At 32.6% G+C, this 72,089-nt stretch overlaps 6 protein-coding genes and 1 non-coding gene across 7 annotated transcripts; 4 read left to right on the forward strand and 3 right to left on the reverse strand.

Moving 5' to 3' along the window:
• The first annotated feature begins 2,017 nt into the window (after positions 1–2,017).
• Positions 2,018–10,018, forward strand: LOC120090514 (probable protein S-acyltransferase 17). Its single transcript, XM_039048229.1, has 11 exons — positions 2,018–2,212; positions 2,484–2,696; positions 3,472–3,565; positions 6,592–6,686; positions 6,786–6,953; positions 7,045–7,117; positions 7,232–7,284; positions 7,592–7,683; positions 7,774–7,826; positions 7,969–8,094; positions 9,413–10,018. The coding sequence occupies exons 2-11, from the start codon at positions 2,548–2,550 to the stop codon at positions 9,686–9,688; spliced, it is 1,179 nt and encodes a 392-aa protein (XP_038904157.1). The 5' UTR covers positions 2,018–2,212; positions 2,484–2,547; the 3' UTR covers positions 9,689–10,018.
• Positions 10,019–11,598: 1,580 nt separating this feature from the next.
• LOC120090516 lies at positions 11,599–12,452 on the forward strand. Its single transcript, XM_039048231.1, has one exon. The coding sequence runs from the start codon at positions 11,697–11,699 to the stop codon at positions 12,267–12,269; it is 573 nt and encodes a 190-aa protein (XP_038904159.1). The 5' UTR covers positions 11,599–11,696; the 3' UTR covers positions 12,270–12,452.
• Positions 12,453–13,174: 722 nt separating this feature from the next.
• Positions 13,175–13,255, reverse strand: TRNAL-AAG. The gene has a single exon. It is a non-coding gene; the product is annotated as a tRNA-Leu (tRNA).
• A 7,868-nt stretch (positions 13,256–21,123) lies between these two features.
• On the forward strand, positions 21,124–22,773 carry LOC120090515 (RNA-binding protein pno1). Its single transcript, XM_039048230.1, has 3 exons — positions 21,124–21,177; positions 21,312–21,421; positions 21,769–22,773. Exon 3 carries the CDS (start codon positions 21,794–21,796, stop codon positions 22,466–22,468), a length of 675 nt encoding a protein of 224 aa, XP_038904158.1. The 5' UTR covers positions 21,124–21,177; positions 21,312–21,421; positions 21,769–21,793; the 3' UTR covers positions 22,469–22,773.
• Positions 22,774–24,503: 1,730 nt separating this feature from the next.
• LOC120090518 (subtilisin-like protease SBT5.3) lies at positions 24,504–29,374 on the forward strand. The gene is made up of 10 exons (XM_039048232.1): positions 24,504–24,839; positions 24,987–25,084; positions 25,157–25,321; positions 26,452–26,560; positions 26,640–27,159; positions 27,244–27,341; positions 27,461–27,706; positions 27,803–27,917; positions 28,079–28,292; positions 28,830–29,374. Exons 1-10 carry the CDS (start codon positions 24,547–24,549, stop codon positions 29,372–29,374), a joined length of 2,403 nt encoding a protein of 800 aa, XP_038904160.1. The 5' UTR covers positions 24,504–24,546.
• A 3,480-nt stretch (positions 29,375–32,854) lies between these two features.
• LOC120090149 (subtilisin-like protease SBT5.4) lies at positions 32,855–36,324 on the reverse strand. Its single transcript, XM_039047666.1, has 11 exons — positions 36,226–36,324; positions 36,026–36,135; positions 35,827–35,924; positions 35,569–35,733; positions 35,310–35,412; positions 34,711–35,230; positions 34,523–34,620; positions 34,174–34,419; positions 33,964–34,078; positions 33,623–33,836; positions 32,855–33,518 (listed from the first exon to the last, which is right to left on the reverse strand). The coding sequence occupies exons 1-11, from the start codon at positions 36,307–36,309 to the stop codon at positions 32,977–32,979; spliced, it is 2,295 nt and encodes a 764-aa protein (XP_038903594.1). The 5' UTR covers positions 36,310–36,324; the 3' UTR covers positions 32,855–32,976.
• A 2,634-nt stretch (positions 36,325–38,958) lies between these two features.
• Positions 38,959–39,481, reverse strand: LOC120091550 (uncharacterized protein Os04g0629400). Its single transcript, XM_039049638.1, has one exon. The coding sequence runs from the start codon at positions 39,341–39,343 to the stop codon at positions 39,131–39,133; it is 213 nt and encodes a 70-aa protein (XP_038905566.1). The 5' UTR covers positions 39,344–39,481; the 3' UTR covers positions 38,959–39,130.
• Between the last annotated feature and the right edge of the window lie 32,608 nt (positions 39,482–72,089).

Consider the following 72,089-nt stretch of genomic DNA (forward strand, 5'->3'; position numbering starts at 1 on the left):
AGTTGGGTTTTATGTCCTAAAACTCGTATTTTGTAAATAATAAAACGTACTCTGAAAATTCAATAAGTTGTTATTGAATATATGTATTGTTTATTTTGTTTTAGAAATCCAATAAACTAAAAAACTCATGACTATTACATGAGTACTTTAACTTTATGTGGAGACATAAAAGTGGATCAGGTTCGAGTAAATAGTCAAAATGATCTATAGTATATGAATGAGGTTGAGTGTCTTATTCTGGTAACACTATTGGATGTGACCCACTCTATAGTTGTTACAAGAAGTTGTAAAGTGCTACAGACGATGTGATCCTAATTTGTACATGTTATGATATGAGGAGTAGGGGCATCTTGTGCAATGAGTTTGTACAAGATCAGACCACGAAATCAGTCACTCTTACTTTATAACATTGTTTACTATTTAAGACTGACTATTTCAAAGCGATAACCTAGGTAACTTGACCTTAATCCTGAGCTAATTATGAACTCCTGTTTATTCGAGATTATCCTTAGATGCATAAGTGAGGGTTGGCTCAATAGCGTTAGCTCAATAAACCTCTATTTCAAGGGTAAAACCAGGTAGATAATTAGGGACATAGTGTGCAAGATGGAATTCACTCCTACCCGCTTTTAGGGATAGTAGAGAGGTTGTTCCCTTAAGTGCTGATTCAAAGTCTTGAACAAGGGCCCTACCCTCTTATTGGAGAAACAAGAGGTAATCTCGGGGTAAAACAAATATTTGACCTAGCCGTTATTACGAACAACCTGTGAAGGGTTAACTTATTAATCATGGTTATATCGAGTGGACATAATATATCTACAGGGGAGTGCAACTATAGGGTTTAGTGGAGTGACCCATTAGTTAACTAATGTGGTTAATTCGGTGTAAAGAGTTTAGTCAATTAATCTCGGATCGTTGGAGCCCATGATCTTCCTCGAGGTCCCCCTACTAGCTTGTAAATTGATTAGTTTTAGAGTAATGTGATAAGTTAATTTGAAACATTCGAATTAGAATTAAGGGAATTAGTAATATGAGACATAATTACACATTTAATTTTGTAATTAAACGGAATTGGAGAATTTAATTAATATTTAAATATGATTTAAATATTAAATTCATGAAAGTGAAATTCGTGTAAAGATTAATTTAATATTGGATATTTAATTAATTAATTATTAGAACGTTAATTTATGAAACTAATTTTGTAAAATTAATAAAAGTTTTCAATTTTGAAAATCCAATTGATTTTTAAACACAAAACTTTTGGAAAGTTGGATTTCTCTGCTATCATGAAGAAATTCACTCAAAACCCACTTGACTCAAGTTTCAATACTTCAAGCATGAGTTGCATTTCATTAACCATCTTCATTACATGACTAGAGAAGATGGAAGTGGAATTGAGGCATGCATCAATTGAGTTTTTGCTAAAAAAAAATTGAGTTGAAGAAGTTGTTCTTCAAGTAGGTTGTTGCAGTGAGTTCTTCTCCAAGTTCTCTTCATTCAAGCTTATTTTGAGTCTCACAACTCAATCTAAAACTCCAAGAGAATAGTAAGGAAGATCTTGAGGTGGTTCACAACGATATTTGGTGAAGTTTTACAGCTGATTTCGAGATTAAAGAAGTTCTACAAAGGTATTCATTGAAACCTTTTTATTATTGTATGAGCATGCTTTATTTATAGCCAAAATTAATGAATTAGAATGCTAATTGGTATTTGTTGCTTCCGTTGCATGCTGATATACTCCTACATGGAGAGTTCTGATGTCTGGGGAGTTCTGATCGAATATGAACGATCGAGTATGATTGAGTATGTTCAAGCACTGAGATAATATACAATATATGGAAGGAAAATGACGGTGAGATAAGAAACACATTCTGAAAATGAGCCTATAAACTATTAAAATATAGGATAATGGACCTTCAAACACATATAGGATGTGAGAATATATCATCTCATGTTGGGTCCTCAAATAGCCTCTCTCTATATATATTTTGTTCACTCTCTTTATTGGAAAACCACTCTTTTTTATTAAAAAAAAGAAAAAGAAAAATCTTTTTCCTTTCCCGAATTCTCCATTCTCCACATTCAAATCCTTCTCCGCTTTGGGGCTTCAATTATCAAACCAAAAATCGAAGCAGAAATGAAGGTTGAAGATTGATTGATCACTGTAACAAGATCTTCGCCGGCCCGACGCCATCCCTTTGACCCTTCCGTAAGCTCCGTCTCTTGTCGCTAGCTTGTTGATGCCTGTAATTCTACAAGTTGTCGATTTCTTAAGCTGCCCAAGCAATTTTCTGAAATTTTGTTCTATTGGTTCTGTGATTTGAATCTGTTTCTCCCACAATGTAACAATCACGTTGCTCTTACGTTATTTTATTCTTCTTTCCCTTCGTAAATTTATAGTCAATGGGTTTTGCCTTAATTTTCCGTTGGGTTGGTTTTCTGTTTGATCGTTCGTAATTGCGGTTCTTGTCTAATTACAGGGATGTCGAGTAACTGAACCGATCAGGGGAATCAAAACTAGCTTCTCTTTCAATTTCGGGTTTGATGGCTGTACAGTGGTTACTGTTATGCCATGGCTTGGTTACACTTCTAGTGGTGGTTTCTTTCCTTTGTGGTCAGTGGCCTATCTTTGAGGGCACTCCCATTCAACGTATTCACCATTTTCTCACTTCTGGCGCCTACGATTATTTCTTGTAATTCTCTGTCCTTTTATCTTTTCACTGTTTCCTTAATGTCAAATGTATAAATTTAGTTTCTAAATGCTGTATTCATTTACTCCCGAAACGTATTTAAGTTTTAATTATGTCATTGTGTTGTTAACATTGTTAACTAAAATAATGGTGTGAAATGTATATTGCACAAGATCAGACTAATTTGCATTACCAGAAGAGTGGATGATTAGACAAAATAGAGTAACATGGTCAAGAGGAAGGGTTTAATGTATTGATTTAAAAAAGTAGTTCAAGATCTTTTGCCATTTGCCTATCATGTCGAATAAAGTAGTTTTTCAAGTACTTTATTAGTTGACGATGCTAACAACAAAAACTATGCAACGATCGTGGATTGGCTTAGTGATCAGTAAGAGCCTTGAGCTTAATAAAGGAGATAGAGAGAATGAGTTCAATCTATGATGGCCACCAACCTAGGATTTAATATCCTATAAGTTTCCTTGACACCCAAATGTTGTAGAGGCAGGCGGTTTATTTATCTAAGTGTTTGTAAGCTGGCTAGAGCACTTGCGAATATTAAAGAAAAAAGAAAAGAAAAAAAGAACTACACTAAATTACAATCCAAAATTTAGAGATGTAATTGCAACATTTTGAGGCATAAATACAACATCGAAGTTCATGAACTAAATTTATAATTTAACCATCTGTATATCTATTTTGCCGACTATGTAGTGTTATGCTAAATTTCTTCTTCTTCATTTTTTTTAAAAAAAAATTATAATTTTTGGTTCAAATGCAGACGATTTGTAGGGTATGTATTTGGGTCAAAAGGAACTAATGCAGTTCTGGCGGTCGAAAGTTTTTGCTGCGACAGACCTAATCCAATCCTTCAGGTTTATAAATTATGTACTTTTTGATAAGTTGAAAGAACCAGATTTTAATACACAAGCTGCTGTCATAACGTTGTTGCAAAGTTTGGATCATTGAAACTTACATATGGTTTAGATTCATGTTTATATTTAAGAAAATCATAATGGGTGGCGAAGCTGGTTTCCATATTTTCCAATTTATTACAAAGAAAAATAATTTGTAAATAGTTTTTCCTTTGTATACAACTTTTGTATCATTGATAAAGTATAGTACTGTATCATTGAAATGTCTGTTACTTATGAAAGAAAAAGTATTGTACTGATATACCAATGTAAAATTCACCACTGACATACCTAACGTAAAGTTTATTACATATGTAGATAAATTTTATCATTTATATACCATTTATGTGATTCAGATACATTATTGTCAAATCTATTATGAAATATATCATTGATATACCATTTTTGTATCATCAATAAAGTATATTACTGATCTACCATTTTTATATTACTGATAATCCCTGATATAAAGTACATCATTGATATACATGAATTGTTGATTTATAAGTTCTAAAATTTGTGCCACTTGTATGTAAAATTTTTATCATGTTATAAATCTGCTATTATTTAGGCTAGATGTGCTATTATCGCAAACACTTATACTTGTGCTTAGTTAGGAGCTTATGGCTTGGGTCATAACTAATATCTTTTGAGTTCACATCAGAAAATATTTTCTCTTGTTGCTGAGTACTACTACTAGTTGTGGCATTAGTATGTCTAGTGTGTTTAACTTGTTTATGTAATAAATTGGCCAGTTAGGTTACGAATGAACCATGAATTATGACGAGACGGTTTGTTGGTGATTTAAAAACTGTCATATTTTTTGCTGGGACCATTGATGATCATTTTCTGTATGTATCAGGAAAGAGATGTAGAACATTATTAGTGTGCTATCTTATTGTCCAAGTTTCTAAAGCTCTAGCATAAATATATTTCCACTAACTTCTGAATATATTTAGGAAGGATTATCCATTATGTCATCCTTAGAAGTCTATAACAAGTGATAGTGACTCCAAATTCTTGTCATATTTTGAAATGCCTATATAAGAAAAGTTAACATGTTTGAACTTGAAATTTTGTACTACTTGTATCCAACTCATCCTTCAATATGCGATGGTCAAATTGAGGTTACAGATAGAAGTTTGGGTCATTTGATTTGTTGTCTGAACCCACAACCCTAATGTACATGATAGGATCTATGTAGTACAGGAAGAGTTTGCATTTAGGAACAAGAAGAATTGATCCTCAAATATGTTAGGAACCAAGGTAGTATGGGCTACCTTTGTTCCTCATTGGTTAGAATGGGATGGCCAATGTGGTACTAAAGTAGTTTGGCTCTCTCACCTCAATAGCTGGATTTTGGATTGTGGTTCTCCAAGCTGCTTAAGTACCTAAAATGATATTAGAGTTGGTTGTCGATGTTTCAGAGAGGAGCACCGGTGGAGGTTTCTGACCGGGTGTTTCCTAGTGAAGTACCGTCGGTCTAGCCACGGGATGTTGGTTTTCCTGAGATGGGGTATTGTTAGGAACCAAGTAGTTGGGCTACCTTTGTCCCACATTGGTTAGAATGGGATGATCGATGTGGTACTTAAGTAGCTTGGCTCTCTCACCTCAATAGTTGGCTTTTGGGGTGGTTCTCCAAGGTGCTTAAGTACCTAACATTAAAGTGACTTTACATTTGAAGTTGTTTACACAGGAGGTCCTTGATTAAAAGTGACTTTAGTTAAACTTCCCAAAGGTGTTGACATCAGCATAGAAGCTGATGAGTTGGCTGAAATCATTGTAAGACAACAATTTGAAGCTGTTTACAATTCAAGGCTGGTAGTGGTAAATATGTCTATAGTAACTTAGAAATATAGGTGAATGAAGGGTAAAAATGAAGGAGACCTCTTGTGCACTTTAGGACGATTCAGTCTCTGATTGGGATTGGCAGCACAAAAGAAGTTTGGTACTGCAGAGTACTCAAGTAAATTGGACCTGGTGCTTAATGTACTATTATTTCTTTCACACATTTCCAGTTCCTTTAATGTGTCTGACCTACCTGACTACTGCTCACTAGATAACTTAGTTGCATCAGCATACAACTGGAGGAGTTTCTTTAGAGAAGGAAGAGGGTTAGAAATAGATTAAGGTTCGGTTATTTATTTAACCACAAACCTGTTTCTATGACTACTGCAGAAGAGATAGCAATTAGTTGTATGTTATCTCTTATATCTTGGCTTTTTAATAGCTATACACCTTACTGTATTATCTCTATCCAATTCCTACACATGGGCTAATTTTTCATCATTGCCATTGTAGCCATTGTAATGAAAAAGTTCCTTGTTTCAATGCCATTAGATTCACACCAAAGACAATAGCTACTCTAATGGTGTTTCAATAGGTTCTAATAATGGTATGAACTTTTAGGTCCCGTTTGGTAACCATTTAGTTTATGGTTTTTTTTTTTTTGAAAATTAAGCCTATAGACACTACTTCCACATCCAAATTTCTTCCTTTGTTATTTACTTTTTACTAATGGTTTAAACAACCAAGCCAAATTTTGAAATCAACAAAAAGTAGCTTTTAAAAATTTGTTTTTGTTTTTAGAACTTGGCTAAGAATTTGACCATTGTATTTAAGAAAGATGAAAACCATTGTAAGAAATAGAGAGGAAATAGGCTTAAATTTTTTTTAATGGAAGCGGAGAAATAGGCTTAATTTTCAAAAACAAAAATGAAATGGTTATCAAATGGGGTCTTAATGTTTAACAAAGGGGATAGTATTATTATATTATTATTTGAAGCAAGCAACAAACTGTTCGGTAAAAAAGAAGAAAAATGTTCAGAGATACAATCCTCCAAAGGGAGAGAATAAAAAGAAATGAGAACTGGAAAAACCAAAAATAACAAGAAATACAATCTTCTTCAACCTAAGCAGGCATACTATTGTGCTCACTACTCCGTTTCTTTATTTTCCTTTCATTTGATCATTTTTTTCTCTTGCAGGTTATATATCTTGCTATAATCGGGGTTACCTATTACATTATTACAATGTCTACATTCAAATACGTCCCTGGTTATTATTTAAGTGGAATTCATAGGTAACTGTCCTAAAATCTGTACGCTTTTTGTTCTATAGTTGCAGTACTTTGCAAGCAGACTTCCATCTTGAATGCCTTAGGCGTTTTATGTTCTTGCAGGTATACAAGCTTTTTGGCTGTTACTGTTGGTGTTCTCCTCTTTCTATTAACCAGCTTTTCTGATCCAGGGACAGTGAATGCTGATAATGTAACTCGTTATCTGTCTGCTTATCCATATGACAACATTATTTACTCTGAAAAAGAATGTTCAACTTGCAAAATTCCAAAGTAAACATTTTTAAATACACGCTTAATAATTTAATAATGTGCTCTGGCTTGTAATTATAATAATTCTTTTCCCAATTTTTCATTGTCTCAGACCTGCTAGATCCAAACATTGCAGCATATGTGATCGTTGTGTTGCCCGCTTTGATCATCATTGTGGATGGATGGTTTGAATCACCCCAGACCCCTGTTTTTCACTATTTCTTTGATGGTGTCTTTTGTATTGTCTAAATCATTGAATTTTGGATTTTTAATACTTCAATGTTTTTTCATCTATGCAGAATAACTGTATAGGGGAGAGGAATACCCGGTATTTTATGGCCTTCCTTTTGTGGTAGGTGCTAGTTGATTCCGGATCATCTACAAAGTTGTTGGATGTAGTCAAATTTTGAATCTGGTGCTTAATGTTTTCATGAAGGTCAATTTTCTAAGAATATTTTAAACTTCATTTTTTTTCAAGTAAATGAAGTTGAAAAAAAGTTGTCTTGCCATGTTACATTATCTTTCACTTTTTGGAATTTGAACGTACTGGTCATTTCATTTCTGAAACGTTAGATACTTGCAATATTATGTTTCTGCTATGTTAGTCTTCACGAGTCTTTCGATCACTATGCATTTTTTCAATGTTTCATGTCTTACAGGCATTTCCTTCTTTGTGTATACGGGACGGTTGCAATTGGACTAGTTCTTGCTGGACAATTGAAAGAACTAAAAGTTATTCATATCTTGACGGGTATATGTTAATTTACTTTAGTTTCTTTACTTTGTCTTTGGTTCATGCAAACCTGAAACATGGAAATTCGTTGCCATATATCTGATGCAGTTTATTATGGCATTGAAAATTCTTTCTCCGGTCTAGCTCCTTATGTCATACAAGTATGTACTTTACTCTTTTTTTTTTCTTTTTTTTTTTTATGGGTTAAAACCAAACAAGTACTTTACATTGATTCTTTGTTTATCTGATTTATTTGCTTAAATTGTGCATTCTAGATAATTATTGTTGTTTGGCTTGCAACAGTGGATTTTGAGCTCGTACAATACTCAACTACTACTTATGGTGTTTCTCGCGATAGTATGCCTGCTATTAGGAGGCTTCTTTGGTTACCATGCCAAACTCTGTCTTACAAATACTACGACAAATGAGGTGTGTTACTATTTTCTTTCCTTTTGATCTTTTCTTTATTAGGATGGAAAAAACTTTTTTATGATTGACGTCCAAAGACTTGGTGGCTTGATTTACCCATGGTTCCAAAATGAAACTCATACTTAATTTTAACTAATTTCTACTGAAGATTGAAGAACTGGGATGCACGTGGCTTGTTTGTAAGTTTTTGTGACCATTCTGTACTTTGATAGAAATTCTCAAATGACGAGGGCTATATTGGGAGGCAGTATCCATCCATAAGCCTTTGGAAAATTAAGTTTAAGTTTTAACAGCATGCTCAATAGGCAATCATGGGAGATGAGCCAAATTCAGCCTTGACCTTTCTCTAGAATAGGCTCCTAAAAGGCAGAGGTGCAGAGCGTTTAGAGTTGCCATTCAAGGGGAATCTAAGATTACTTGATTGGCTAGTACTCAAAAGTACAATTGAAAAGGTTGCCATCTAGGATCAAAGAACCATCAGGCATCACAATTAACTCCCAAAATCTTGGTCTTTTATTAAGTTATTTATTTTGTATTTTTATTTATTTGATTTGATTAATTAATTATTTTTTATATTATATTAAGGTTGGAAATAAAACCAGAGGCTGGTTTTTTGATAAGATGATCAAGGAGTTGCTTCATCCTCCTTTTCGTGATAAATGAAGGTTATTGTAGCATGTTGGAGTGTGCACTATTGAGTGTCTGAGAGGTCCCTAAGTGAACTGTGGTCCTGTATTGTATTAAGATTCATTATTTTTCTTTGGGCTTTGGAGGAAAGGAACGTTAGATTTTTTTTGTTGACTGGAGGTTCTTTTTCTAGGTTGCCTCCCTTTTTGTGGGTTCTTCTTTTGTAGGTCCATGTATCCTTTCAGTTTTTTCTTAATGAAAGTTCGGTTATCCATAAAAAAACAATAACAAACAAAACCAGATGCCACGAAAACCACAACTCTGACCTCTAAGAAGCAAACGGCTGAAGGGGAGCCCATAATGAAAGTAAAAATTAAAGGACAAACGACAGTTGGCGCTAGAGATGCATGCTTCTCATGCTTAAAGATCTCCACTAAACCCCAAATTCTTTTAATTCTTGGTCAGCATCCGAGTAGGCTCCAATCAACCTTATCAATCCATGAATAGTTTGTTGACTTTTTTCAAAATTATATTTTTACTGAATATTTGTTCTAACAGAACATTATTTTAGACATAGTTCTCAAACAAGTATGTTTCTGTAGCTTGTACTTTTGCTTCAAAATTGACTTCCTAGTGTTTATTGACACCTTAAAACTCACCATATTGTGTGATTTGTTTTGGGTACTGCTAGACTTTTAAGTGGCAAGAGTACATTAGCTGGCAAAGGAAGGTAAATGAAGCCAAGGCAAGTGCAGCAGCCTTAAAAACAAGCATGGATTGTCTGAGTTCTGAAAGAAAGCCTCCAGAGAGCAAATGGAGAACCATTTTTCGTAGATCTCCACTCGAACAAGTGCAGGTTGTCAAGAATAATACTTACGATCGAGGATTGTTATACAACATTCATGAGGTCATTTTACCTTTCTCATCAAGACCATCATTTTCACGAAGAAAACCAAAATCTGGCTGAGACTGCTGTAAATTAAATGTTATGTGAACTGTGTTGTTGTTTCATTCAATGTAAAACATCGATGGGTTGGTCGGTCATGCTGGTTCTTCAGCTTTGAAGGTCGATCGCTTGGTTGATCAGTCTTGGCGGAGGGTGGCCCTCTCGAGATTGTACAATTTCATATGCTCTTGATTTTTGCATTTCTTCATGGCTTTGTGGTGGTGTGCCTTATTGACCTCCTAATTTTTGGTTTTTACGAGTATGTTGTGAAATTTTAGATGTTTTCTTTTCTAATGTAAACTAATTTAAAAGAAGTTTTGATTTCTAAGCAATTTGTGAGCTTTCGAATGACATGTAACAACTATCTTAATTAGCCTGTTGAAATTATTGAGAATCAAGATAATATGATTTCTTCTCAAATGTCACTGACAATTCTCTTTTCGTTAAAAGAGAAACACCAAACAGAAGAGTTCTTTTTATTGTTTATAATATAAATTTTAGGAATTTATTGAAAGATAGCCGTGAAGACCAATTTTAATTGTACAATATTTCATTACAAATGAAATGCAGTAATGCCTAACTATTTGTTGCTGGGATTTATAATTTAGGCTAAATTATAGAAATACATTAGGACTTTATCACTTGCTTTGAAAATTATTGTTTTTCTTCTAAAAAAAATCATTATTCTTTTTAGAGTTGTAATCTTATCTTTGATCCTTTGTATCTGTTTCGAATTTACTTTTAAAGTAGAAATATTTTAGCATTCAAAATGAAAATCAAGACTTTAAATGGCTGGAATGTGTGAAAGATTAATGTTAATATTGAAACTTTTTAAAAAATAGAAATGCTCTTCAAAACAAAGGAATTCTTTTTTATATATAATTTAAGTATAAGCCAATCTATCTATCTTGTTCATTTTCCTCGTGTCATCAAAACTCCATTTTCCTTGTAACTTGATGTTGATTTACTTGGGAAAAAAAAAAAACTATATAATTTGGCCATATCCAATTTTAGAAAAGTATCCCTTCAAATTTCAAAAGGTTTATTTTGATCTTCAAACTTTTATATTTTGCAATCAGCTTTTGCCTTTTTTGACTTTTAGTTGTTCGCGAATTTTGAGAAACAATGTCATCCCCTTTGGCCTTGGCCTCATCTCTCTCTACTCTCTCAATAGTCGACCACTTCACATTTGGTGATTTCGTTTTTTTGGTATTGCTTTTGTTGTCCCTCCTTAGGGTTCTTAATTCTCATTTTCAATTTTATTTGTGAGAAAATTTAAAAAAAGAAAAAAGAAGAAACGGATGGAGTTCTTAATTTGAGTTTTGTTTGTAGGATTGAATTACTTAGTGGCGCCTTAAGTTAGTTGATTAGGTTGGTTTGGTTTATGAATAGAGTAGATCAGGCCGGAGATTGACTAACTCGAATTTTTAGATTAGTCTAAAAAAATTCCAACCCTATCCAACCCAATGTATATACAGGTTGAGTATCAACTACTATTAATCTATTTTACATATTATAGTTTAACAAAAAAATGAATATAATTGAAATACCGAATTGGTCAATTTTTTTTTATCTTTTTTTAAATGTAATTATGTATTTTCAAAAGATGAAATTCAAAATCTAGATGCTCTGAATAAACATGGAAAAATATATTTTTAAAAAAGATCTTCCAATTGGATCACATAATAAAAAATATATATATCAACGAATATTAAATCCATAGTCATATGCTTAACAACTCACTTCTTTAAAATTTTCAAAATAAAAAACATTTAGGAAAAAGAAAAGGAAAAAAAAAAAAAAAAGTAGCCGTTACACGCCGAGTCATTAACGGTAAAGAGCAACGTTCGACATTTTCAGATACTCTCCCAACGGCCAAAAATCTAGCCGTTGGGCATCCCACCCCCCTATATCTTCTTCTTCATCTTCCCAATTCCGCCATTACCAATTCTTCCAAAGAAACTAGAAACAAACCCAATCGAAATTCTCCACTCTGCATAAGAATCAATTCTACAAGAGAAAAACATAAATGGGTTTCTCCATAACCGCAAATCCATCAACCTCAATGAGCCGATCCCATTACCACACTCACAAGCTCTTCCTCTACACAAATTACATCCTCCTCGGCGCCGCCTCGAGCTGCATTTTCCTCACTCTCTCTCTGCGTCTCCTCCCCTCTCTCTGTGGCCTCTCTCTCATCTTCCTCCACATCCTCACCATCGCGGCTGCCGTCTCCGGTTGCGCCATGGCCGCCGCTGCTTCGGCTCGATGGTTCGGTGTCCACATGGTGTTCACCGTCCTGACGGCGATATTCCAAGGATCGGTGGCGATGTTGGTGTTCACAAGAACAGGGGATTTTCTGTGGGAGCTGAAATCTTATGTTAGAGAAGAAGATGGGGCTGTGATTTTGAAATTGGCTGGTGGATTGAGTGTGGTTATGTTTGTTTTGGAATGGGTTGTTCTTACTTTGGCTTTCTTTTTGAAGTATTATGCGTTTGTGGAAGGTGAAGGGAGTAATAGTAGCAATGGTGTGGGAATGAGGAGTGCTAAAGTTCAGCAGGATGAGGATTTGAAAGATTGGCCATGGCCTTTTCAAGTTTAATTAGGTTTCTTTTTTAGTGTATTTGTGATTCTTTAGTTGGAATTATATAATATTTGTGTATGTGGGTTGTTTTTGTTGTGGGTTTTGAGAGATATGTGGAAATTTCTTAAGTGAAATGTTGGTGAATTAAGCTTATAATATGATGATGCTCTGTATTATGTGATGACTCTTTGTTCTTGGGAACTCTGTTTTTTTCTCTCTCTCTCTCTCTCTCTTTCTGTATTTCTTCTTTTCTTCCTGTGAGTAAAGGTATATGGTTTCTAAAAACCGAAAATTAAAAACTATTAAATATTTATAAATAATTACTAAAAATTTATTATAAAAAAATCCTGGAAAAATCAAGAAACTTTGCAATATACTTCAAAATAATAATTATGTAGAATTATTTTTAAAAAAAAAACTTTAAAAGGATTTTTAAAAACCTCAAAAGTTATCATTTGGAAAAATTCCAACAAAAAATTTAAAATAAGAATTATTTTTTAAAATAAATAATTACTAAAAATTGATTATAAAAAAATCCTGGAAATCAAGAAACTGTGCAATAATTACTTCAAAATAATAATTATATAGAATTATTTAAAAAAAAAACTAAAAAACTTCAAAAGTTATTTTGGAAAAATTCCAACAAAAAATTTAAAATTAGACCTGATTGGACTTATTTATAAAAAAAAAAAATATTCAAGAGGAGATGGTTTTTCTTTTAATAGAAGAACCATTTGCATTTTGGTAAAAAGAAGAAAATGATTAATTTTTAAAATTTAAAAATATTAAGTTATTTTTTTTTATTCAAATAACATCATTAAAAAAATATATCCAACAAGAACCGACAAAAGTCGTACGGAAATAAAATATATGTAAAATTTTAAAGAAGAATTTTTATAGGAAAATGAAAATAAAAAATATAGTGTTGAGAGTGGGATTTGAACCCACGCCCTTTCGGACCAGAACCTTAATCTGGCGCCTTAGACCAACTCGGCCATCTCAACTTTTGTTGACAAATAATAATTTTATATTTATACTATGTTGAAACCAAAAATAACTTTCGCATTTCCTCTTTCTTGCATTTATACAGATTTTTTTTTTCAATTTAGTTAGAGAAGATGGCAATTTTTAGAAAAAGTTAATTTTAAAACCTAGTACAAGCGTAATTTTGAAGTTCGTTTAAGAGTAATTGTTTTAAATAGTAAAATAATAGGAATTATTTTGAAATATAAAAAAAAGTCATTGTGATAGATACTAATAGATCTACGTTAGTGATAAATGTTTGTAGGTATCTATCAGTGACATTTTGCCATATTGTAAATAAGTTGGTTCATTTTCTTATATTTTGAAAGCAACTATTGGTTTTATCTAATTAATAGGAGCCTAATTGATAGACCATTCAGATTATGTTATATATTTTCAGATTCACAGAATTTAGTAAATATGTATTTGATAGGCAGTTTAGATTCTGTTTTTGAAAATTATGATATTATGATATTACAAAATAATAATTATATATAAATGTTAACATAAAACAAGTTCATATATTAATTAGAAATAGTTTACATTCAACCTAATATATTAATGAGTAATTATAATTACTTTTATGGTTTATAAATATATTTTCAAGTATATTTTGAAAAAAATATTTAAATTAAAAATTAATTTTTGAATCTATTATCAAACACATATATGAAAATATGAAATACAACTCTAGATTCTCTATCTGTTGTTTCGAAAATTTATTTTCAGATCGCCTACAATCAGATCTGCCAAAACAGAAAAAGTACAAACATTAACTTCTTCTCTATGGTAGTGCATTTTCCAACCGTCAACATGGAAATCACATTTTTTTTAAAAAAAATATATATATATCTTATTTTAGTCATTATATTTTGAATCCTAAATTTTAAAGAATATCTTTATTAGTTTCTAAACTTTTAAAAAGTAATTACTTAGGTCCATACTTTTTTGTTAGTTCCAAAATGATCACACAACTTATATTTTTGGATAACTAAGTTGCTAAATAAGTTAGCCACTCTAAGGCCCGTTTGGATCAATTTAAGAAAAAAATGATTTTTAAAAAAACTCATTTTTATTTAAACACTTTTGGCAAAAATTATTGAAAATATATTGAGTGGTCGACAAATAATCTATTTTTTTTTTCAAAATGACTTATTTTTTAAATTAAACACTTGAAATGTATTCCAAACACACAATAATATTATTTTGATTAAGAAATTTCTATGATTTATTTGATATACCAAATATTAATTTTAATAATATTCAATTTGTTTAATTCCAAATCACTGTTATCTAAAATCAACCATCTCATTAATCTCGTTTTTTTTATATTAATAATAATATTACTATTTTTTTTAACAATATAAACAATAATGTTACTTTGAGATTAAGAATTTTCTATGATTGATTTGATATACTCAATATTAATTTTAATAATATTCAATTCGTTTAATTCCAAACCACTGCTTTTTTAAAAAGTTGTTGGAAACTTATACAAATATATATATATTAACTTTTGACTATTGTAAATAATATTCAAAGTTCTTTAGGATGTGGAAGTGTTTGAATTGTAGACTGAAAGTGCATTTTCTTGTTTGAATTTGATTAATAAATTTGATTATATATACAATTTTCTTTATTCATGACCAGAAGAAGATCCTTATTATGCCTAGATCGATCATGTTGAATCACATAGTGTCTACGATCGTCATGCCCTCTTCAACTTGATAGTTGGCCCTCCTCTGCATAGTGTATATCCTCACCATGGTGTCTGTATGTCACGTACTGGTCATGGACATCTGGACGAACATGTGAAGTTTGTCCTTCTTCCATACTTAGAGTACTAAGGATTGTTGGAAATAATTCAAATGTTGAGGCAGATTGCATCATGGAAGTATATGTAAAATGATTAAGTGAGGTTGTTGGATACTCATTCTGAACATTAGATCGAATAGGAACATCCTGATGTCTTGCTGGATCACCTTGTTCGTCCATTGGAACATCACCATCGAAATATCTCACTCGATATATAGAGGTGAGTCTACGCAAGGCCCTTATAGCAGATAATGTCAAATTTGGAAAATTGGCCTGAAAAAGAATTAAATAACAAGTTAATGACTTTAAAATTTATTTTGGTATGCAATGAAGAAATAAAATCAAACAATTCTAGTAAATAATAAACTCATACCAACAAGTGATAAGATGCTCATTTTGTTATATATCGCCTGCTTGTAGTGGAATACCCTTCACTATATTCAACCCCAATATCTACACCATTAGTAATATGAGGTCCATTAACAACCAAATTTTGATGATTTTTCCAAATAAAAATTTGAGGAGCCATGCAATCCAGTCTCGCTCATGCCTACCTCTTAGATTGTGTGAATGAAGTCGAACATCTGTATTGCAAGGTTGAGGAATTTAGGTGATACAACTCCACAAAAAAAAAAAAAAACAAAAAACAAAAAACAAAAAAAACAAAACAAAAAACATATGAGTGGACATTTGGATGTCCATATCTCATTACCATCGAGACAATATGGCGGCATTAGTTGGATGAGATTATTGTATGGCTCCCAAATAATCTGCATGCATATGTGTCAAAATATGAATGAACCGAAAGATTGAAACATTATTAATATATAATATATGAATGAATGTAATATTACTTGGCTAGGCACATGTATATCCAATATGTATTTATACTACAATAGAACATGTGTTAGTGCTCTAATTATAAAAAAAGTTGTCATTCCATCTGCAACAATCACAAATTGAATATTAATTATTAGTATTTCATAATGAAGACAATAATAATGAGGTAGAAATGCTTACCCTATTGCAAGTGGCCTGTCACCCAAGTTATTCTCATATCGGTGGAGTCGTCGAGGCACTAAAAGAGAAAATCGATCTCATGCCCAAATTTGCAGCAATAGAAGTGAGTCTGCAATGTCTTTGCCTTCTATAACTGCACCTTTGCATAGTTGCCTATATAACCATGCAAGACATCCAACCCCTAACTGTACGTCCCAACAACATCAAAATCTACTAAAAGAGGAAGATACATTAGGTGCACTCTACTATTGGATTTGTCGGGAAATATCAATCCTCCAATCAATATGAGAATATATGCTAGAGCATATCTTGAAATTCCTCTTCATCTGCATTATCTGGTAGATGGGCAAAGTTGTTGAATTGATCAGCTAACCATGGTAAGCTAAGACGACCCCCTTAAGAACAACGTCATTCGTTGATACGCCTAAAAAAGCGACACAAAGTTGTTCCCAGTCATAATTTAGTGACTCGATCAATGGTCTTGCATTAATCGGGAGTCCAAATTGGATAGTTACATCTTGCAGTGTAATCATACACTCTTCATGCAACATGTGGAAAGTTTGTGTCTCCTATCGCTATCGTTCCACTAGTGTCGTTATCAGATGCCAGTTTAGTTGTATAAATTTGATACAGAAGACTTCATAGAATCCTGCAGCTCGTAGACAATTCAATATACAAGGGTCTAAGTCTTCTTGTCTTCGAATAACAGCCTCTCGTCGTTGACAATGCATAGCATCAATATGTCTGTCTTCCCAAACAACTTCGGATCTATGACTATGCTGTAAGTATAAAATTGAGTCATTGTATGGTCCTGTGGTAACATCCTTGTCCATCGGAATGTTTAGTTGCACAATGTTCCCAACGAGTTATTTTCTTTACTGCATACCTATGACAAATACGACAATTACATAGAGTACCTCTATAGTTAGTAGGAACACGTGGGATAACTAAAATGTGAATAATTTACCTTGTGAAACACTTTTCAGGTTCAAGAGCAATCTCTATTTTTACACGACGAGCAGCGAAATAAGCAATAGTTCGGTAGAATGTTGCTTGGACTAGTGCAGTAATGGGTAGCTTTCTAACTCCTTTTAGAACAACATTTGTACTTTCAGCTACGTTCGTGGTTAACCATCCATAACGATGACCACTATCATATGACTGTGTCCACTGCTTAGGATCTATGAAAGCAAAATATCGTAAGCAATTAGGGTTTGCTATTTGAAGTTCGACCATACAGTCATTAAACTTTCGAACTTGAAATTTCGATCTTGTATTATACACCAAGCTCTCAATAAACCATTCTTATACTTGTTAAAATTACTCGCCACATGTTACGAGCAGAATATGTGGTGTACTCCTACTCAGACATTATTAAAGTTTCTGACGACAGATATAATGTTTTTGTGTCTATATGAAATTAGACACATTCCCTCCCTTCCATGCATCACAAGATTCCATAAATTTTTCAAAAATCAATCTCATGAATCAGCACTTTCCTTCGATACAATAACGTATGCAATTGAATAGACGTGACCATTTGCATCGACTGGGGTAGCTATCAATAATGTTCCTTCATACTTTCTATACAAATAGGTTACATCAATTTGAAGTAGCGGTCTATAATGCTTGAAACCCTCAATAACAGGTCTAAATGACCAAAACACGCTATTGAACATGACAATCCTATCATCACAATCCACCTCATTTAGCCTTTAATAGATAACTGTATCGGGGTTTGTGATTTATAAGATATTTATCCATCTAGGCAGCAAATTATACGATTCGATCCAATCTCCGAATATCTTAGCGATTTCTTTTCTTCTTCCATCTCACACTTTCCAATAACTAACGGAATAGCCATATTTTTTCAAGATAATATCTTGTAATGTTTTGACATCAACAAAAGATTTTTTTTAACTATGCTGCTTACCTCAGACGAAATTAGATTTGAGTCCAATTGATTGTGATCCTGACTCAGTCTTGCATACACATACAAATGAGGACCATTATACTGTGTAGTTTCAAATTTATCGTGTTTTTTATGGCAGACAGCGGAAGTCTCCACATGGAACCGTTGTCATATCTTTTACATCTAACATCACATATTGTTTTCTTCAACTCAATGATTTCAAAATTTTGATGTTGAATGATTGAATAGCTCTTCACTGCATTTTTTTAAATCCAATTTCGAATTGAATATCATCCCCTAAGCAAGGAATCAAACCCCATATTACTGTCTCCCTCCGTTGTCGAATCGGGTACAATGCTCATGTCGTTCAGGTTTATCTCAATAATAGTTCCAAGGACTTCATGAATACCATAAAATTCACTTGGTAGTTAATCTAGATCGATATCATCATCATCTATTTCAACTTCTTCATCGTTTGTGGCAATAGTTGTGTTGCGAAATCGACAATTAAAGAACACAAAAGGAACGTAGAGATAGGGAAGATCGACACACATATATACGTGGTTCACTAACAGTGTGTTAGTTACGTCCACGGGTAGAGGGAGAACAATATTATTTGAGAGAATGTTTTCAGAAATTACATCAAAACGGCGCCTCTAGGGTCGAGACCCCCGTACTTGGTTGTTCAAAGCGCCAGCAAATAGATTCAAGGCATTTCAACAAGTTGGATCACAATGCTCATCCTCCACATTATGACTTTCCAACTCAATAGTATTTTCAATTTCTCTCGTTGAGATTGGACTTGGGACACTGGGTTGGGATATATACAATTCAACTCTATTTGAAGGGTATGGAGCATTTCTTATCATGAACCATACATCAACTTCACTTCGTAATGAGATAGGAAAATAGAAAATAGATCCCGCTACATAACTACCATATCTAAATATTACTTCTACCTCATAATCTCTATATATGGATAATGCATCACATAATCTATCAATTAATGTGTTGAAGTCAACTTGATGATGCATGTCTAACGAAGAGATGGTTGCCTATCATACTCTATACCGTTTGGTCCATTAACAATGTTTCCATGCATATAACATAGAAATCCCACAACGTCTATTGTAGTTTAGCCAATGCAATTTGATATTTATCATAGACTATGTAAGTATATATTAGGCCAACTATATTGAAAAAATAATACACTCAAAATGAAATTTTCATTTAACCATTTAAAATATTTAATAGTTTTTGTTTGAACATTTAATTAGGCCAACTATATTAAAAAAAAAAAATAACTTTTTGGTTGTATTCATTCCAAACATTTGAACTTAAGTTCACAATGAATTCATTTGTTAAAAAATATTTTGTTCGAATAATGGGTTGAAAATGAAAGTATATGTTATTAAATTAGAATTTTTCTCAATATTCAATAATCCATCATTTCAAATAAAAGTAAATAACTATATAACCTTTGAATGATTGATTGTAGAATTTTTCTCCAAAATAATATCCACTGTAAATAAAATAAAAAAAAATCAATACAAATTTATAGACATTTTAGATACTTACATTTTTGTTTAATTGGAGAAATAAAACGTCCCATCAACCTACTATAAAATAAATTCTCCAATTAATCCACTATAATATAATACGTCCATATTTCTCCAATTAATAATAATATCCACTATTAGAAAAACTTATATTTTTTTGTTTTGTTTGTTTGTTTTTGTTTGTTTGTTTGTTTGTTTTTTTGTAGTCTATGTACAATTACTTTAGATGTTAGAAGTGTCTAATAAATCTATAATTTTTTTTTTTATAGTCCATCTAAGAAGTTTTTTTTTTATTATTATTTTTTATAGTACATTTGATTTTGAGTTTATTAGGTCATTGATTTATTGAAATTTTAAAAAAATTTAGAACCATTTAGAAGTTTAATAACCTATTTTTAATAGTTAACCTGAACATATATAACCCAATGGTAATCACATGTAATTCTCCTTATGAGAAACTATGAAATTAACCCACTATAAGAAAAATTATCAGAATCAATACGAAAAAGTTATTCCACTATATATATATATATATATATATATATATATAAGCAATACAAAATTATTAAAAAAAAATAATTTTTTATTAAATAACAAAAATTTATCAACTTACGAAAAGAAAAATGTTGCACCTTACCAAAAAAAACTTTGAATGATAGTTTGTAGAATTTTTATCTGAAATAATATCCATCGTAAACAAAAAAAAAAGTACAAGATTATCAAAAATTTAATCTTTTATTAAATAACAAAAATATATCAAATTGTCAAAAGAAATATTGTACTAAAACAAATTAAAAATGTGAAGATGGTGGAAATTGCGATAGCTGTTAAATTTAGGGGAGAAATATTTTAAAGATGTTAAAAGAATGGTTGGGGAGAAAATATGAAGGAGTTGGAAGACTGGTTCTTGAGAGTTAGGAGAAAATGAAGGAAGAAGGTGAAGGAAGTGAGGAAAAAATGGGTAGAATTTATATTGATATTGAAATGGGAAAAGACAAAATTAAAAAGTAACTCAGAGACTTACGATTAACGAGGCGCGACAGGTGTTTAGAATGATTTGACCTTTCATTTTTTTTCAGTTTATGTATATGAATTTCAGAGAAGACTGGAAAAAAAAATATTCATGAAAGAGATGCATTCGGATAAAGACAAAAAAAAAAACAACCAAATTTTCCTAAATAATTTGAAAACTCCCCTTTTACCTAATTAAAACCTAAAACAACCCTATTTTTCTAATTAACCTGTTTTCTTCCCCTCTCAAATTTAATTTTTTTTTCCTAATGGAGAAGGTCATAATTATAAATAGATCATAACATTTATGTAAATAATGAACTCATTAAACCACTTATAAGACAAAGAAGAGAACAAAAAGACATTCGACTAAGGATGTAAAAATCCCATCTTCCAATACTATCATCGATTCTCCCTAAATAACTAAGGCCCATCAATCAACCTATCCAGCCCAACGGCCCAAGTCCACTTCATTTTGTTCAGAAAAAAATAAAATAAATAAAATGAAAATTGTTAAACCCTAAAGCCGCCTCATTCATTCCTTTACCCTCCATCTTCACAATCTTGCCTTCTCTTCCTCTTACCAGTTCAGTTAGCACCATTCCGCAGCCTCCTCCGTCGCTCTCGGTACCGCCGCCGCCGTCGCCGTCTCCACAACCCTTCTTCACGGACTTCCCTACCCCTGTCTCTTATACACATCTAGATGTGTATAAGAGACAGGTTCAGTTAGCACCATTCCGCAGCCTCCTCCGTCGCTCTCGGTACCGCCGCCGCCGTCGCCGTCTCCACAACCCTTCTTCACGGACTTCCCTACCCTCTCTTCGTCTTAGGTGTTCTCTTTATTTCCCTATCTTTCATTTTCAGCTTTCATTGCTTACAATGGATGAACCACTGCAAGCTTTAATTCTATAGCAACTGATTTGAAAATCATTTGTCGCTTTTTCCAAATTTGAAATTGGATTATAGTATTTTGGAATTCGATAAGATACTCGTTTGTAGTTCATGGGTTATTTTACTCGAAATCTTTCTGACGTTCCCAGGAAGGGCGCTTCTGAAGTTTATTCTGATTATTTATGCCTTCAATTATGCTGCTCATCATGTTGATGGATTTATATATATGTGATCACATCTTATCTAGATTTTGTTGTTTAATTGTTGTTTTTTTGGGTGTTTTCAGTGTGAAAACGCAGCACAATTCCATAATGCAGTCGATCGAAGCCTCCACTTCTATGGAAGTAGAAACAATTTCAACTCAAACAAAAAATGTAGTTAGCACATTGCCACCAAAACCACAGTTTGATCCTCTAAAGCCTCATGAGATGAATGATGGTCGAGTTCAGTTCCGAAAAGTCTCCGTTCCTCCACATCGATATTCCCCTCTTAAGAAAGCATGGATGGATATTTATACCCCAATTTTTGACCAGATGAAAATTGACATCCGAATGAACCTCAAGGCCCGGAAAGTCGAGTTGAAAACCAGAGCAGACACACCTGACATCAGTAACTTGCAGAAGTGTGCAGATTTTGTTCATGGTTTCATGCTTGGTTTCGATGTGATTGATGCCATTGCACTCTTACGGGTTGATGAACTCTATGTGGAATCTTTTGAGATTAAAGATGTTAAAACGCTACGAGGCGAGCACTTGTCTCGTGCCATAGGAAGATTGTCTGGTAAAGCTGGTAAGACAAAATTCGCCATCGAAAATGCCACGAAGACAAGAATAGTTATTGCAGACACCAAGATTCACATATTAGGATCCTTTGCAAATATCAAGATTGCTAGGGATTCTCTTTGCAGCCTCATTTTAGGGTCTCCTGCTGGAAAAGTTTATTCAAAACTAAGGGCAGTCACAGCCAGATTGGCTGAAAGGTTTTGATCTTATAGTAATTCATGTGAGTTTCTCTTGATTAGTGATTTTTGCGTACACCAGTTGTTTGATGATGAGTGTAAAACTTTGTCGAAAAGCTTATGCATTGAAGTTTTGTCCGAGATACCGTTAATCAATCGATCGATTTTCTCAAACTGGGTATCAGGTGATTGGCCATTGCTGGTGTCGTTTTAGGTTCGTATGTTGCAAATGTGTTGATTGATTGGAGTGAACATTGATATCCATTTGGGTCTACTTTAAAAGTGTGCTTCATTTTATGAAAGAAAGAGGGGAGTTCAGCTTTTTCTGCATAACACAACTGGGTTTCAAGTTAGATTTTTCATTTAGTCATTTGGTTTGTTTATGGAAGTTAAAAAATGCAGATGATTCAAGGGGTTCGATTAATAATATTTTGGGCTTACTGTGTTGCAAGAAGGTGGATGCAGTTGGAGCTATTTGTGGACTGACTTTTTCTTAGGCATGGGAAAAATGGTTAGAAATAGCACTCCAAATTTTTATTTTTCAAAACTAGCGACCTTTTTACTAGTTTTGGGCCCTTTTGTCTATCGCTGGTGAGATCAACCACCAATTTTAAAAAATTATTTTTTTAATTATTGATTGTTTTGGGCCTTATGCTATTTTTTTCAACTATTATATAATTTTTCCAATTTTTATACTAAATCATATATATTTTTAAATTTTTTACAAATTCAGTCATCTTTAAAATATTTACAAAACTTTTCAAATCCTCATTCCAATGTCTGTTACCATAACTATATGAATTTCTAAATTTCTAAATTTTCAAATAAATTTACTAGTTATCCAAACAATTTTCAAGTGATTAATGTGTGATTTTTAAAATTTGAGAAAAAATCAAATTTTGCAAAAAAAATAAGTAAGATAGGAGAAATATATAGAACCTTAATTTGTTCGAGACATAAATTGGGATTTGAAAAATTATATAATTGTTTAATATAATATTTGGTAAAGATAATTGAATTAAGAGAAAAATTGAAAATATATAAAATTTGGTATAAGATTTAGAAAGGTTACAATCTTTTAACTAAATTGTCCGATATTGATCGAAAAAAACTAGTTTAACGAGTTTCAAAAAACAAAGTGAAAACGTTAGCCCAAAAAAAATAATAAAAATTTCTCAAATTTACTAGTTCCATAATAAAAATAATAAAAATTTCTCAAATTTACTAGTTCCAATAGAAGCCAAATCTGGCACAAAATCAAATTTAGTCAATGTACAAGATTGCATTGTTTAAATCTTCCTAAACTCAAAATATGCACAAAAAAACCCAAGTCTAGCGTTGCTTTTTTTCTCCCCTCTAATTCTCACCATTCTACTTCCGACTTATATTTTATATTTTATTAAATGCACCTATTTTTTTCACAGCTCTTCCATCGAAAACTTTTAAGAGGACAAATATGCAAGTTTAATTTAAAGAATGTAAATTAAACTTGCATATTATATCTCATATCATTTAAGCCTATGAATCTTTAGAATTGGTTAGCCGCTTAATATATTATATTTCATATCGTTCTACCCATCTTTTATATTGTCTTCTTTGTTCTGGTTTAGAATACAAATTTTTTAATAGACGAGATTTTACGAAAAAATTCTTCATATTCGTAAGAACAATTTATTTTTAATTTTTTTTTTTTTTATGTGAAATTGACGTAACATGTGAGAAACCACTATTTAAAAATTAATAATTTGATTGATTTAAATATTGGAATAAAAATTGGAGGGCAAGAGTGTAAAATACTAAAACATGGAGCTAATAAGAAGTAAATTCAAAACTCAAGGATTAAAAAACAGGATAATATTCTTAAACTTGGGAAAAAATTAAACTCTAAATTTAGTGCATTTTGAAAGCTAGAACTAAAAGAAAAATAAACTCAAAACATTAGGACAAAAATGGTATTTTCCCCTTATTGTTATTAACTGTTTTGCTAGAACAAAAAACTGTTATTACCTAAAGCATTGTTTGAGTTATCTGTGTTCCTTAAAATGGCAAAAGCCTGTGTTATAAAATGCAAAATGTTTAGTACAAATCATTAATCAAACAAAAGCCATGGATGCCACAAATTTTTCTCCATTTCTTTTGATATTCTCTCTTTTCTCTGTTCTACAAACATCTACCATTGCCACAAAAAAGGCAAAAATTAATATCTCTTCCTTTGTATTATTCTTTCATTTTATTTCCTGTTTCAGAAACTCAATCTTTGTTCCATCCATTTTTCTTCTTCTCATGCAGCCATACATTGTATACCTCGGATCGCATTCGCATGGTTTGAATCCTTCCTCATTGGATCTTCAACTTGTAACAGAATCTCATTATGATTTCTTGGAGCCGGTGTTAGGAAGGTGAAGCTCTTTCAATTCATGAAAGCTTAAAAAAATGCAGAGTCGAACCCTAACCTTAAAGTAGATAGTACAGTCTTTTATATCAATTGGGATATGCTCGCTTTGGCTTATGTGCTTACTCTTTGTTCTTTTCAATTCATTATGCAGCAAAGAGATAGCCAAGGAGGCTATTTTTTACTCATACAACAGATATATCAATGGCTTCGCGGCCATGCTCGACAAGAAACAAGCAGCAGATCTTGCAAGTAAATTGTTCATGATGTTTTTAAATAATTCAAATAAGCTTGAAATTTGATGTTGTACAAATATAATGGTAGGATATCCAAATGTGATCTCGGTTTTTGAAAGTAAGGAAAGACAATTGCACACAACAAGATCATGGAATTTTCTTGGATTAGAAAGAAAAGAAGCAGTTCCTTCAAACTCCATCTGGAATGTAGCGAGGTTTGGTGATGATGCAATTATAGCTAACTTTGACACAGGTTCTTTTTGTTCTTTCATTGTTATTGTTTTTGTTTTTCGTTTGGACTAAGTTGGTGTCATATTTTTCTGCTAAGTTGGTGCCAAAATTATAGCTAACTTTGTTCTTTCATGGAATATTTCATTTGGACAAACAACACTCTAATTTGGTTAGTGTGTCCGTATCCAATATATGTCAGACACATATCATACTTGGTGCAAATTGCAATAGATGTGTAAAGACACTAATTGTACAAAGTCAAAGTAGGTTCAACATTATTTGACTTAAACTATAATGTGTCACCGTGTCTCTGTCGTAGTCGTATACATGTTTCTATTTTATAGGGGTGTTCAAAAAACCCGATGACCCGAAAAAACCGATCAACCCAACCCACCCGTGCGGTTTGGGTTGAGTTATCAACTCATTTGGGTTGGGTTAGGTTCAAATAAATGAAAATTTTATGGGTTGGGTTGGTTCATGGATTCACCTAATATAACCCAAACCAACCCGAACCAACCCGAATTTATTATTAACTTTAAAATATATTCTTTTATTACTTATAATATAATTATTTATACATATATTGATTTTAGTTTTATTTAATTCCAATATTTTTTAAATAATTTATTCTTCAACAACTCTTAAAAGTAGTTTTTCACTTTAGAAAGAAAATTTTCACTACATAAATTGGTATCGAGTTGTTAATCTTAATTCAATATATGAAAACAATTAAATTAGATTTTTACATATTTACGTTTTACTTCTTTTTATAAAAAAAAATTTAAATAAATGACCCGATTAACCCGAACCAACCCAACCCAAATATTTCATAGTTGGGTTCATTTTTTAATAAGGGTTATTTGGATTGAAAAAATTAAGTCTTTCAACCCAACCCAATCCATGAACACCCCTACTATTTTATATTCGTGAGTGTCCAAGTCAACTTACGTTCAGCTCAACTAATCTCACAGGAAAATCTTTGAGTGTCAAAGAAAACCATATATGTTCTTCTTAAACATATAAATACATAAACACTAATAAATGTATGTTTTAATCAATGTTCGCCATATCCATGTCTGTGATTTTAAAATATGATCACATGTCATCATCGTATCCATGTAATAAATACTCTTTCATGTAATTGGAATATAGGTGTTTGGCCAGAATCCAAGAGCTTCAGTGATGAAGGATATGGGCCTGTCCCTTCAAGGTGGTTGGGCAGTTGTCAAAGTGACACCGACCCCAACTTCCATTGTAACAGGTCAAGAGCTTAAATTCGTCCCCTATCTATTCTCTCTCCCATTGTGGTGGTAAATTTGAAACAAATACCTTAAATGCAGGAAGCTAATTGGAGCAAGATTCTTTAACAAAGCCTATGGTCCACTCAATGTCAGCTTTAATTCTTCAAGGGACCATGATGGCCATGGAACCCACACTCTATCCACAGCTGGAGGCAATTTTGTCTCGGGAGCTACTGTTTTTGGCAATGGCAATGGAACGGCCAAAGGTGGCTCGCCTCGAGCCCGTGTTGCATCCTACAAGGTCTGTTGGCCAGCGGAAGGGGGAGGGTGTTTTGACCCGGATATCTTAGCCGCCTTTGAAGCTGCCATTAGCGATGGAGTTGATGTCATTTCGGTTTCTCTAGGTGCAATTCCCTCAGACTTTCTAAACGATGGACTATCCATAGGAGCGTTCCATGCAGTTCAGCAAGGCATCGTTGTTGTTTGTTCGGCTGGCAACTCGGGACCAGCTCCTGGAACGGTAGCAAATGTGTCGCCATGGATGTTAACTGTTGGAGCTAGTACCATTGATAGGGACTTCACCAATTTTGTGGTCCTTGGGAACAAGAAGAGACTCAAGGTACTTGTATCAAACACAACCTTTGTTAGAAAACTTGACTGAATAACATTTTCTAACTAGCATCTCCCAACTATAAAAAATTAGGGTGCAAGCCTTTCTTCTAAAGCATTGCCAGTTAACAAGTTCTACCCCTTAATTAACGCCGTGGATGCAAAAGCCAACAATGTCTCTAACCGTGATGCGTAAGTATTTTACTCCATTGTCTTTTCTTTTCCCTTACAAGATCAGAAGAAATATGAACAGACAATTAAATAATGGACTCGACACAATTTCCAAACAAACTTTTAAAGTATTCTAACAGGGAAATTTGTGATGATGGAACGCTTGATTTCACGAAATTGAATGGGAAGATTGTGGTTTGCCTTCGAGGGGTTAATTCAAGAGTGGCCAAAGGTTATGTGGCCGTTCAAGCAGGGGCTGTTGGGATGATCTTGGTTAACGATGAGCAAAGTGGGAATGAGATTTTAGCTGATCCACACATCATTCCAACTTCCAATGTAAACTATAATGACAGCATATCCATCTCCCAATATATCAGCTCAACAATGTAACTCCCTATATTTCCTTGTTGTCTTCAAAGATAGTTCGTGAATATTTTGTTTCCTCTACAAGTTTGAATTCATATAAACATGTACTTGATCAGGTCACCAATGGCTTACATCAGTTCTGTGAGGACAACACTTGGAGTCAAGCCCGCCCCAAAAATGGCTGGTTTCTCAGCAAGAGGCCCTAATACAATCGAGGAGTCAATCCTCAAGGTTTGTTTTTCTCAAATCTCAACCAAGATTTGTTATATGAAACATTTCAATTCAAATGCTTCCGTTCAAAATCCATGCAAACTTGCGCTCAGTAATAAATAAAATCAAGCTAATGTAAAGCTAAGGAAGATCATTTCTCCTAACAAGTTGTGTTTTATCAGCCAGATATAACAGCACCAGGTGTAAATATAATTGCGGCTTACCCCGATGGAATACCATTGTCAAAACTACCAGTTGATGATCGTCGGCTGCCTTTTAAGGTAGACTCTGGCACATCCATGGCTTGCCCCCATGTTTCAGGCATTGTAGGGCTTCTCAAAACCCTATATCCCAAATGGAGTCCAGCTGCCATTAAATCTGCAATTATGACCACAGGTTCAATTATACAATCAAATCAAAAACATCAAGGAGAATTTTGTACAAAAATTGTACTACAAATGACCCGATCCCAATGACGTTGATGCGGAATGACTCAATCCTAAAAAACTAATAAAAACTAAGCTTCTATTTACATCATAGAGCACCTCACCACCTGAAATGTATCATCGCGTTACGGAAGTCTCATCAATTACAAAATGGTTAGAGCCCTAATGCGATATTCATTTCAATTGCGATTTTCAATTTTTTTTACAGGACTGGCCCTGAAAAACATAAACACGTGTAATGTTAAAAATGAAAATTGCAATCGAAAGGAATATCGCATTGAGGCTCCAATTATTTTATAATAGGAGGGGCATTTCTAATGTGATGGTGTTCTTTGACATAAGAAGGTTAGTTTCCATTGGATTTTCAAATTTTGGGTCATACCACATTAACGCCTCAAGAATTGGGTCATCTATACAAAAAAAAATCCCTCTAGATAATTATTGTCCATGTAATTGAAACAGTTTCCCATCAATTTCATCTTTACAGCCAAAACAAGAGACGGCAAGTTACATCCAATTGTAGACTCCAATGGACTCAAAGCAACTCCATTAGCATACGGCGCCGGACATATTAATCCAAACAGTGCGATGGACCCTGGCCTCGTTTACGACATAGCAATCGACGATTACCTAAATTTCTTGTGCGCTCGAGGCTACAATGCAACGCAAATCAACAAATTCTCAAACAGTAGCACGTTCAGGTGCAATCAATCATTCAAAGTGACGGACCTAAATTACCCTTCGATATCAGTCACCGATTTGAAAACGGGCCCTGTGACGATCAATCGAAAGGTGAAGAATGTGGGAAGTCCAGGGACGTATGTTGCTCGAGTGAAGGCGCCTTCGGAAGTTTCCATTGTTGTGGAGCCAAGTAGATTGGAATATACTGCCATGGATGAAGAGAAAAGCTTCAAGGTTGTGTTGCAAAGCACTGGAAAGGGAATTCAACAGGGTTTCGTGTTTGGGACATTGGTATGGTCAGATCACAAACACAATGTTAGAAGCCCAATTGTTGTTAATCTGGGGAAATAATTTTCACACTTTTTTTAAAGTCATTTCAATATATATAAAATATTATTAAATTCACCTTAATCCATCTATTTAAAATTTTAGATCGATTAGCGATTTAAGACATACTTTCTATTTGATTATTTATAACTAAGTTTTTTTTTTTAAAATAAAAAAAGCTATAAAATTATAAATAATTGTCGGATGTGAATTTTCTAAAATTTATTAGAACTATAAATTTATGAGAAATTTTTGCATATAGAAAAAAATATCAAACTATTTACAGAAATAACAAAAAAGACATTGATAGACACTGTTCAATCAGCATTTATCAATGATAGACTTCTATTAGTTTCTATTATGGATAGATATTGATAGACTTTTATTAGCCTCTATCAACCTCTATCAAAGAAGATTAAAATTTTACTATTTTATGTAAATAGTTTTACTGATTTTTCTATTTTTGAAAATCTCTCTAAATTTATTGGATAATTATTTTAAATGATAAAATTGTTGAAAATATTTTTAAATATAGCAAAATGTCAATAAATAGTGATAGACTACTATCATCTACCACCGATAAACATCTATTAGTGTCTATGACTAATATTTTTTTATATTTGCAAATAAATTAACTCATTTTCCTATATTTGAAAACAATCATATTTAATTTTATCATACTTTAATTTTAAAGTAAAGTAAATTTATACCTCTACAAGTTGTATTTCTTAGAATCTCGAACTAACAATTGTATTAATTTAAACTTAAACTTTCATTCAAGATTCTTCAAGAAAATTGATCTAGCTCATTTGAGTACATCAGAGGTTATCTTGTTCACAAAACAACTATTATGAACAAAAAAAAAAAAAAAAAAACAAAGAGAGTATAGTTCAACTAGCATCGCTGTGTGTTAGTGATTACAAAGTCGCTTATTCAAATTCATTAGTCCCTATTGTATTAAGAAGAAAAAAAAATCCAAACCTAACAATACCCCGAATGTAAACTTTAGATATCAAGTCTTCCTACCAACCCTCATTCCAATTTTTGTAGGGATGCTTTTGAGTAAATTATTTATTTAGACTCTTCAATAAAGATTTTTTTTTTGGAAATTTTTCACAAATAAAAAAGGTCAAACTATTTACAGAAATAGGAAAAAAAAATATTGATAGACATTATAGACTATTTATCAGCGTAGTCTTATTTTTGAACCAGCCTTTATCAAAGAAGATTAAAATTTTACTGTTTTGTGTAAATAGTTTTTCTTATTTTTCTATTTTTGAGGATCTCCTTTTTTTTTTCTTTCTTTATTTTTAAAAACAACATTATCTTAAATGATTATTAAAGAAATCTAAAACAAGTGTTCTCTTCATTTTTTGAATCGAGGGCATTATATCAATCAAAAATAGGGAGAAAGAAAAAATCAATTTTATAATATTTTTTTTTCAATATATGGGACAGAAAAATTAAATCACTGACTTCAAGATTGATAGTATAAGCATTATGCAGATTTTGACAATTTTCATAAAGTAGGTAAACAAATGTTTATGAATATTTATTTCTATTATGTTTAATGAGTGAGGGCATAAACATATTTTTACGTCTAAGTTTTTTCTAGCATCACAATCATCATCAAAATGGTCCAAAAAAACTATATTTTTTTCAAATGGGTGTTTTTTTCAAAATATATATATTTAGAGGCTATTGTTTACGATAACCTAAAAAACATGCTCACTCTAACCTAATGAAATGTGTGACAATTTATGAAATACTTTAACTTCGTGCGAGGAATCACAATTTTATCAGGGATCTTTTAAATATAAAAAATATTTAAAAATATCTACACTTTATAGTAAAAAGTTCTAAAAGTATAAATATTTTTTGAATTTTTTTACTATAAAGTGTAAATATTTTTTGGATTCTTCTATTTATAATAATTTTTCATTTTATTACTGAAAACAAGTTGAATCAACATAGATTCAAAATTTTTCTCTTTTAGAGATATTCAAACTTTTTGTTCAATGGAATGAGAGTATGAGGGGGAGAAGAAACTTTTTTTAAAAAATTCACTGTGTTCTAAAACAATTAAAAAAAAAGTCATAAATGTACATAAAAGAGTTCCAAAATAGTCTTTTTTCCAAATGTGTCCATTCATCCAAAACCAAAACGTGAAAAGGGCTATTTCTTGGTTAATTGTTAGAAGTAGCGCAAAAAAAAAAAATCTTTCATAAATAGAACCATTTTGACCAATTGTTTTAATAGCACGTCGTGGTGCTATTTCAACCAAGATCGATATCAAGACTAAAATAAAAACTTTTACAAGTGGCATGTTTGATGAACTGTCAATTTCGTGTTTGATAAAAATTATAGCCAAGATAGAATCCAAGACCGGGATGAAGACTATGATAAGACTTATGGAATATAAGTTTTTAAGATTTTGTTGGTTTGATTTTCTAAATGAAGTTTGAAAGTATTATTTAGAGATTTTAGGAGTTTAAAAAATTGGCCAAAAGCTAAATGTGAGATTTTTTTTTTTTTTTTGATATATTTTTTGAATCTCCTATCAACATCTGAGGACCAAGTTTGAGAATAAGAAAAATGTTGGAAATGACTCTTGGGCTTAAGCCCATAACAAAAGTTTAAAGAAGTAGGAGAATGTTTTCCTACGTCGGAAAATTAAGCAATGCCTAAAAGACATAAATACTAAGACATGCTAGAGGTAACTCGAAAGTGTGATAGTGATGGAAGTATAACTCTTTCACCTCATTTACGTATTGTTGCTAGTGTTTGACTGGTGGGATGGGTAGGGTTGGGTAATTGTTGGCTTGTGCCAAAAAGAAATATTTTTATTACATATCCATTTAATTTTTTAATCTAAAAATTAAATGTTGTAATATTAAATGAGTTTCAGTTTCACTATAATGTGACTGTTTTTTCTTCCTCTTATGTTCATTTTTCTTCTCCGTCAACCATAGTCGTTTCTTCCCCTTATGTTTGTTTCTCTTCTACTTCAACTCTAACCGCTTCATATGCTTATTCTTCATAAACCAAGACATCAATTTGTAATGAAACATTGTTTTCTAGTATTGTTTTCTATATTGGGCTTTCTCCTTTTTCCTCAATTTCAATCCATCTTTCGACAAATTCACACCTGAAATCGGATGTTGTATTAACCTTGGGGAGCAATCGACACAGCGATTGACACCGAAGCGCGCCGTAATTGCTTTCAGGGCAATAGTTCCTCCACGACGCAGCAACTCTTCGACATTTGTATTTTACAAAAAAAAAATAGAAGAGAATAATTCATCTCTCCTTCCTAAACAAAAATTGACCATAGAGGACTACAAGAACACAAGGCCAAAATTTTCATTTATTTTTTCTCTTCATTTTTGTTAAATCCCAATCGTCATCCTAATCCATATTCCATTGAAAAGCCTAAAATTTAGTGATTCGAAATGTGGTATTAAAAGAAGTTAAAAAAATTTATTTTATTCTGAATATCGATCCATATCGATATGCATCAAAATGAGCCATTAAAACAATTCATCGAAAAGAATGTTATTTGTGAAATATGGAAAACTTTTTATGCTATTACCACAATTAACCCTATTACTTACCAATAAACTAACCTATTCCCCTAAATTCACAACAATTTGGCTCCTAACATGGTGTTTGCCATCAGACCATGCTAATTTCCCAAAAACATAACCATTTTGGTTGCCCTTTCCAGTGCTATGCAACAAAACCTTGAAGCTTTTCTCTTCATCAATGGCAGTAAAATGCAATGTACTTGGCTCAACCATGATAGAAACTTCCAATGGCGCCTTCACTCGAGCAACATACGTCCCTGGACTTCCCACATTCTTCACTTTTCGATTGATCGTCACATGGCCCGTTTTCAGACCTGTTACTGAGATCGAAGGGTAATTCAAATCCGTCACTTTGAACGATCTATCGCAAACAAAGATCTTCTTCGATATTCTTTTGATTTGTGTTGCATTGTAGCCTCGAGCACACAAGAAATTGAGGTAATCGTCGATTGTAATGTCGTAAACGAGCCCTGGGTCCATTGCACTGTTTGGATTAACATGTCCGGCACCGTATGCCAATGGAGTTGCTTTGAGTCCGGTGGAGTCTAAAATTGGATGTAAACTGTTGTCTCTTGTTTTGGCTACAGAGATGAAATTGATTGAAAATTGTTTAGATTACAGAAATAATATCTAGGCTATAGACTTGCTTTTATGTTTTTTTATTTGATTGTATGATTGAACGAACCTGTTGTCATGATTGCAGATTTAATGGCGGCCGGACTCCATTTGGGATTTAGGGTTTTGAGAAGGCCTACAATGCCAGCAACATGGGGGCAGGCCATGGATGTGCCAGAATCTACATTGAAAGGAGCTTGACGATCGTCTAATGGTAGTTTTGTTAATGGTACTCCATTGGGGTAAGCCGCCATTATATTTACACCTGGTGCTGTTATATCAGGCTGATAAAACTCAACTTATTAATATGATTATATTGAACATGGTTGTCTTCTTTAAAATTAACTTGGATTTGAACTCAATAATTTTTAGTTGAAACATCATTTCATAACACATTGAGAAGAAGAAAACCTTAAGGATTGACTCTTCTATTGTATTGGGGCCTCTTGATGAGAAATCAGCCATTACTGGGGATGGTTTGATTTCCAGTTCTGTCATCACGGAACTGATGTAAGCCATGGGTGTCCTGATCAAAGTAGTTGTTATTATGACTTTGAACTTGTAGAAGACAATATATTTATGAACAATCTCGAGAAGTGATAAGGAAACATAGGGCAATACTTTGTAGAATTGATGTATTGGAAGATGGATATGCTGTCATTGTAGGTTATATGGGAAGCTGGGAGGATGTGTAGATCAGTTAAAATTGCATTCCCACTTTCCTCATCGTTAACCAAAATCATTCCAGCAGCCCCTGCCTTGGCAGCTACATAGCCCTTAGACACTCTTGGAAGACCCCCTCGAAGGCAAACCACGATCTTCCCTGTTAACTTTTCGGGATCAAGCGATCCCTCCTCACAAACTTCCCTGCAATAACTCATTTGAAGTTTGTTTGGTGCATTGTTTAATTATTCATTCATATTTTCTTTCATATCTTGGGAAAAGGAATCGACTAAATATATATACTCACGCATCGCTATTGGAGACATTGTTGGCTTTTGCATCCACGGCATTGATTAAAGGGTATAACTTGTTAAATGGCAGTGCCTTAGAAGAAAAGCTTGTACCCTGGTTTTGGCAATTTAGAGATAATTTAAGATAAAAGAATATTGTTCATATTAAGTTTTTCTACTTTTGAATGCATTGAGTATGAGTTACCTTGAATTTCTTCTTGTTTCCCAGGACCACAAAATTGGTGAAATCTCTATCGATGGTACTAGCACCAACGGTTAGAATCCATGGCGACACATTTGATACAGTCCCAGGAGTTGGTCCGACGTTTCCAGCCGAGCAAACAACAACAATACCTCGCTCAACTGCATGGAAAGCTCCTACAGAGAGTGCATCACTAAAAAACTCTTTGGGCTCTGCACCGACAGAAATCGAGATGACATCAACACCATCGTCAATTGCAGCTTCAAAGGCAGCTAAGGTATTTGGGTCCAAACACTCGCTGGCTTCTGCTGGCCAACAAACCTTGTAGGACGCAACACGGGCTCGAGGGGAGCCACCTTTGATAGTTCCATTGCCCATTCCCAAAACATTAGCTCCAGAGACAAAATTGCCACCAGCTATGGATAAAGTGTGGGTTCCATGGCCTACATTGTCTTTTGAAGAATTGAAGGTAACACTAAGTTCACCATAGCCTAAGTTGAAGAATCTTGCTCCAATCAATTTTCTGCATTGAGGGTAGCTATTTTGAATTTATTACCATAATAGAAAGGGAAAAAACAGAGAGAGGAAATGAATCTCTTGACCTGTTACAATGGAACTTGGGGTCACTTTGACAAGTTCCCTTCCACCTTGAGGGGATAGGCCCATACCCTTCATCACTAAAGCTCTTAGATTCTGGCCAAACACCTATATCCCAATTACACGAACAATGTTAAAGAAAAAGATAACCACAAAAGGGGTTTAAAAAGGTGGCCTTTCTCCCAAGAGTTGGAAGTTCGATCCCCCACCTCCGCAGTTGTTGTATTAAAGGAAAATGGGGTTCAAGAAGAGAGTAGAAGAAACCTGTGTCGAAATTAGCTATGATTATATCATCACCAAATCTTGCAACATTCCAGATGTAGTTGGAAGGAATTTCTTCATGTTTTTCTATTCCAAGAAATTTCCATGATCGTGTTGTATGCAATTTTCTTGCTTGACTTTCGAAAACCGAAACAACATTTGGAAATTCTGCCATGTGTTTGTACTACAACATCAATCTTGAGTTTCTTTGAACAAAGATACACCATATTTTACTTGTTTAGAAATGTATGAACAATTTACTTGCAAGATCTGCAGCTTGCTTTTCATCAAGCATGGCAGCAAAGCCATTGATGTGTTTGTTGTATGAGTACAAAATAGCTTCTTTGGCTATCATTTTGCTGCAGATTGATTCAAGAAAGACAAAATAAAATGATGAGGTTGAACGATGCAAACTCATCCAAGAAAGAACTAAAGAATCTATGATTTGAATGATGTTCACCTTCCCAACACCGATCCCAATAAATCATAATGAGATACTGTTGCACGTCGATGATCTAACGATGAAGCACTCAAACCGTGAGAATGCGACCCCAAATAAACGATGTAAGGCTACACGACAAAAAGGAATCTCTATGCATCAAAAAAATGAGTCTACCAAATAGGAAACAAAATAATGATATAAAGGAAGAGATTGCTTGCCTTTTTGTTGGCAATGGTGCAGGTTTGAAACAAAGTGAGAAGAAGAAATATCGAAAGGATTGAAGAAAGGTTGAAGGCATCCATGATTTTTGTTTGAAACATTTCAAAATTTTGTCATTTCACAATGTAGCATCATTGTATTTATAGTGTCCAATTTAAGATGTAAAATTAAACATCGACTTGTTTCTTTTGCCCGTAATAAGTAAAAAGGTTGTCTTTTGTTTTGTTTTTTTTTTTTTTTTTTTTACCATTTTAAGGCAATACAGATAACACAAATTGTTAAGCTCATTACGACTGTTTTATTTTTCTATATTATGAAAATAAAATACCAAAATAAAGTTATTTGATAACTACATTTTAAAGTTTTGTGTATCATTATACTTTTGTGTATCATTATACCAATGTGATGTTAGATAAAAAGAAAGAACGAGAAACAATCATCAGACACGACACTATTTTTCTTTAATAAAAATATGATATTAGAAACAACAAACAACAAACGTTGGCGTTACCAATTAAGTTCATAGTAAATGCCACATTTAAATTCATTAGGAATGACGCTTTAAAGTATGGATTATTAGCGACTTTATCCCTCCTATCCATGTTTGTATCTTATGGTTGATATTGTAAATGTTTTCATCACTCTTCACAATCGCACCTTCGTAAGGGTCTTGAGGCGATTGTGTGGTACTTGTTCTCGCCCTTGAACGAGTCAATCAATCCAAATGGATTCAGCCCATATCTCTCAAACTCATCACACGGGATTCCAGGGTTAAGGTGAAAAGTCATTGCTATCAATTTGATTTAAGTATTTGTCTTCAATTTACGTTAATCTTTGTATTTAAAAAAGTTTTATACAATTGTGAAAAGTTGTAAATTAACAATTTTAAAACAAAATTCTATCAGATGGTCTGAATTGATTCTCTTATGAAAATATAAAATTTTAATTGATACAATTATTAGCTTGAGGTTTCAAGTTAAAGTGACAAGACTCTAACGTTTAAAGTATAAATTGATCTTTTTCAAAAAAAATTATATTATACCTAATTTTTGAAACCAATACAGTTCTTTTTAAGGGTGCTTTACTCATATATTTTCTAAGAAAATTTCTAATAGGTCACAAACAATAGACCTCTCCAAGCCAAACACTCCTAAGTTTGGAGTTTTTGTGATTGGGACATTGAAAAGGAACTTGCACCTAGTTGGTGATATAGGTAGTAATTATCAATTCTTTTAAGTCTTTATCAACCATACTCATATCTTCAAAACTTCTCTTATTTGGATGTGATCTCAGTTTATTCATGTGTACTCCTTGTCTCAAGCATTACAAACTTTTTTCAAATGGCTTTGCTTTGACCATTCACATTGTTTCTTTCTTACATTTTCAAATTCCCTTTTTAAAACCCTTGTTTGATAACCATCCGATTTTAGAGAATTAAGCTTATAAATTTTGCCAACTTAAAGACATAAAAAACAAATAATACCTAAATGTGTATCAACCGATATATTAATATACTTTATATTTTGTATATGAACTAATATACAAAATATAAAGTATATTAGTTATACAATCGATATACTTAATTATATCAAATTTATCCATCAAGAGGTGGTTATGCACTCATTATTTGTGGACATGAGAGCATAACAAACAAATAACACGTTCATCATTGGTGAATCAACAAAGCTCAAACGTGACTAAAATGTATTTTTAGTGTTGAAGTAATCACATATGTGTTCAAAGGGAACTAAACATATATAGTTGATCCTTACTCGGTTCTACATTTTTTAGAAACCATTGTGAGGTGAATAGTTTATTTTCATCACACTTGTTTTAATGCTCGAATTGAGTATATCATAATTATTTCAATACACATTCAAAATTCAATTCAAATATAAAACATGAGTGTATTAATAGCATATCATCAATATTACATTAGTGCTCATTCAAAAATGTAATTTTAAGTATTAATATTACTAGTTTATTAACGCTTATTCAAAATTGATAGAAAGTATAATGTTGATGTTTCGATAGTATAATACTATTCATTCAAATGTATTTTTAATTATATCATTATTGTATCTGCACTATATCGATACTCATTCCAAAATATCATTTTGAATATAGACTACATCGATGTTTAATACTTGAAACAAATTTCGAATGAAAATCGATGAATCAATATCAAAGATTAAAATATCAACATTGATAACGATAAAAATATTTCAATTATATAGATATATTAAATAGTTATGTATATTGTTATTAGTATTTCTATTCATATTGGATTACATGACATTTTTTAAAAAATTTTACAAGAATTTATAAAAGATATCTAAAAAAAAGAAAGCATAATGTTTTTTTTCTTCTTTCTTTCTTTTTTTTTTTCTTTCAATCGTATTATAAACAAAGCAATTATTTATCATCATCTAATGTTATAAAATTTTAGGATATTGAATGAGCAAATCCAAGAACGGTTTAGAAGGGCATGACATAACTTAAAATTATCAAAATTATGAAATTAAAACTTTTAACCATTTTTATGGTAAGGGATTTTCAAAAATAGAAAAATAAAGCAAAATTTTCTATATGTGAAGCTTTTTTCTGTTTCGATAAATAATTTGATATTTTTTCTATACGTGAAAATTTTCAGATTAGTATTTCCTCATATTAGAAACTAAACATTTTGTTCATAACAATTAATTTTACATTATTTCATCTATATTCATGTATTATCGTATAAAAAAACGGAAATGCCTTATATTAAAAGGAAAAAAAAACACCAATATTTGTAATTAAAAAAAATGAAGAGAAATATATGCAAGCATAATAAAGCAATCCCAAAATATCCCCTAAACAAAAAATAAAAAAAGAATCGAAACGAAGATCCACAGAAACGAAAACCTAGAACCGAGGAGGAGGCGCAGCGAAGAAAGGCCTTCCACCGCCACCGCCACCGCCACCGCCGCCGCAGAGACCTCCATCGCAGTAATCGACCTTATCTTTAATCTTATGAAATCCGTCTTTGAAAACTCCGAATCCGAAAAGCAAACCGATGGCGACAACCACCAGAATCAGGCACGTGCAGAGCATGCAGACCTTTCCAAAGCAGCACATCGTCGCTCCGGCGGCCGGATCTTGGAATTGGCGATTGAGAGAGGGATAAGGAAGAAGGAAGATCGGAATGTTTATAGACGGGGAGAGCAGTGGCTTGAAAAGAAGGCAAAAGAGTTTGGGATTTGGTTGGGAAAGTGAGGTTTGTGATTTAATTTATATTTTTTTTAAAAAGAAAAAAGAATAAAGAATAAAAAGGAGTTTTGCTTTTGGAGAACGGCTGAAGAAGACGTGGCAGTTGGATTAGGTTTGGGGGTTATTTCGGGTTTGGTAATTTCTCACACGCTATCAATTTTAGGGCTTTTTCAAAATCCAATCGTTTTCTTCCATTAAGGCCTCTTTTACTGATCCAAATTTCAATATTATTATTTTATTAAGACCAACGGAGGAATGTCTAATATTAAAAACTAATTTCTATTTTTAAAATGTCTAAACGTAAAATATTTCATTAAAATAGTTGTTTTAACATATATCCACCTTATTATTATTATTAACTCATATTTACATAGACAGAGTTTATAATAATAATTATAATAATAATTATTATTATTATTATATTTTATCTATATATTTTTTTATAAAACTTGTGGTATAAAAATTGAATTATTTTCTGATTTTCATTTCAACATTTTTATACTTTAATAAATTTTTAAATTGTTTTAACATTTAAGATTTTCTACCTTAAGTCATAAATGCGATACTATTTAAATAGAAAATTTGACTATGATATTTTAATATTTAAATTTTAACTTTTAAAAATTATAGAATTAAATTATATTTTACACATATAATAGTATTATTTTTATAATGAATTTTTATACTATTTTCTTTGAATGAAAAATTTATTGGAAATAACTCATTTAATATATATANATAATTTTATTTATTTGGAAATAAACAAAATTACTAAAAATGAATATATTAAAAAAAAAAAAAAACAAACGGAGAACTTTTTCCTTCGTAGGGATAGGGAATGAAATAGGGGCGGGGATGAGGATGGGGAAGCCTTCCTTGTCCCCACCCCGTGGACATCTCTAAATTTCAACCATATTAGATATTAAATGCAGAATCTAATCCAAAAATTTAAACTTGTCATAAATAAAGGAAAATATAGAGGATGGTGATCCGATAATTCAAACTAGCTGAAAATAAAAGAAGAGATAATAAAAATAAATCAATTCAAGTAATTAGCTAATTCAATTAACATGAAGTCAATAAATTATATAAAATAAATAAATAACTACCATATAAAAACGAAAATTGCAACCTGAAACAATGTATGCACACAAATATAAGCCAACTTAATATACCTTCTCACCATGATAGTAACAAATACACAATATACAAAATTTTAAAAATAGAACACAAACTTATACATTCTCTATGATAGCAACAAACACACATGATACAAAATTTAAAAATAAAGCATGCTTTCATCTATGAAATAAATACATGGAATATGGAATAAAAAATAGAGGCCCAAAAACTACCAAAGGACATATGGTAAGTCATTACTTTTTTAGGTTAAATAATGAACAAACATTTAGCTAGGATTTACAATGGCATAAAAGTGAAGCAATAATGCTAGCAACATAAATTTTATGCCAGCCATGAATAAGAAAAACATTGAAATTTTTTTTAGGATTATAAAGACACGGAAGCATTTCGAATTACGCTTACTTACACTATCTTCACACACAATAACCCTAAATCCATGAATCAAAACATCTCAAACTCCTTCACATTCTCCTCCATCCCCTCTCCAACAGAGAAAATAAAAAAGAAAACATAAACATGAGTTCTCTTCTATAAATATACATGTTATTTGTACCTTATATGTGTGCTGCTTGTTTTTATCCTACATAGGTATTTATAGGTAGGGTTGACAAAATTCTCCGTGGGGTCCCATCCAATCTAGATGGATAATCCTAGGTTTGACGGGGGATGAGGTCAAGGGGTCCCCAAGCCGGAGACGGGGTGGGGATGGGGAGGGTATTGCCACCTCGTTCCCATCTCCGACCCTGCCCGATTAGGTTTTTAAATATATATAAATATATTAAATATTTAACTTTTTACATTTAGCTAGTTTTTAATTTAGGAAAATCTAAAACTAAAGTGTCCAAGCTCAATACAAATAGGATTGTAGACCCATGTAAAACAAAAGAAAAAACGGGGAATGGGTCCCCTTGGGGACCAGTTTTCCCAATAAGAAATCCCTGCCCCCACCTTCAAATGGCGATGGTAGGGCGGGGATGGGGTAAAATCCCCCAACGGAGGGATGGGGATGGGGAACCCTCCCCCGCCCCGTCCCGGCCTCATCGCCAACCCTATTTGCAAGCGTCAAAACTCTCTGAAATAACTGACGTAAACCAAGGGTTTTAAAAGTTGTCTTTCTTCCTAAGGTCATTGTCCCTGCTTAGATCCGATCACCCTGTGACTGTTCAACTCGCTCGAGTTCATCCTACTCTATTATAGTTCAGTCTTGTCGACCAGTCCATCACGATCTAGATTTACCACTAAAGATACACAACCACCAGACAAACTTTAAAAAAAATCCAAGAAAGTCCATCAAAACCCACTTTATGAAATTAAATGCCCATAAAAATGTGTCGTTAGACATTTTTCCATTAAAAACTCTGATTAGATATTTTTCAAAGTCACCTCTCTGATCTAGACATATACTACAATTTTTCTATTTTAGTTGTTTACTAAGAATTGTTTGGAATCGGAATCAAATTTTGATACTTATCAAATTTGTTAAATAATAAAAAATATTCAAATGTTGTTTCAAAACAATTCTCGTATTTATAGGCAGAGAAGTTTATATCTGCGTTTGTGAACAAATTGAAACATATATATAAAATAAAAGAGGGTAAACTACGTATTTAGTCCCGAGTTTTGAAGAATGAGTGTGTTAGGTTCCCGAATTTTACTAACATACCTTTGTAATCCTTGAGTTATTTAGAATAAGTACATTTAGTCCGAGTTTTCAGAATGTACATTTTTAGTCCAAGTTTTTAAGAATAAAGTCTAAAAAGGTCCCTTGACTATTTTTTTTTTCCTTGTATATAATTATACGAAATTTTGAATTACAGAAATATGTTTAAAAATAATTTTATAGAGAAATGGTAATTTTTTTAAAAAATAATTTAAAATATAAAATAATAATAATAATAAATTACTGCAGAGATCTTTTAAGCCTATTTTTAAAAACTCGGAGACTAAAAATATACATTTTGAAAATTTAGGGACTAAATGAATCTACTTTTAAAAACTCGGGAACTAAAAATGTATGTTTTGAAAACCCATAGACCAAACACACATATTCTTCAAAACTTGAAACTAAAAAAAGTAAATTTTCTAATAAAATAATAATAATAAAGACATAAGTTGCTTATGTGAACTATGCATGTTATCATCTTTCTCCTTTGAGCTCCACTTCTCCAGTTTTTTGTTTGTTCATTTATGATTTTTTAACTAATCCTAATCCTCAAATTTACTTTATGTATAAGCCTATATTTATTCAATTAAGCAACCATAAGTACAATACAAGCTTTTACGTCCATGCACTTAACAACAAAAGTCTTGCATAGTTATTTTGAAGATGAAAAATCAAACTGCAACATGTCTCTCAAGATGGTACCTCTTTGAGTTCATATTTTTTTTTTATTATCGTATCTATGTGGTTTATTCTCAAAATTAATTGTCAATAAAAGAAGCAGCTCATGAATTGTATAAAGATGATGAAGTCTCGTACTTTTTCCAATGTAAGATCCTCCACGATATATATATATTTTTTTTATGTTTTCTATTAGAAGTAAAATTATTAATATAGTGTAAATGGAAGAGAAAATACAAAGTGTAAAATAATTAATAAATAAGTTGTTAATAGATGAGAGAGAGAAAGGATAGTGTCGTAAAGTAATTAAAAAAAAATTGCCATTGAAATAATGAATGGTAATGAATTCGATAAGAATTTTATAGAGGAATGAGATATTTGTTCAGAATTGGTAGTATAACCCATAGATTGATTTCATTCATTTTAGTAAATACTATCAAATAGAATGAAAAATTTTGTTATTATTTTTTAATTCACATCCTGAAATTAAATGGAGTAGAGTAGTCGAATATTCAATTTTGTATTTAATAAATTTAAATTTTAAAAAATTTCAAATAAATCTCTAAATTATCAATTTTGTAATTAATATGTCTCTAGCATATTCAATATTTTTTAAAATTAACAAATTTATTATACATAAAACTAAATTTTATATATAAATAGATCATCATCGATTTTTCAGTTTTGTGTTAAATAGATCATCGATTTTCCAGTTTTGTGCTACTATCTAATAGGTTCATGAATTTTCAAAACTATAAAAAAGTTAAAGACGCAAAATTAAAAGTTTAAGGATTTATTTAACAATATAAAAGTTTAGAGACTAATAGAAAATTTTTAAATTTCCGGGATAGAGAATAAACTTATATTTAATATAGGAAATAATACTTGTTTGTCCCTAGGTTTTTTGCTCTAGTTTCTATTTGGTCATTTAAAATGTTGCACATTTAATCCCAACCTTAAGTTTTGAGTTTTGTTTCAATTTAGTCCCTAAGATTTAAAAGGTTATAATCTTACTATTAAGATTTGAGTTTTGTTTCAATTTGGTCGCTATGTTTCAATATTTTATATTTTTAATCTCAATTTTCTATTTAATACTCACTTCCAATTATTAACGTCAATTTTTATTAACTATTAAATAAATTACAAGATGAAATTTTAAAAGGGATAAAAATAGTGAAACTTAATTAATTATCATTCTTTTAATGATTTTTAATTTAATAATATAAATTAACACTAAAGACGAAAAAATAATATTTAGTGAAAAATCGATGTTAAAAGTGTAAATCTTGAAAAATTGGGATCATATTAAAGCAAAACTCAAAAGTCAAAGCTAAAATTCTAGCACTCTGAAACATAAATGCTAAATTGAAACCAAATTCAAAACTCAAATATTAAATGTAAAATATTTTAAAACCTAAAAACTAAATAGAAACTAAACCCAAAACCATCCAACTTATTTTTTTCTTTAATCTATACACCTTTAATTTGCATGATACATTTTTTCCCCTAATTAATATTTAATTTGCATGATATTTGGAAGATATGAAATTTTGAAAATTATGAGCAAAAAAACAGATAGATAGATGGATAAAGTGATGAAATTTTGAAAAAAAACTAATAAAAAAAGATAATAAATGATAAAATTTTAAAATTTTAAAATTTTAAAAAAACCTATACTATCTAGAAGGAGCTAAGAGGGAGAAACATTTCTCCTTTTGCTCTTTTTAGTAGATGGTTATAGAAATATATTGGATAATTTTACATTCAAAATCATTAAATAAATTAGTTTGTCCTTGTTTTTTTTAGCATCACATGCAAAAGAAAAAAAAATGTATTTTTTTCCTATTTTTTTAGCATCCAACGTCAATGGTATTAAATATCTTTAAGAAATTAATTTCATTTTAAAATGAATCGATACATTTAAAAAAAATAGTTTCAATTTTGATTTATTTTCAATATTTGATTATAAGTTTAAATCAATTTTTCTCTATAAATTCAATTCTTACCTTCCACCTTGTTTACCTTCTCACCATTATTTTTTTTCCATTTTTATGAACACTTTTTTTATAATGGGGTGTGATATTAAATTTGGTTAATTATATATATTAAGTTTTGATTTTAGATTTAAATCAAATTGAATAACAAATTATGATTTTTTCAAACCAAGAAAATTAAAGTGTTAATCAAATCATCCAATAAAAAAATTAATATTTATTTGAAATAAAGTTTAAAATTAAGAACAACATTGCAAATAAATTTTTAGGATTTATGTCTTAAAAACATAAAAAATAATATTTTAGTTTAAAATAAAATTTTAAATTAGAAGATAACCACGCCATTCAAATATTAATTAAAAAGAATTTTTTTTACTACATGAATTATTATAAAAGGATAAACAAAGATTTTGTGAAATTTTAAAAGATTTAATGTTATAAAAAAAATAATAAATTAATCGATATATCTTCTCTTGCATATTTTTCTTAAATTATTCCAAGTATTATTTTATTTTTATAAAACACGTGCATTGCAGATAATATTCAACTCGTAAATAGAAAAGATAATAGATTTATATTTAAAATGGTAAAAGTGGAAATATGATTATAATGTATCTACATTTAGCATTTTCGAATTACCAAAATCTAAAGGGAAATAATAATTGACCACCAACAACAAGGGTGTGCATAGAAGCACCGAAAATCGATTCGACCGTTCGACAATTTTCAATTTTCATATAAAAATTGAAAAATCGATCGATCGTTTGATATATACTATCATCAACCCAAGCCAAAGCCCACTGCCTTAGTATTAATTTATTATTTTTTATTTTATGTTGTCTCATTTCCAAACCCACTACACAATTGATTTAAATTTTTTCATAGAAAAATAGTTGATTTAAATTTAATAATGTTGCAAATTATGTTAATCTAAGAATAATACTTCATCAATTCATCTTTCATTTTCATTCACCTTAACTTTGCTTGTTTTAAAAAAAAAAACAACAAAATCAACCAAATCGACGATTGGATTTTACACATTTGTTTGGTCGATTTTCGGTGTCAATTTTTTTTCCAAAATTGACACCGACTAAACGATGCACACCCTATCAACAACCTAAAAAAGAGTTTGAGGAAAAAAATGTATGAATGTTTACCAAATGTTAATACATAATAATAAATATGACGTAATTATGTAACAATTTGGCCAAATTTATGGACACAATGTCCTATACAACACATCAATATAACTTTATGTTTATAGTATAATGACCTAGAGTTGATGAAAATAAATTAATTGATTAATGAGTTTAATTAATTAACTTTAGGAATAATATACAAATATTTTACATATATACTCCTAGGATTTGAATAAAATTCAAATCAACTAGATGTATATCGTATTAAATGAAAGCCCTTATAAGACTTTAATATAAGATATTAAAATATATATTTCAAATTTGGCAAAGATCTTGGGTAGAAAAAAAAACATTATTTAGAGAAAATAGAGAATTATCTCTAAGTCTGTTTGGTTGAGAATCTAAAAATAGAAATTTTAAAATAATGGATTAAATGAAAACATAGACATAATTCATATTTTCAGATATATATGTTTGGTAGTAGGATTAAAAATTTTGATTCTAATTTAAACAATTGCAAATTAGTTGTAGTTACCAACTAAATATTAGTTGATAATAAACTATTGCTAATTTATTTATGAACATGTTTTATGTTAAAAAATTATAAAATTATTATTTTTTGTAATATTATATAATTTATAGGATAAATTGAAATTTTTGTCGGGCCATTTTTAAATATAGAAAAATAAAACAAAATATTTACAAAATATGTAAAATTTTAAAACTATCAATGATAGACATTGATAGACTTCTATCAGTGATATTGATAGATGCTGATAGAAGCGTCTATCATTGATAGTTTTAAAATTTTGCTATATCTTGTAAATATTTTCAACAGATATACCATTTGAAATAATTTCCCATTTTTGTCCCTATAGTTTGGAAGAAGTTAGAATTTAGGTGTTATGGTTAATTAGATTTTATCTCCTATGGTTTGATAAAAGCTTCGTAAGTAGTCTTTGCCATAGGGACTATTTAAGAGAATCTAACAAATTGATTATATATGAAGTTATATCAAACCATAGGAACTAAAATCTAAATTTTAAAACCATATGAACTAATTTCTTACTTATACAAACCAAAAGGACCGAATTTGGAATTCAACCTAATTTATAATACATTACATAATAAATATTTTAATTTTTTAAAAAATTGAATTGAATTTATAACATGACATGTATTACATTTCTAAATGTTTTTAACTTTATTTAATATAATTTTGCATTTTAAATTTTAAAATTCAAATTATGGATACAATGCAAACATAAAAATATTGTTTTCAGAATTTACACTGTTTGGATCACAGAATCCGGAAACAGTTTTCAGAAACCGAATTCGGGTTGTCTGCCAAACACATATCTCTTAAATTCAATGAATCTGAAGACATAAAATAGAATTTGGATTACAAACCAAATAACCCTAAGCTTATCGACTCCCAATACATTTTAAGTTTTATTTCAAAGAGATTCTTATAAGTATTGGTCACTTGTTCGACAAGAAAGATATTGTGGATATATTCTAAAACTAATTTCTAAGGTTGTCTTTGGTAATTATTTTTTTAATTTGGTTAAGGATTCAAGTATTCTATTTATGCAAATCATTGTAAGAGATTATAATTTTTTTTTGTAGTGAGATGAATATGATCTCTACTAATGACAAATTTTGATAAGGAAGATTAGACTAACCTTGGAAGAGACCTCAACGGTAGATTTGTATTTTCGAGGGAAGAGAGCTCGCCTGCAAAAGAACAAAACTGCACACCGATGTGGTGTAGGCCATACATGCTCCAATGCTTAAGTCAGAGAGAGTTCAAAGATTCTCAATCTAAGTACAAGTCGGTCAATTAACTTACCTTGTTTCTCTCTATTATTCTCCATTTATATGCTCTCGTCCTGGTCATTTTCCTTTTCTATCTCTTAATCATCTCTTCCTTGTTATTTTTAGGATTCTACATTGGGCCATGGATTACACTCGGACCCCGGTTGACTCGTTCAGTCTTCTTGTCTAGTCGATCCAAACTTCTTCCTTGTGTGTTTGGCCTTTCGACCTTCCAGTTAATGGGCCTTTCCTTGCGACTCGGCCGAGATTGAGGCCGATCGGACCCATTTGATTTCCAACCCACTTTTTTTTATCTTCCTTTCTTTCCCAATTGACGCTTTTGCCCTTGGTTTTAGAATCCACCCATAACATTAACTCCCACTCTCAAGTTAAAGTTCATGATCTTCCTAGCTATTTTGCCTCGGGTTTGAATCCTAAAAACCTATCTTGGTAGTATATTCTCCCTCTTTGGTTTCCACGCCACCCCGTCGCGGAACTCAATTTGGACTTACTAAGGGCTGTTGGGCCTATCAAGCCAAACTCTTTTGAGGTCCAACTGATTTTCCAATGTACTTCTCTATCTCATGACGAAGTTATGCATCCAACTATATCAGGCTCACCTCAAGGATAGGCTTATCACAGATTTTTGTCCTTTATACCCTAGGTGTATCTCAGGTCATGAATTGACCTAGAATATTACCTGGCAAATCCTATCAGGATTCAACCAACTTCCTAGCCTAGTCTCCATCCCTTAGTAAGAGTTATGGTCACCTTATTTTTATATTCCTTGGATAAATTATAGCTTCTCTTTATCGATCTTACTTGTCGTATTACTCTTTTGGCTTCATCAGCTATCTTATCACCTATAACAGTATTGCCTCCACTCCAACCACCATTTATCTTCAATCCATCCGGTGCCACGTGTCGCCCCTGAAGGATCCCTATGTACGGACATTGAGCAGAAGCGGGATCGTCCTAAAATTTTCATTTTTACAGAATATAAATTTTACAAAGATAACAGAAAATTATGCATTTTACAGATAAATTACAGTATTCTTAAACAAAGAAGAAAATAAGAGTTCCAGAAGGCTTACCTTTGAAGAAATTCAATTTTCACGTAAAAAACCTCTTCTCCGTGAAAATCACGAATAGAAAACATAATTGGCCAATAGGACACCACCAATTGATGACCTCGGTATTCTCTAGTGAGAACCCAGGAGGTGTGGGTCTAGTGATTTTGGTTGAGAGGGAAGGGAAGATTGATAGAGAGGATGAGGAAGGGAATTTCTTTTCTTGAGATTTTCAAAATCAGAGGACTGTTTTGTGTTTTTCTTTTTATAAGAAGATCAAGAAGAATATGTTTGCAAGGCCACTTTTTCCACTCACATAAAGTGGAGAGAAATAAAGGGGGAGAGTTACAACTCCCTCCCTCAATTAATTTAAATTAGTTTTAAATAAATAAAATTTATCAATTTAATTTAATTTAATATATATTAATATCATATAATATATATTAAACCATATGTTATATCAAATATAACATATAATCTATAGTTTTAATATTGTATCATATACAATATAATTTATAGTTTCTTTTCTCTCACTAAGGACATTTAATATAAATCACATTTACATTAAATTTAACAATATGAATCCAATTTATCTAACTAACATTTGAATCAAATTCAAATATTTATTTCCTTTCATAAATACTTAATATAATGTATCAAATACATATAGTAAATATCATATATGATTAATATTTAATTAATTATATACATATATATTAAGTATATCATATATAATTAATTTCCTTAATTAATTTGTACAATTCAAATTAATCCAAAACTGATTCTCAATAAATCTCGTTGCGCTACCGAGGGGACCTCATGGACCTGTAGCTTAAAGCTTCAACGGTATGTGAATAATTAATTAAACTCTTTAATTAAATTGTTCACCATCCGTTAACTATTGGGCACTCCCCTAAAGACTGACAGCTACACTCTTCGCACTACAGATATATTTCTATGTCCACTAAAATAACCAATCAATAGTACAGTGACCCTTCACAAACTGCTCGTAAGTACAGTTGGGCCAAAATTACCTTTTTGCCCCTGTAGTTACATCTAACTCCTTAAATACCACTAATCCCTCTAATGAACAATAAATCATAGTCCAACTATGATCAAACCCTCTCGGGCCAAGAGAGGGTGCGACGCCACATTGTTCAAGCCTCAAAATCATTCCTTAAGGGAGCAATTTATCTACTTGCCTCGACATTGGGGAAGGAGTGAATTCCTTCTTGTGTAGTTGTGTTCCCAGCTCCCCAATCAGACGAAGCCCCAAAATGGTGGGCTTGTTGAGTCGATGATCTGACCACTCTCACCTATACAAATCAAAGGACCGACCTCATAGGCAGAAATTCACAACTCACTCAAGATTCAGGTCATGTTATCTATGGTCATCCTAGTGAAATGTAAGTTTCAATTATGAACGACGTTATATAATGACCCAGTTCACATGTCTCCATATGAATGATCAGGATCAAATCATTTGTAGCACTTTACAACAATTGTAACACTTACAAAACAGACCATAGTTGTAGTGTCATCGGAATAAGATATCTAGCCTTATCCATCTACTACGGACCATTTAGGTTATCACTTAAACATGATCCACCCATTTGTCTCTCCATACATGTTTAAGCTACAAGATAACCATGGATGTTAGTTTATTGGTTTGTGGTTAATGCAAGTAATTTTAAAATAAAACATCATGTATATTTTATTACATAAATAAAATGTTTGTACATTACAATTACACACTATAGAACCTTACAAGATTTAGCGCATCAACCTCAATAACCCCCTCCTTGGTCGACTATGAACCGAGGCCGACCGACCTAGTTATCTTTCAACTTGCATCTTTAGAATTGAACTCTCTCTTTTTTGCATATTGCATTGCCTTTCACAATATTCAAGGTAATCTCATCAACGATAGAAACTTACTATACTCCCTAAACCCCGTTAGAACTGTATAACAGAAGCCTTTTGGGCCAAGAGAGTGTCAATTCCTGCTGACCCAAAACCAGTTATTCTTTTTTTTTTTTTTTTTATAATTTTTACAGAAGAGGGTCCATTTACAACAACACCCTCATTGGCACCCAAGTAGTAGAAATACTTGCCAAACCTCAAATTACGACTTAAGTTATGAAACTACATAAATGTTATTGTCAATAAAGTGGATTCATTGCCATGTTAAGCCCAAAGAACATAGCATCCCAATAAGTGACTCCATCCATGGAACTATCTAAATATGGGCTAGTTGAACTAATGCTAAAAAAGCTTTGAAGAAAGAGACGTAGGGGGACACAAACACTAAAAGAAACATAGTTATGTAAAAAGTAACTTCACTGGGAGGGGGATTGGCTACACACTCATTCGGGTTGGGAACCCTCATATGAATATCATCTGGAATACAATAGTTGTCCCTAAGTTTATCCAAATGAGATTCGATGACATAAGATGACAAACTAAAAGTAGCTTTTAATTAATTAATTATTTTGAATTTGACTAAGAATTCAACTATTGTATTTAAGAAAGATGCAAATAATTGTAAGAGATTATAGTTTTTTTTTTTTTTTTTTTTTTTTTTTTTTTTTTTGTAGCGAGATGAACAAGTCACTCCTATCAATTTCTTAAACATGATCTCCATCTATCTCAACTGCATATTATTAAAGAATATACTCTTAATCGAGGATTTTCATAATATGAATTATGTAAATTGCAACTAAAAACAATTCATTGGATTTTTTTTTAAACATTCAAATGGTTGAAGATGTATATTCCCACATAAATCTGAGAGATCGATTAGGGATACATTTGGTGATAAGTTTAAATGTCATTTAATTGTTGGCATTTAAAAACTAGAGAACATGAAATACAACGATAAAAGTTTGAAATTCTCAAAGAATATTTGTGATGCAGTAGTTTTTTATTAACTTCGTAGGAAGCGAAGTGGAAAGCAATCACACATTCATGTTATTTTTTTTTCTAGGTACAATGGAGAGTGGAGATATTCAAATCATGAACCTCTTGATCATTAATTATGAAGGGATTGAATCCTCTTGTGGAAGCGTTTTACCGCTTTTATTTTGAGTTTGGAAAGATAAAAAAGAAAAAAAGAAAAAAAAAGGAGAAGGCATTATCACATGCTATAATATATTTAGGCTAAGCATGAATTATAAAAGAGAAAGATGAATTGCCTTTGAAGAGACTTCTACAACAATTCTTCTCTTTTGGTGAACCGACTTCCCCTTTTTTGTGACTTATTTTCGTCTTCGACAAAAGGTCCATTTATATACAATAATTGCATTGTAGCAGGACGCCTCCAAAAAGTCTTTCTTACTATGACTCTGGTGAAGAACTCACTTGTGGGAGTGTCTTTTTGAAAGCTTAAGGGAATTAAGAGGAAGATGAATATTTTGTGTAGAGAATTTTTTTCTCTATGTTTTACTTAAGGGTGAGAGATAAAAAGTAAGAAAATAACAATCAATATAGGGAAGTTATTAATTTAAATTAACTATATAATATAACGTATCTAAGAATGAGAGGATAACTTCCTCACTCTTCCTACTCTCTTGTAATGTAGGGAAATTATTTAATTTAAATTAATTAATCAAATAACCAATTAATTAGTTATTTTAAATAAAATTATACAATTAAATATCTAATATTATAAAATTTTGAATCATATTTAAATGTGCATTTCTCTCAATTCTATAGTTTTTATGAATCTTATTCATATTAATTTATTATTTGAATCATATTCAAATACATTAAACCTCCCATATTATATAATTTAGTTCAAAATTAACTATATTAATATAATGTATCTATACATTATATTAATCTTATCATGTACAATTAGCATATGTTTCTTTTAATTAATCTGAACATTTTAAATTATTCTTTCAAGATCTTTTGGTCCTCGTTAATCTGTTGTGAGCTAGCAAGGGAACCTAATGGACCTACAAATTATAAGTTCCAAATATTAGAGATTAATTAATTAAACCTTTTAATTAATTAACCTATTGTGATTAGTACCCTAAATCTCATAGATCTCGTAATTTATAATTTGTACATATGAATTATTTATTTAATAAAATAAGAAGTATTTTATTCAACATTTAAATTGCATTAACTCAATACAATAATAAAGATCCAAAATTATTTAATGTAGTTTGAATAGTTTATGGGAGACATACAAGTGGATCTGTTTGAGTAATAACCTAAAAGGTCATATGTAGATAAGATTGGGTGTCTTATCCTAATGACATTATATATATGACCCACTTTGTAAATGTTACAAGAATTATAAGTTTTACAAACGATTTAATCCAAATCATAACATCCCAATTTTTTGGGTAAATTTTATTTAATTTTCTTGAATTATTTGAGTTATATTATGAAGATTGAGACAACAAATTGAACTATTGTGTTTAAATATTCAATTTTAAATTAATTATGACAAAGGATTTGGGCTTTTGTTTTTAAATTAATTGAAGGATTTGGAAAGGTTGGATTTTAGTTTAATTTTAGAGATAATGACATTGATTGGAGTTGATGTGATTTGGGCTGATGTGATGGAGGAAAATGGTATGTGTGTGTATAATGGGATTTTGGGGAGAAAAAAAAAAGAACAGGTATTTATATTTATTTGGGGTCCTTTTAGGGTTGGGAATTTTTTTAAAAGAAAAAAAAAAGAAAGAAAGGAAAAGGGAATAATGATAATAATAGATATTTGTTCAAATAGGGGTTTGAATAGGTATTTATTTATTTATATTTAAAAGGTAAGCCTAGCAGTCAAAGCCATTAGTCGCACAAAGCCCTAGGCAACCACCATCTTCCTCTTTTCAACTTTCTCCCCTTTCTCTTTGGCCAGATCTCTCGCTCTCCTCAGATCTACTGACACCATCCAAAACTCGTCACTGGTCGTCGATCAGAAGCCATTGGAGATACCATTGTTGGGTTTTATGTGGATGTTTTGCTTAATAGAAATCCAATAAACTTGAAAGTTCTTTGACTATTGGATGAGTACTTAAACTTTATGTGGAGACATAAAGATGGATCAGGTTCGAGTAAATAGTCAAAATGATCTATAGTATATGAATAAGGTGGGGTACCTTATTCTGGTAATACTATTGGATACGGCATGCTCTGTAGTTGTTACAAGGAGTTGTAAAGTGCTACAAATGAAGTGATCCTAATTCGTTCATGTTGGGACATGAGGAGTAGGGGTGTCCTTATGCAAAAGGGTTTGTACAAGATTAGACCATGAAATTAGTCACTCTTACTTTATAATGTGGTTTACTGTTTAAGACTGATTATGTCAAAATGATGACCTAGGTAACTTGACCTTAATCATGAGCCAACTATGAATTCTTGTTTATTTGGAATTATCCTTAGATTTTTATAAGTGAGAGTTGACTCAACAACGCCGGCTCAATAAACCTCCCGTTTCAGGGGTAAGATCGGATAAATAGTTGAGGACATAGGGTGCAAGACAGAATTCACTCTTACCTGCTTTTAGGGATAGTAGAGAGGTTGTTCCCTTAAGTACTGATTCTAGATCTTAAACAAGAGGCCTCGCCCTCTCAATGATCCGAGAGGGACTCGGTTTTGTTGATTGGATCAAAAAATAATTGTTCATTAGGGGATCAGTGGGGACTTAAGAAACAAGAGGTAATTTCAAGGGTAAAACAGAGATTCAACCCAACCGTTATTACAAACAACCCGTGAAGGGTTGACTTACTAATTGTGGTCATATCGAGTGGACATAATATATCTACAGTGGGGAGTTCAACTATGGGCTTTAGTGGAGTGACCCATTAGTTAACGAATGGGGTTAGATCGGTCTAATGAGTTTAGCCGATTAATCTCGGATCGTTGGAGCCCATGATCTGTAGGTCCACGAGGTCCCCCTACTAGCTCGAAAATGGATTAGCTCTAGAGTAGCGTGATAAGTTAATTTGAAACGTTCAAATTAGAATCAAACAGAATTGGAGAATATATATTTAAATATGATTTAAATATATGAAGATGGATTTGTATAAAATTAATTTAATATTGGATATTGAATTAATTAAAATTATTTAAATTGTTTAAATAATTATTTATTAATTTTATTAGAAAATTAATTTATGAAATTAATTTGTAAAATTAATAAATTTTGATTTTAGAAATAAAATATGATTTTAAAATCAATTTTAGATTTTGGAAATTGAAAATACACAAAAATTGAAAATTGAAATTTTCAACTTCATCTTCAACTAGCTCACAAAGAACTCATTATCTTCAACCTTCAATAACTCTAAGCATGAGCTGCATCCCATGCAGCAAATCTTTTTGCATGATAGTTTGCAATATATTGAAGAGATTAGAGTGAAGTTGAGGTGATGCAACCGAAAGAATTTTAACTAAAAATTCATGAGAAGAAGGTGTTCTTCATTTTGGGTTGCTGCAGTGAGCATTCTCCAAATTCTATTTTATTTCAGCTTATTTTGAGTCTCACAACTCAATCTAGAGTACCAAGAGAATAGTAGGGAAGATCTTGTGGTGGTCTACACAAAGATTTGGAGGAATTAACGGCTGGAAATTAAGATTTCAAAGATTCTTCAAAGGTATGTCTTGAAACCCATTAAATTCTGTTTAAGCATGTTTTTGTTTCTGCACAAAATTAATCAATTAGAGTGCTTATAGATCCTTGTCGCTTCTGCTGTGTGTTGGTACCATCCCAACAGCCACCGCTTGCTCGGGTTCGCCATCGCTAGTCATAAGTGGTCCAATCGGTTCTCTCTCTTTCCTTCAGCCTTTCAGTGTCCCTTTTCGCTGCCACTCGAGTTTGCCAACCGCCTCAGATCCGAAGAGTTGTCGCTCTCTTTTGGGATTTTCGTCGAATTCTTAGTAATTTGGTAAGAATGGGCATTTTATGAGTTTTTCTTGGTGGGTTATTGAATACTCAATTATTGTTGACCTAAAATCTTTTGATCTTGATGATTGGAGGTTACGTTGGAGTTTTTGGAAAGAAATAGGTGTTGTCCACTTGGTTCAAGTCCATTTTTGGCAAGAATTTTGGTGAGTTACAATTTTTTACTACTAATTGCAGGATACCCATCAGTTATTGGTCTAACTATTGATTTAGTTGTGGTTTGGATGTCGGATTCAAAAGTTGTATGCTACTGTGCAACAAAGTCAAAAGTTGATTTCCGCAGTTTGTCAGTTGGGTTGGATTAATTTTGAAGTTTCGAGGTGGTTTTAAGTTAAACCACTTGTTGGATGAGCATTGAGGTACTTGGAATTAATTTAGATTAAGAATTGGCTTAGGATTTTAATTTAATTTTTGATTAATGTTAAGGACTGGTTTAAGAATTTTACTCCAGATAAATGAGAGTTTGGATTGCTAATTTGCATGGGCTTAAATCTAAGGTAAGTGGATTTTCGCCTTTGAATCAAGCGCCTTAACCAAGTTGATAAGATTGTGCATTTGTATGAAAGCATTGATATTGAATGTCATGGAATGATATGTCGTGCTTCAATGATTTAAGGGTTGTATGAGTATTCTGATAATCTATGAGCTATATAATTATGAACACGACATGAGGTCTTATGATTGCATTTTTTGTACATGTTGGATATGATAGCTATAATAATATAATTATGAATTAGGGAATGATGTCTATTGATTGTCTGATGCATGCTAACTTAGATGGTGACTGTTAGTTTTCTTATCCGGTTGTGTACACCTTATGTTGTGAACTTTCGAGTTCACTATTTATGACTGACTCGGTGTCCCTACGGGATGACCACTATTACTATGATTTATATGCTCCCTTGGTATCACTAGACTGTTATGGTATGTGTTCCTTTGGGATCACTATACTGCCATGATATGTGTTCCCTCGGGATCATTAGACTATCATGATATGTGTTCCTTTGAGATCAGTAGACTATCATGATATGTGTTTATTCAAGATCACTAGATTGCCATGATATATGTCCTTTTAGGTTTGCTACGATTTTCAAGTTATAAAATGTACATTTGTGCCTGGATAGGAAGGCTAACAATCTCTTAGTGGGCCCAGTAGTAGATCGCTTACTGAGTATATTTTTATACTCACTTTTTTCTCTTATATGTTTTTTTTAGGTAAAGACAAGGATAGACCGACAAATGACAAGAAGAATCCATGACCAAGCCTATGGGACTAGACTAACACTTTCATATATGTCCTTTTCATGTTTTCATGTTTTAGTTTAGCAGACAAACATTTGAATTATTTGACTGTTTTTATTTCATTTTTTATTTAATTCATTTTAAACTTGTGTTAGGAGTACTCCGAGCAAAGGTTTTATGGTACACTTTATTGAAAACTTTATCTTTAATAAAAAAAAAAATGATTCTTTTGGGGTAAGTTGCAAAAGGTTTATTGTTAAGCTTACGCATGCATGTAATAATGTCTTGATAATATATGTTAAAAAGTTTGGGTCATTACAGCTGGTATCAGAGTCTAATTTTTTAGGTTCTATAGATTGATTTATTGAGTAAGTCCATATTGTCTCACTGGCCATTAATAAATTCTTGTCATCGCCAAGTATGTATTTTTTTTTTTAAAAAAAAAATCTTTAGAATTATATGCATGGGATGTTGCTTGATTTACAGTCAAGATTGCCATGTTTCTGTTGGTAAATAATTTGATATAAGTTGACTATATGTGAATCTTAGGATATGACATCAAAACTTAGAGTAAAAAGGAAAGTTGGAGGAGGGGTTCAGGATCTACATCGTTTAGTTCCCACGCCAAAGCTAAACAATCGTTTAGTGCTATTGTATAGCAATTGTACACATCGTTTAGCTCCCACAGGTACACGATCATCTAGCGTTCAACATCACAACGACTAGTGCTCATTGCTATATGATCGTCTAGCTTTTCTTCACATCATGTAGCGTCTGGAGCTAGACGATCGCTTAGCAACTGAACCTCAACAACGATTTTGAACAGAAGCTGAAAAACTAGAACAGCAGCTCGAGCTCCTTCACTTGTTTCTTTAATTACATCTTAATTTCAACTCTAATGACTCCAAATAAATTACAGACTCTTGATAACACATAAAAGCTCATCAAACAAGAGCCAATTACAAATTTAAATGAGAAATTAAAGAGAATTAAAATGCCATGACTCAGAAAATCATATTAGTGCATCAGTTTCATATTTCTAATATAAAACACCCACCAAACCAAAATTAAACTAAATTGAATGATTATATGATGCTCTGATACCAATTAGAGGATGTATCAACAACAGCGAAAGTACAAGATTCATTTAAATACTCTAGTTCACTAATTTTGGCAAAATATAAAGTATGCTCTTGTAGAAAACAAGTGAGTTTCAAGACATACCTCTTTAAAACTTTTTCAAAGCTTCTTCTCCAGCTGCTATCTTCTATGAATCTTGTTGCAGACCACCTCAAGATCTTCCCCGCTATTCTCTTGGTGCTCTAGATTGAGTTGTGGGACTCAAAACCAGCTTGAATCAAGGGATGAAGAAGAAAAGCTCACAACAACAATCTTGATGAAGAACCCTTTCTTCAACTCAAATTTTCTCTAAAATTCTCTATAGATCGCATGCCCAATTTTCACTCTAATATCTTCATTATATTGTAGATCAATATGCAAAGAAGAGAGTTGCATGAGTTGTAGTTTATGCTTAGAGAAGACAAGGCAAATAGAATGCTAATTGTGTGAGCTACTTGAAAGATGGATAATGGAAAATAAGTTTTTTTTCATTTTGTGTTTTTGTTATTCTCTTTTTCAATTTTATCTCAAAAATCAAAATTTGATTTTAAAATTCATTTTGATTTTAAAACTGAAAAATAAAATTAATTTCATAAATTAATTTTAAATAAAACTTAATTAATTTAATATCAAATATTAAATTAATTTTAACAGATATCCATCTTTATATATTTAAATCATATTTAAATATATAGATTCTCCTATTCTATTTAATTCTCAAATTAAACATATAATTATATCTCATATAATTACTAATTCCCTTAATTCTAATTTGAACGATTCAAATTAACTTATCACGCTATTCTAGAGCTAGTCCATTATGAGCTAGTAGGGGGACGTCGTGGACCTACAAATCATGGGCTCCAACAATCCGAGATTAATTGGCTAATCCCCATTCGTTAACTAATGGGTCACTCCACTAAAGCCCATAGTTGCACCCCCCTCACTATAGATTTATTATGTCCACATGATTTAACCATAATCAAGTCAGCCCTTCACAGATTGTTCGTAATAACGACTGGGTCAAATATCTATTTTACCCCCAATATTACGTCTTATTCCTCAAGTTCCTACTGATCCTCTAATGAACAACTGATTTGTGATCCAATCACTAAACCAAACTCTCTCAGCCCAGTGAGAGGGTGGGGTCTCTTATTCAAGACCTGAATTCAGTACTTGAGAGAACAACCTTTCTCCTATCCCTAAATTGGTTAGGCGTGAACTCCGTCTTGCACTTTATATCCCCAACTATCTATCCGATCTTACCCCTTGAAATGGAAGTCTTATTGAGTCGGCACTGTTGAGCCAATCCTCGCCTATGCAAATTTAAGGGCAATCTTGAATAAACAGAAGTTGATAGTTAGTTTAGAATTAAGATCGAGTTACCTAGGTCATCTAAGTGAAATAGTCAGTCTTATACAGTAAGCAACGCTATAAAGTAAAGTGACTTATTTTTTGGTCCTGATCTTATGCAAACTTATTGCATAGAACGCCCCCACTCCTCATGTCATCACATGTACGAATTAGGATCACATCGTATGTAGCACTTTACAACTCTTTGTAACAACTACAGAGTAGGCCGCATCCAATGGTATTACCAGAATAAGATGCCCAACTTTATTCATGTCCCATAGATCATTTTGACTATTTACTCGAACATGATCCACTTTTATGTCTCCACATAAAGTTCAAGTACTCATACAATAGTCATGGCTCTTAGTTTATTGGATTTAGACTTTCATACAATAATAAATATATTGATTATAGAAAATGTTTATCATTTTACAAACTGCGAGTTTTAGGATATAAAACCCCACAAACGTCTCGTTATATAACACCGTTCATGATAGGGACTTCACTTCAATAGGATGACCATAAGTAACACGATCTCAATCCTGAGTGAGTTAAGAACTCCTACCATTGAGGGCGGTCCTTTGATTATATGGGCACGAGTGGCCAGGCTGCAGACTTAAACCTACCATTTTGGGGATTCGTCTAATTTGGGAGCTGGGAACTCAGCTACACAAGATGGAATTGACTCATTTTCTGATGCAGGGGCAAGTAGATAGATAGCTCCCTTAAGGGCTGATTTCAGGGTTTGAACGATGTGGCACCACACACCTTCTCTTGGCCCGAGAGGTGTTCACACATGATTGGACTATGTTGTATTGTTCATTAGAGGGATTAGTGGTATTTAAGGAGTGAGATGTAATTACAGGGGCAAAATGGTAAAATTGGCCCAACTGTACTTACAAGCATCTGTGAAGGGTTATCGTACTCGTGATTGTTTATATCCAATAGACATAGAAATATATTTTGTGGTAAGAAAGTTCAGCTATCGGTCTTTAGTGGAATGTCTGACAGTTAACAGATGGTGGATCTCATGGCTAAAACGTTTAGTCAGCTATTCACGTACCATTGGTCGAGCCATAGGTCCATAAGATCCCTTGGTATTTGGATAAAGTTGAGAATCAGTTTTTGGGTCAGTTTGAAATGTTCAAATTGACAAGGGGGAGTTTGATTATATATGATATAATTGAACTGTTATTATATATGATATGATTAACTAAATGTATGAGATAGATTATTTTGGAAGAAATTGGATATAAATATATTGATATCAAAGCAAGAGGAGAAACACTATAGTTGATATATGATATTAAACTATAGGTTAGGAATTTAATATGTTATATTAATTAATTAATTAATTGGGCGATTATGTGATAATTGCTCGAGTTTTTCTGCGGATTCATGCGAAAGTGGGAAGTTCGATTCAGCTTTTGTAACTGAAGAATAAAAATGAAATATTTTTCATTTTGCGAGAGACAACGAAAAAGATCCGAAAAATCGCTCACAGTGTGTTTCTATATGATCGCTTAGTGTCGAGAGCCTATACGACAGCGCACACTCGCGTACTAAACGATTGCTCGCGATTTCTAAATGATCGCTTACGTTTTCTATACGATCGCTTAGTACGCCGAGCGGAACTAAACGATCGCTTACCTTTTGAGATGATCGCTTAGCTAAACCTGTACGATCGTGTACCCCAACCTAAACGATAAGCACCCGACTATACGATAGTCATCCCTTTCTCCCACTTGCTTGTTCGTTTTACACGATCACTTTTCCTCCTCCCCTCTACCAATTCCATCAAATTACACCCTTTGGATTCTCACTCTGAGAATACCGAGGGCTTCGAGTGGTGATGTCGTCCCCGGTTGCTATTTGTTCGTGTGTTGCTGATCGTGTAGACGACTGTGGTGCTGCTAGGCAACTACTTGCTGGACAAATAAGAACTAGAAGAGTTTGTTCGCGTTGGACCGAGTCCCTGTGAAGACTGTCTTCAACTAATAAGTCTCTCGGTCTTTTGTTTTTATTTTTAAAAACATGTCAGTAATTAGTGTTTACAATGCATATCTATATGTAATAATGTATGTGTGGAAATTCTGTCAAAATGAAATTGGAAAGATCCACTTCCGCTCATAGGCATTCTTGCATAAGAGTTCCTTCAATCCCTATATTGTAAACTGTTTTGGCTATTACTCGAACTTGATCCACTTTTATGTCTCCACATAAAGTTCATGTATTCATACTATAGTGAATGGTTCTTAGTTTATTGGATTTAAAGTTTAAAATGTGCAGTTTCACTTACTTCATAACATTTTTACTGAATAAACCTCAATAATAATTTTATTGAAAAATTAGAATATGTTTAATGTTTACAAACCACGAGTTTTAGGACATACAACCTAACAAACTCCCACTTTGACTAAAATTTTAGTATATACACACACACACACACACACACATAATATTGAGTATGAGAGAAAAAACATAAATACAATAAACTAAGGCATCACATACCTATAAATTTTCCCACTTGCCCTAGATCTATATAACCTGTAGTCCTAACTTCACTAAGTGACCGTCAAACACTTTAGCTGAGAGGGCCTTTGTAAACGGATCAACTAAGTTGTCATATAAGGCTATCTATGTGACAATCACATCTCCTCAATGTACTCGCTAATGAGATGATATTTGCACTCGATGTGCACACTTATGGCTTCTAGGTTTTTTGAAATTTACAACTACTCCACTGTTATCACAATAGAGGGTGACAGACAGATGCATATTTGGAACCATTTCCAAATCTGTTAAGAACATTCAAAGCCATACTGCCTCCTTTGCTGCTTTACATGCAGCTATGTACTCTGCTTCCATGAAGGAGTCAGCAATACAGGTTTGCTTTATACTCCTCCAAACTATAGCTCCTTTGTTAGTGAACACTGATCCCAAAGTTGAGTTTTCTTGAATCTACATCAGTCTGAAAATCAGATTCGTTGTATCCCATAAGAATCAGATCCTCAGTGCCATACACAAGCATATAGTTCTTCATTTTCCGAAGATACTTTAGGAGATTTTTAACGGCAGTCCAATGATCATATCCCAAATTAGATTGAAACCTGCTGATGATTTTTATTGCATAGCATATGCCAGGCCGTTTACATAACATGACATGCATCAGACTACCAACTATCGATGCATAGGGAATACGTTTCATAGCAAATAAACTTCTTGAGGTGTCCTAGGAGACTTTTCCTTAGACAGATGAATCCCATTCCTGAAAGATAGCAAACTCCTCTTGGAATTCTGCATCTTATATCTAGACGACATCTTATTTATATGAGATGCATGTTATAAGGCTAACGTTCTATTCTTGCGATTCTGAATGATTTGATTCCAAGAACATACTGAGTTTCTCTCAAATCTTTCATTTGGAATTGAGTTGGTAGTCATTTCTTCATGTCAACGAAGAATCCTACGTCATTCCCAATGAGTAGGATGTTATTAACATACAATATTAAGAATGCTACAGTTTTGTTGACAACCTTTTTGTAAACACAAGATTTGTCAACATTTTGTTCAAAGCCATAAGATTTATCGCAGTATCAAATCTCATATTCTAGGATCTGGACGCTTGTTTCAATCTATAAATTGATTATTTTAGCTTACAAACCTTTTGTTCATGACCCTGTTCAATAAACTCCTCTAGTTGAGCCGTATAGATACTCTTCTTAAGATGGTCATTCAGAAAGATTGTCTTTGAAGGAACCCTATGAAGGAACCACTAAGCGGAAGCAGATTGTCCCTATTTTTCCTAAATTTACAGAGACAAAAAAAAATCATGCATTTTGTTGGGATTGGTGTCCTAATTCTCCAGGAGTCTCGAAGTTTGTAAACTGTACACATTGTTATGAATAAATAAGAGTTATTTTATTTTGCATTTACTCATATCCAATAAACAAAGCTCTATGGTTATTGTATGTAAACTTACGCATGTATATGAGATATACAAGTGGATCATGCCTTAGGTGATAACCTAAAAAGGTTTATAGTATAAGGATTAAGGAGAAATACCTGATCCTGGTGACACTACAGATACGACCCGCTTTTTGGGGGTTTACAAGTGTTGTGAGCTACTATGGATGGTAGACCCTAACCATTCATGTGGAGACATGTCAGTAGGGGTGTCCTATACAAAGAGTTTGTATAAGATTGGACCACAAGATGAATAGTCTATTTATATAACGTTGTTGATACTTGAGACTTACATTTCACCGAAACGACCATAGGTGACATGACCTTAATCCTGAGTGTTTTGGGAACTCCTGCTTTTGAGGGTGGTCCTTTGATTAGTATGGGTGAGAGTGGCTAGATTGCCAACTCAACAAACCTACCTTTTTGAGGATTTGTCTTATTTGGGAGCTAGGAACTCAGTTACATAAGATGGAATTCACTCATTCCCCAAAGAAGGGGTAAGTACATAGTTTGCTCTCTTAAGGGCTAATTTCAGGTCTTGAACATAGTGGTCATAACTTCTCTTTGGAAGAGAGGACTCAGTCATAATAGAACTATGACTTATGTTCATTAGAGGGATCAGTGGTACTTAAGGAGTTAGATGTAACTATAGGGGCATAACGGTTAATTGGCCCAGCTGTACTTACGAGTGATCTATGAAGGGTTATCGCACTGTTGATTGGTTGATATGAGCACAAAATATATTTGTAGTAAAGAGAGTGCAGCTGTCGATCTTTATGGAGTGCCCGATAGTTAACGGATGGTGGATCTCTTAGCTAAAGAGTTTAGTCATCTATTCAAGTACCTTGGAGCTTTAAGCTACAGATCCATAAGATCCCCTCGACAGCTTAATGGATTCAAGTTGAGAATTAGTTCTTGAGGTTGATTTGAATTGTTCAAATTGATAAGAGGAAATTCGATTATATATGATATGATTGTTGTGAATTATGAGATACATCAAGTGGAGGATTAATGTAAATGAGATTTACATTAAGTACTATAAAATAGAGAAAGAGCTATGGTTTATATGTTTCATGAGATGAAATATTAAAACTATAGGTTATAAATATAATATGGTAAGTTGGTTATCATATATATTTATAATAATATTAATTATTGGATAATTAGCTCTTTTTCTCTAATAACCAATTGAGTGGGAGGTTATTGTTGGTTTTATGGTAACCATGAGATAAAAGGAAAAATGTTTTCCTAAATTTAGGGGAGTTACTGAATTCATAAAGTACTCACGGAATTGCTGTTAAGTGAAATTGTTTCACTAAACAATAGCTCAATGAGAGACTAGACAATCGTGGAGTGTTACTATACGATAGTTCACTCAGCTGGTCGTAGTTAAACGATTGCAGAGCATTGTCTATACGATAGGCTTCCTTCTTCTACACGATTGAGTATTCATCTATATGATAGATACCTCTCATCTCCAACTTACTCAATCGTCTACACGATTGTTGTTCCTCTAGTCTCTTCCTTTAACCAAGATCACACAGAGCCCACACTTCTAGGTTCTCATACCGAGAATACTAAGGTAACCATTGTGGTGGTGTCCTCACTCAACTCAATTGAGTTCAAAGTTTTTTAGGTCATTCATTGTGTGCTTGCATTGTTCGTGTGGTGGTTGTTGTTGATCGTGTTATGTTATGGTCGTTGTGTTTGAGCATTCGTATATTGTTGTCTTGGATGCTTGGAGTTCGTGATCGAGGGAGTTTGAAGAATGAGTCTTCAAATGTATGTATACTTTATCCCTTGATCTCATTGTAAAGCATGCTGTAATTTTGTATTATGCATGACCTGTAAATTTTCGTTTCTTGACTGTAATTGTTAATGTTCAATATCGAATGGAATTTAGAATGATCTATCTGCTGCTTATGGAAATCCTCATGTCTGATTTCCTTCACATTTAACCTAGAAATTTACAGCATGCACAAAACAATTAAAAGATAATAAAAATAGGGTTTGATCCTTTACCTTTGAAGGAACCAATGTTCAAACGAATCCCTCAATCTGAAGAACACCACCACAATGGTTACCATGGTATTCTCTAGGTGAGAATCCAAGAGGGTGTGGGGCTCTGGCTATTTTGGATTTATGAGAGGGATAGAGATTGAGAGGAGAGAAAGGAGAGGAAGAGGAAGAACCTTCAACAAAATCACATTCATCAAGATCTATTTTCTCTGTATTTTTCTTTTCATTTTACACAGGAATAAGAAGCCAAAAACTAACTCTCCATTTATGTGATGTGGAGAGAAAAGAGAGCAAAAAAAAAAATTCAAAAAAAATTAATTAATTTATTTATTTAATAAATAATTTAATATATATTCATATGATAACTACCATATCATATAATATATATTAAACTACTTGTTATATCAAATATAACATATAATTGTTGGGATTGGTGTCATAATTCTCCCGGAGTCTCGTAGTTTATAAACATTGTACACATTGTTATGAATGAAATAAGAGTTATTTTATTTGCATTTATTCATATCCAATAAACAGCGATACATGGTTATTGTATGTAAACTTAAGCATGTATATGAGATATACAAGTGGATCATGCCTTAAGTGTAACTGATGCGTTATTTTATTGAATGGAAATATGGATGTTATGCGTTGATGGATTGCATTGTGCACTCAAATTTCCTCAGGGAATTCAAGTGTAAATTCCCATGAGTTTTCTAGTAAGTCCAGGGTCGAACATAGGAACTTGTGAAAATAGTTACGTTGATAATATTTATGAAAACTTTGTGGTAACCAAGTAAATAAATAAGTTTTGGGTGTGTTGTTGCGTTAATGAAAAAGAAGTAAATAAAGGCGGCGAATTTGAGAAAGATAGTTGCATTGATAAATGCAATGAGTATGTGATGAATGGGTTAAGAAGGTCTTTAGCTAGCATTACTCGGAAATGCGTCAAACCTTGCGATCATATTACAACCATGCACAACAAGTCATTTCCCAATGTAAATGCATTGCTCCTAAGTCTAGGACGCATGTGTTGAATGTAAAATGTTCATAGAGCTTATCTCTAAGTCTCTACTATTGTCCTATGCATTGATGCAAAATGCATGAAAGCAAGGTGACGACATACAATCATAACTTATCGCTAAGATGCATGCGATGCGTTAATAACAAATAGTGCTCATTCCTAAGCGCCTATCTCCCATTTATGTGTTCTAATCTGGTTCTTCCAAACATAGATTCTGACCTGACCTTCCCAAGTCTAGATTTTATCTTTAGACTACCCTCCTGAGTATCTCTAATAGACGAATGAAGCATACATAAACAAGATAATCGCAAAGATGAAGATTGCCTCGTTATGCTAGCTAACTACTTCTCAACCCATTCAACTAGTTTAGCTACCCATGCATAAATAACAGAAAGTGAACAGATATAGAGAAAGACATTCCATTATTATAACTGAGTTGAGTACAAAATAACTATGGAAAGTAAAGGTAGAGAGCTTGGTAGCAATTCCTTGCTAACCAAGGCTTTTTACATTGAATCTCTATTCTCTACAAATGTTCCCACTTCCACAGACGTCGTCCCTATCTCTGTCTTGGAGCTTCCGACGCTTTCCCAAGCTTACCAGAACGATCTACCGGCACAACTTTCTTCCTCGCGTCTACCTTAAAATGCAAGAAAACTATGGATAGAGGCGTGAACTTATCAAGTGATGAAGTAATCGACTACTTAACCCCTTATTTGAATAATGCACTTGGTATTTATAGAGTTTCCATGGTGAAAAGCAGCTTCTCTCTCCCGGTTGTATAGATGGGACAGCTTTAATTCCTGACTAATGCGCCGGATAATTGTCACCGATAAAGCTGAATGTACTTCGTGACCGTTATCGACTGTCAACTTAATTTGGATCTGACTATCGTCACTTTCTGTCCTATCGCTCTTAATTGTCCTTTCACCTGGATACGCCCACCATGTTACGCTGACCAAGTTGCGGTGATTCTTCTTGGGCAAATGTTTGCGAGCACGATCAACGCAAAGTCTTGCGGTGAAGTTGCACTCGACCAATGTATTCCTATGATCGCAATCTCTACATTGCGTTAACGCATATTCTACACAAAAATATAAAGATCAACTGCTCTAATGCGTTGGATGCATGTGACTGCAATATTATAGAATTTATGCTTAATGGACGCAATTTAACATAATCCAACATTGTTTAAGAACTTAGTACTATGATAATGTGCATTTCTGTCCGTTATCAGTAACCTAAAAAGTCTGTAGTATAAGGATATAAGAGGGATACCTTATATTGGTGCTACGAATACGACCCGTTTTGTAGAGGCTTACAAGTATTGTGAACTACTACAGATGATCTGATCCTGACCATTCATATGGAGACATGCGAGCGGGGGTGTCCTATACAAAGAGTTTGTATAAGACCAGACCACGAGATGATTCATCTCTTTATATAACGCGGTTGATACTTGAGACTTACATCTCACTTTAACGACCATAGGTGACATGATCTCAATCTTGAAAGTTTTAGGAACTCCTACCTTTCAGGGCGGTTCTTTGATTAGTATGGGTGAGAGTTGCCAGATTGCCAACTCAACAAGCCTACCTTTTCAGGGATTTGTCTAATTGGGAAGCTGGGAACTTAGTACACAAGACAGAATTCACTCATTCTCAGAAGCAGGGGTAAGTAGATAGATTGCTCCCTTAAGGGCTTATTCCGGGTCTTGAACATAGTGACCACATCCTTTCTTTGGAAGAGAGGACTCAGTCATAGTAGAACTATGATTTATGTTCGTTAGAGGAATCAGTGGTACTTAAGGAGTTAGATGTAACTATAGGGGAAAAATGGTAAATTGGCTCAACTGTACTTACGAGCGATATGTGTAAGGTTTTCGCACTGTTGATTGGTTGATATGGACACAAAAATATATCTGTAGTGAGGAGAGTGCAGATGTCGGTCTTTAGTGGAGTGTCCGCCAGTTGACGAATGGTGGATCCCGTGACTAAAGAGTTTAGTTAGTTATTCATGTACCGTTGGAGCTTGAAGCTACAGGTCCATAAGGTCTTCCTTCCTGTTCCAGTCATGGAATAGATGAAATAAATAAATAAATGGATTTTTGTTCAAGAATGAAATCTTATTGGAACTGGTTTTATACATAGATTTAATAAGTTCATAAAAAAGGAAAACAGAATGAGAATCAGTTCTTGGAGTTAGTTGAAGTGTTCAAATTAACATGGGGAAATTCAATTCTATATGATATAATTGGTGTGATATATGAGATACATCAAGTGGAGGATTAATGTAAATATGATTTACATTAAGTATCATAAAATAGAAAAAGAACTATGTTTTGTATGTTTCATGAGATGAAATATTAAAATTATAGGTTATAAATATAATATGGTAAGTTGGTTATCATATTTATTTATAATAATATTAATTATTTGATACTTATCTTTTTTTCTCTAATAACCAATTGAGTGGGAGGTTATTTGTAGTTTTATGGTAACCATGAGATAAAAGGAAAAATGTTTTCCTAAAATTAGTAGTTACTTGTGGTGGGATTGGTGTCCTAATTCTCCCGGAGTCTCGTAGTTTGTAATTTATACACATTGTTATGAATAAAATAAGAGTTATTTTATTTGACATTTACTTATATCCAATAACAAAGCTCCACGGTTATCGGGTAAACTTAAGCATGTATATGAGATATACAAGTGGATCAAGCCTTAAGTGATAACCTAAATAGGTCTGTAGTATAAGGATTAAGGAGGGATTCCTAATTCTTGTGACACTACGGATACGGCCCACTTTATAAAGGTTTACAAGTGTTGTAAACTACTACAGATGGTAGATTCTAACCCATGTGAAGACATGCGAGCGAGGGTGTCCTATACAAAGAGTTTGTATAAAATCGGACCACGAGATGATTCGTCTCTGTATATAACGTCGTTGATACTAGATACTTATATCTTACCTAAACGATCATAGGTGACATGACCTCAATCCTGAGTGTTTTGGGAGCTCTTGTCTTTGAAGATGGTCCTTTGATTAGTATGGGTGAGAGTGGCCTGATTGCTAACTCAACATACCTACCTTTTTGGGGATTTGTCTGATTTGGGAGCTAGGAACTTAGTTACACAAAATGGAATTCACTCATTCCCTAAAGTAGGGGTAAGTAGATAGATTGCTCCCTTCAAGGCTAATTCCGGGGCTTGAACATAGTGGCCACAACTTCTCTTTGGAAGAAAGGACTCAGTCATAGTAGAACTATGATTTATGTTCATTAGAGAGATCAATGGTACTTAAGGAGTTAGATGTAACTATAGGGGCATAACGATTATTGGTCCGACTGTACTTACGAGCAATCTGTGAAGGGTTATCACATTGTTGATTGGTTGATATGGACACATAATATATCTGTAGTAAGAAGAGTTTAGCTATCGGTCTTTAGTGGAATGTCTGACAGTTAACGGATGGTGGATTCTGTGACTAAAGAGTTTAGTAAGTTATTCACGTACTGTCGGAGCTTCAAGCTACAAGTCCATAAGGTCCCCTCGGTAGCTTAATGGATTCAAGTTGATAATCAGTTCTTGGTGTTGATTTGAAACGTTCAAATTGACAAGACGTAATTCGATTATATATGATATGATCGGTGTGATGTATGAGATACATCAAATGGAGGATTAATGTAAATGAATTTACATTAAGAACTATGAAATAGAAAAAGAGTTATGGTTTATATGTTTCATGAGATGAAATATTAAAAATATATGTTATAAATATAGTATAGTAATGAAATATTAAAAATATAGGTTATAAATATAGTATAGTAAGTTGGTTATCATATATATTTATAATAATATTAATTATTGAGTGGGAGGTTATTGGTGGTTTCATGGTAACCGTGAGATAAAACGAAAAATGTTTTCCTAAATTTAGTAGTAGTGAGATTTTCTATTCTCGGATTACTCACGGTGGCTATCAAATGAATAGGATTCATTAAACGATAGTTGAAGAGAGACTAGACGATCGTGGAGTGACACTACACGATAGTTCACTCAGCTGGCTGATTGCTAAATGATCACGGAGCTAATGTTAAACGATCGTGCAACTTCTTCTAAACGATTGGGCATCGTCTATATGATAGACCTTGTCATCTCCCACTTACTCAGTCGTTTACATGATTGTTTCTCCGATCTCTTCCTCTAACCAAGTCCACACAGAGCCCACACTTCTAGATTCTCACACTGAGAATACCAAGGTAGACATTATGGTGGTGTCGTACTAAACTCGACACAGTCTAGGTTTTTGGAGGTCGTTTGCTATGTTTGTGATCTTGGAGATCACTGAGTTCGTGGTTGCTGTGAACGAGCGTCCATGATCAAAGGTGTTGAAGATGAGTCTTCAAAGATATGTAGAATTTTATCCCTTGAACTTATAGAAAAACATGTTGTAATTTCGTTGTACGCATGACCAGTTAGTTTTCGTTTGTGTATTGTAATTGTTGTTATTCAAATACGAGTAAAACTTGGAACGATCATTTAACTGCTCATGGAAATCCTCACATCCAATTTCCTTCAATTGGTATCAAAGACAGGTTGTTCTAATATTCCAAATTTCACTTTTGTTTTGAACTTCTTTTACAGTCTTAGTGGGTTTTCTACATTGCGTTTAATTGTTAAATGTGTTTATGGATGACATTGATGAATGTTTAAGGGTTAAATTGCTTCTGTTTCAAGCTTTCTTTAAATTACAAAGTATTAATTTGTAAGGGCCCCTATGTTTTTGGGTATAATTAACAAGCAATCGAGTATGTACTTCAAAGTGTTTGAGTTAGTCGAGTCGTTCGTGATGAAGTTTTGAAGCATGAAGATGTCGTTCTCAGCAAGGAAGAAGACCAAAAGTTGGTCGTATCATATAACCTCAGATAAACGATTGTTGGGATTTAACTAAAGATCGTGTAGATTTTTCTATATGATTGTGAAGTATTTACTAAACCATCATTTAACTAATGCTAAACGATTAGGTAAAGTGTTTGCTCTACCGCGTAGCGTTGGTTGCCCGATCGTGTAGACATTGGAGGTAGACGATCGAGTGGGAGCATTTGATGCTCATCGTTTAGAAAAAAGCGCGCATTAAACGATTGTGTAGTTAGCATGCTCATCACATAGTCACTGACTACACGATCACGCGCATCGCATAGTCATTTACTATACGATCACGCGGTATACGATACAAAGGCACTCGCTCAAGGATCGCTTAGACGATAGTGCTTCATCACATCATTGTCACTTAAACGATCGTATAAGGCTTGCGTTGCGGAGCACGCTACACAATCGTGTACCTCATGCTTCATCGCATAATAAAAGGTACACGATCGTTTAGCTCTGGAAGCGTAGGTAAGCGATTGAGTAAAGCGTTTACTCTTTCGTGTAGACGATCGTGGGTGAGACGCGGACGTCTCCCAGACGGT

Source organism: Benincasa hispida, chromosome 11 (assembly GCF_009727055.1).
Source record: "Benincasa hispida cultivar B227 chromosome 11, ASM972705v1, whole genome shotgun sequence".
Lineage (NCBI taxonomy): Eukaryota > Viridiplantae > Streptophyta > Magnoliopsida > Cucurbitales > Cucurbitaceae > Benincasa > Benincasa hispida.

Coding starts and splice junctions, on each gene's coding strand:
- LOC120090516 (XM_039048231.1), top strand. CDS start 11,697: ATGGGTTTCTCCATAACCGCAAATCCATCAACCTCAATGAGCCGATCC.
- LOC120090149 (XM_039047666.1), bottom strand. CDS start 36,309: ATGGATGCCTTCAACCTTTCTTCAATCCTTTCGATATTTCTTCTTCTC. Junction 35,734..35,826: donor GCAAGCTGCAGATCTTGCAA/GTAAATTGTTCA, acceptor AACACATGGCAG/AATTTCCAAATGTTGTTTCG. Junction 33,837..33,963: donor TAGAAGAGTCAATCCTTAAG/GTTTTCTTCTTC, acceptor GAGTTTTATCAG/CCTGATATAACAGCACCAGG.
- LOC120090518 (XM_039048232.1), top strand. CDS start 24,547: ATGGATGCCACAAATTTTTCTCCATTTCTTTTGATATTCTCTCTTTTC. Junction 27,707..27,802: donor CAATATATCAGCTCAACAAT/GTAACTCCCTAT, acceptor GTACTTGATCAG/GTCACCAATGGCTTACATCA. Junction 27,918..28,078: donor TCGAGGAGTCAATCCTCAAG/GTTTGTTTTTCT, acceptor GTGTTTTATCAG/CCAGATATAACAGCACCAGG.
- LOC120091550 (XM_039049638.1), bottom strand. CDS start 39,343: ATGTGCTGCTTTGGAAAGGTCTGCATGCTCTGCACGTGCCTGATTCTG.
- LOC120090515 (XM_039048230.1), top strand. CDS start 21,794: ATGCAGTCGATCGAAGCCTCCACTTCTATGGAAGTAGAAACAATTTCA.
- LOC120090514 (XM_039048229.1), top strand. CDS start 2,548: ATGGCTGTACAGTGGTTACTGTTATGCCATGGCTTGGTTACACTTCTA. Junction 2,697..3,471: donor GGCGCCTACGATTATTTCTT/GTAATTCTCTGT, acceptor GTTCAAATGCAG/ACGATTTGTAGGGTATGTAT. Junction 8,095..9,412: donor CAAATACTACGACAAATGAG/GTGTGTTACTAT, acceptor GGGTACTGCTAG/ACTTTTAAGTGGCAAGAGTA.